This window comes from Oncorhynchus tshawytscha, linkage group LG02 (assembly GCF_018296145.1).
Source record: "Oncorhynchus tshawytscha isolate Ot180627B linkage group LG02, Otsh_v2.0, whole genome shotgun sequence".
Taxonomy (NCBI): Eukaryota; Metazoa; Chordata; class Actinopteri; order Salmoniformes; family Salmonidae; genus Oncorhynchus; species Oncorhynchus tshawytscha.
In genome coordinates this window covers 60,643,897-60,715,985 of record NC_056430.1, presented here as the reverse complement: position 1 = coordinate 60,715,985, position 72,089 = coordinate 60,643,897, and the positions used below count along the sequence as shown (strand labels likewise).

The window sequence follows — 72,089 nt, the reverse complement described above, 5'->3', positions numbered from 1 at the left end:
CAATATTCTTCCACAAGAATAGAAATAATGATTTGTTGACAGTCTGAGTTTGGGGTTTGCAATGTACAAGCTTCTGCCAGCATGAAAGCTTTTAACAGCTCATACATTTGAGTTTTTTATAGAACCAGAATTTGGTTTGCAATAAGCACTTGTATTGTTTTTTTCAGGTTTGCTGATGTTTTTCCTGGGAATGGCCATCAACATTCACAGTGACCACATTCTTCTAAATTTGAGAAAACCCGGAGAGGTTGTTTACAAGATTCCAAAAGGTACAAGATGGAATTCTGGATAACAGATGTCCAGCAGTGTTTCGGCATATGTTCCAGTCTTGTGAAACAATAGCAAAAACGTGGATCTTTAGACAAATAACCATGTTCTGTACTCTTTACTTAGCCACTGTCCACACAACCATGTGATGATAAACAGAACAAGCAGAGCATATTCGGAACATTCTGGTGTCAATGTGACCTTTTGCATTTATCTCTACTTCCTTTTGCTTTGTAAGGGCTATCTATGCCTGTGCTGATCGAAAGATGTTTAAAGGCCCAGTGCAGTCAAAATGCATTTTCCTGTGTTTTTTTATCATACTTTACAACAGCTAATGACACTAACACTGTAAAGTGTAAATGTGAAAAAAAAACCTATTTCCTGATTATTGCTGGTTTTGGCTTTCCATGGTGACATCACCATGTGCTAAATTGGTTAATATACCAATAACAGAGTTCCAAACCTCTCTGCCAATAACAGCTAGTTTTCAGTTTCCCCCTCCCCACTCAGACAGTCCTGGCAAAATTGAGACAGATTTTTTGTTGTTGCTAAAAAGCTGTTTTTGCCCATTTTATTAGAAATTCTATTACAGTAAGGTACTTAATTGTTACCCAGAAACTTCTGCATTGGGCCTTTAATTGCTAATGTAATCACCAGGGTCATAGAAGATTGTGAGCAACGTACACAAGGCATTCAAAGTTTGGCCAAGAAACTTCAGACACAGGAAGCAAACATTCCAGCTTTCTGGGCCATTACTTAATGGAAAGGTTCAAAAGGAACATCTTGCAACTATTATCAGAACCATGCGGAAAAAGCTGGAGAAAAGTGAAACAGAAAAGGCCACAGCAGATCTGTTTTCACCCACCTTCGGGTTGAATTAACTATCCAAGTAGTATATTCAAACAATGGATCCCTTGACATGGGGTGCTGGGTCAAGAAAAAAATGTAACAGATGAAGTAGGGTCTGAAAAGGTCAGGGATTGAAATGTTGTGAACTACTTTTAAGGTATGAGTGAACAGACCCTACTTCATTACTACAGTACTGAAATAACTGTCTGACACTTTATATTCCAGGGGGAATGTTTGAGTATGTCTCCGGAGCAAACTTCTTTGGAGAGATTCTGGAGTGGTGCGGGTATGCCCTAGCAACGTGGTCCCTGACAACGTTCTCCTTTGCCCTTTTCACCATGTGCTCGATTGGACCGCGGGCCTACCACCACCACAGGTACTGACAGTTCCAACCTCAAGAGCCTTCTGTAATCTCTTCATGCTCGTACTCACACTAATACACCCATGTTCACTGGTATTGATACAACTATAGATCTTTCAGCAAAGCAATGAGCCCGGACTGTCTTGTTGGCATTTTACAATGGAAAAGCATGGCAGTAGGATTCCTTCAATCTGACACTGTATTCTCTTTCAGGTACTACCAAGAGAAGTTTGAAGACTACCCTCGGTCGAGGAAAGCTGTGATACCTTTCATATTATAAGAAGAACAGCAAACCAGAGAAGCCTTAATAAATGGACTGACCTAGCTAAAATCATGAGTCATAGCCATGATATTGGCATTTACTGAACTCTGAAATCAAATGTATTTATATAGCACATCTTGCATCAGCTGATATCTCAAAGTGTTGTACCGTAACCCAGCCTAAAACCCCAAACAGCAAGCAATGCAGGTGTAGAAGCACGGTGGCTAGGAAAAAGTCCCGAGAAAGGCCAAAACCTAGGAAGAAACCTAGAGAGGAACCAGGCTATGAGGTGTGGCCAGTCCTCTCCTGGCTGTGCCGGGTGGAGATTATAACAGAACATGGCCAAGATGTTCAAATGCTCATATATGACCTGCATGGTCAAATAATAATAATCACAGTAGTTGTCGAGGGTGCAACAAGTCAGCACCTCAGGAGTAAATGTCTGATGGCTTTTCATAGCCGATCATTAAGAGTATCTCTACCGCTCCTGCTGTCTCTAGAGTTGAACACAGCAGGTCTGGTACAGGTAGCACGTCCGGTGAACAGGTCAGGGTTCCATAGCCGCTTGTCCTATATTGCTCTTTTCTGTGGAGCCCATTTGACCAGGCTTTAGCTTTCAGTAACTAGACATATTGAACCTATCATCTCATTGTACTCAGAGCTATCATATTCCACCCTTGCAGCAACATATCTGTAATGCCATACTCCAAAATACTTGGAGGAATGAATTATGTGGCAGCATTTATCATGGTCAAAGCTCAATGAAGGATAAAGAATTCAAGGTGAAGAGAAAGGGGGGTGGTGGGTAGGTATTGAAAGAATAACATATTTTATGTTGAAAGGGATGACTGACAGCCTTTTCTTCTTTGTGCAAAAAGGTATCTCTTGGACAGATGAGCTACTTCACTTTTGGAAAGGCTCATTAAAATCTCTGCTTATTTACCTTGGGTCTGAAAAAAACTGTGGTCTGTTTGTTTTTCTTATGCAGTTTATCAAATAATATGTGATTAATAACTGCTGCATATGCGATTACACTTTTTAATTTCATGCTTGCTTGGTTAGATAAGTCCAAAGGCAATGTCATCCTTCATTAGGTGGGACAAAGGCTCAGCTTACTGGAAAGCATGTAACTTGAATATCTGGCTACGCAGTGACATTCATCAATCAAGTTCCAGAGAGATGGTAAACATTGCCACCCTCGGGAACTAGTCGAGCTAGTGCATCACTGAGGTTCTTGACAGACAAGCTTAAAAGTACGTGTTATGACATGACAGTAGTTGTAATCCTCTTATTCTAACCCTAGAGGGCAGTATAAGCTTTTTCATGTGGGTATCATGTTTTAGAGAGCGCAACAACATGATAGTCCACTAAAAGCAGACATTGGCCACATTAATATTTCAATCCAAGGTGGCTTTTTAATTTCCATCATTGGCACTGATCTGGAGAAAGAGCAATGCTGATGACGGAAACGATGAAACTCTTTCCACCTTACTGATCCAGCCGAGCTGTGTTGCGCTGGCCTGGTTACGCATTCACCGTCGTTTTCTGGAACCATGCTGGAAAGGAGCATGTGAAAATAAAATCTCTGAACCAGCACAGTACAGTTTGGGTCAGCACGATAAAGTGAAAACAGCTTTAAAGATGTTGAAGATGGAACGTGTTAAGAATGGAGGTCCCAATATTGACTTGCTTAGTTAAAGGTTAAATAAAAAAAATATTGCACTCAATTGCGATGGTACTTAAGCCCACTCCTTGGTCGAATTTAATATAATCTCAAATTTTGTTTCAATGGGAAGAATCAAATGTTTGCTTTCATGACTGACATTTTAAATGTAACCGATTATGTGATGTCTGTCTGTAAAGTGTTTTGAAATGCAGCCCTGATCTTCCCTGGGTGAAAGATGTTCATACTCCGCACACCTGTTAGCATGTTACTCTGCAGTTTGACTTATTGTGAAATTCATAGTTTAATTTGATCTCTAACAGAGGAATAACATTTGCAGCTAATCAAGCACAGGTAATTACATCATTATCTTGAGTTCAGAGTTCAATTCCATTTACTCCACACGTGAGTCGTTAAAAATATAGTAGTCCACCGGCAAAACGCCTTACCACCAGTCACTCCTGGGAATCCTTCTCTTTCAGTGACATCTCAGAGCGAGCGACGCTTCTCATAGCCCTCTGCATGAGCCAGGTGGTTAAATGGATGCCAAGAAAAGATCCCCCAACCACCCACTGCCAGTTCTTCCTCAACCAGCTCTGGGGCTTCATAGTCTCAGTCCATTATATAGCCTAGTAGATGTTGTCCTTTCTGAAGGATGTGTACGTCACTGGAACAAAAGAAAGAAAAATGAAGATGCAACATACTTGTGGTTCCCTACCATGTCAACTCAGAAAGAAGGTGATCTACACAACTGAAGGATGTGTCACTTTAAATATGTTTAGGCTACAACAAGACCTTGACATGCCTTAGATTACATCACGAATGATAGGATGATAATCATGACTCATGACATGGGGCGGCAGGGTAGCCTAGTGGTTAGAGCGTTGGACTAGTAACTGGAAGGTTGCAAGTTCAAGCCCCTGAGCTGACAAGGTACAAATCTGTCGTTCTGCCCCTGAACAGGCAGTTAACCCACTGTTCCTAGGCCGTCATTGAAAATAAGAATTTGTTCTTAACTGACTTGCCTAGTTAAATAAAGGTAAAAAAATATTAATTACATAACAATATTAAAGAGCTTACCTCACTCTCCTTCACCAGCTACTTTGCCTTGGCAGGGGCTTGAGGTGGCGAAACATATGCCACAATGCCTGGTTCGGGAACATAGTACTGTTTATTCTTGTGTAGTGCAGGGTGCGACTTGACATTGTACCAAGGCTCGTGCCCATAACAATCAAGACTTTGTAATTATTACAGATAGTCTGCAATCCCATGATTGAAAGGCACTTGGCTTAATTATAACCACAAAACATGTATTTCAAGAAGCATTGATTTGTTAATGCATTGATTTAACCTGCTATTCAGTCAAACTGAAGAGTGGGTGTCATGTCCCATGCATTTAATTTCTCTTGACAGTCTGGTTGTTCAACCAGTCAGTCATCAAATTGCAATATAGCATGAATAACTGTCTTGCTTGGGTTAGACTTGCCATTTGAGTCATTTAAGCACAAGGCTATTCTCTGCCATAGCACAGCTAGCTAGCCAAGTTATGTACAGCTTTTGCTAGTGAAACAGCTGCATGCTTCATACATACAATGACACACATTTTTCATGTTGTGGCCTTCAGTAATGTCGTATTTCACCAAATGTAAAAGCTGGCAGGTTAACTGAAAGTTTGGTAACAAGTGGCTTGGTTTAGCTAGCTAGCTCTCACCATCAGAATCAGCTCTTTCTCGTACGCCCACCATTTCTGGGTCCTCGCAACATTGCCGACTTGAAGATGTCTCAACATGAGCGTTAATGTGCATTGTGGATAATATCAGCAAAGAGAATCAACCTCTCTTATATACATATTAGAAAATTAGATGTTTTCAATGAAAACGAATTTTCCACTCAATATTTGAAACAAACGTTTTTAAAAACAACCTAATAATTATGCAGGCAATATTTTAGCCACCTAGTGGTTAAGAGTGTTGGGCCCATAGAGAATGATAGAGGCCTCTAGTGGCCAAAATACAATTTTTGCATGGGCAATAACACTGAGGGCTGCCATCATTTTAACGAGGTCAACTGTGTGGCACTTCCAACTTCATTGGCTGATCCCTCCTGGTGACATTGTTGGAGTCATGTGCACCTGGGTCATCAGGAGGGATCAGCCAATCGTGAAGAAGAAAATAGACTACTTCAAAATGGAGTTAGTCTCAATGGCACTGCCCACGCTGTCACAGAGGCCACAATGGCTGGGATACGTGGATGAGGCCTCTTTTCATCTCTATGGTTGGGCCAGTAACTGAAAGCTCACTGGTTTATGTGAAATATCTGTTGATGTGCCCTTGAGCAAGGCACTTTACCGTATTTGCTCCTGTAAGTCGCTCTGGATAAGAGTGTCTACTAAATGACTGCAATTTTAATGTAAACAACATTTGTTCGCAACTTTGCCAGGACGGGAAACTGTGTTCCTGCGTTTTCACAATGTCATGTTTAAGTGGTAAGCAGAAGCTATGTTTATTTGGCTGGTTAAATGTTGACAATTCATCGTTGTTACATTAATAAACACTTCCCTCTGAAGCTCTCTAAAATTGATTAGAAGTTTGGGCCAGCAGAGGGAGCTGTCTGCCTGTGTAATTCTTACCAGATGGATTGCTTCTCTCTCTCGACCCAGATTCCAGGAAGAAAAAATATATATTTGTGGAGGCATGCATGTAAAATAAGCTAACATGGTTAATTGGCCTACTCAACAATGTCAACAGACCACACACTGCATGGAAAAAAATAGAGTGGAATCCAGAACCAGTTCTTTTCTGTCTACTACTATCCAATCTGAACACAAAATGTAGTGTAAAGAGAAGGTGTAGCTATGCAGAAGATGCTGCATATAGAGCTGCATTGTGGTCAGCCATCATTGGACAGGAATGTAGAAGGATCAAGGCCTGGAAGGTGATGAGCAGCAGCGTCATGGCCTGTCTGTGCAGCACAACAGTTGGACAGTAATACTCTTGTGACACGGGGTAGAAAGATAAGGTTCGGTGGTGGCTCGAACCAGAGATGATGCAGACCAGATACTGACAGAGGATTAGTGTGGAATGAATGAGGAGGCATCTGCTATAGCCTGAACTTGGACGAGGATGAGTGAAGAGGAGAAGGAGTCACTTGAAGTTGACGACTCCCCCATTTCTTTTTGGATCAGATTCAAGATTGCAGACTCACAGAATTGTTGTGATTACTTCTCTGACTGGGACAGTTTGAAACATAGGGGTATAAGCACAACAACTTATGACTTCAAAGCATAATATATTATCTCATAATAATGCGTTAGCCTATACAGTACATGTTGGCATTATTTTAAGTGTTACCAAATAACCTATTCAGTTATACCTAAAGCTAACAATATGTGAAAAAAGCTAAGTATGTACTAAATCAGAGATGGGCAACTCCAATCCTTGGGGGCCTGATTGGTGTCACACTTTTACCCCGGCCCCAGCTAACACACCTGACTCCAATAATCAACTAATCATGATCTTTTGTTTAGAATGACATTAGTTTCATCAGCTGTTTTGATTAGGGTTGTGGAAAAAGTGTGACACCACTCCTGCCCCTGAGGACTGGAGTTGCCCATACATGTGCTGAATGCTAACTCTTTTTTTTTTTATCAGAAAAAATGTTACCTAGGGACACTGCATCAAGTGGGGTTCTGGTTAGTTACAATGTGGTTGGGAACAAAAGGTGCAGCAGTACAATGAAGAAGTTGGCCTTAAGTGGCCAGTGATAGCTGAGCCTCTATCAGTCATAATAGTCCCAACTCCCTGTGCACCACAGTATACATCACTTCTTATGAGAACCAGGAACTAAAGCCACGTTGGCCCATTTAAAGGCTGTGAGAAATGGGAGCTTCTTTCAAACCGGTCCTTTTCAGATGTCTTGGGTGGGACACACTGACGTGTTCTCTCTATTGATGGAGAAGCTTATCTAGATCTATTTGCCCTGTGGGGCAAGCTGCCGACACTTTTCTAAAGCCACGAAAATATACTTTACTGAATAGCAAGCAAACTCAGGGTGTGAAGAAAATCAAAGTTGTGACAATGCACTTCAGTTGGCCTCAATAAATGGACTATCATGCACAAATGTTGTTTGTTTAAACAACAACATTTAAAGCCACAACTACAAAAAAAATCAAAAATCTTCATAAACAGCAGGTGTGGAACTGCTTACTTACGGGGGCCTTCCTAAAAATGCAGAGAGAAATAAAAAAAAGTACAAGGTCTTGGTCCAGTTACATCTGTTTGGTTTGGTCTTGTTCTAGGCTGTGATCGTCCAGGTTATGACTGATTAAACTTGATATAGCGAATCCCAGACTTCATTTAGGGAATACCTATGTTGCCCAATGCAGCTGTGGCTACTCAAAGAGTTCCTATGGGTGTAGGGAAAAGGGGGGGGGCTTTTCTGGACTGGCCAGACTCTAGAAGTCACATCAGTCTGGCCATATCCATGTGAGTGTGTGTGAGAGAGAGTGAGTGAAAGAAAGAGATAGAGAAGGGGGGCTTTATTGGGGAATTTCATCTGTGCAATGTCAGCCCTTACACCAGAGGAGTCTGGTGGGAGGAGCTATAGGAGGATGTGCTCATTGTAGTGGCTGGAATGGAATCAATGGAACGGAGTCAAACATGTAGTTTCCATATATTTGATGTGTTTACCGTTCCATTTATTCCATTCCAGCCATTACAAGGAGCCCATCCTCCTCTGCTCCTCCCACCAGCCTCCTCTGCATTACACCCCTTTTTGGGTCACCAAGGCGTTTATCACTAGATGACTATCACCGTACACACACCCACACATACACACCCCAATTCCCCAAATAGCCCCCATATCTCTCTCACTCACACACACACACACACACACACACACACACACACACACACACACACACACACACACACACACACACACACACACACACACACACACACACACACACACACACACACACAACCGACTTAGAAATCAAGGAATGTGGAATGTCTTGGGTTCATCATGTCCTGGTATGAATGAGGGATGTAAAGAGAGGGAAGAGGGATGGCTGAAAATAACCATTCACTTAGGGCCATGTGATGTTGTAAGCCTAATGGTGTTTGAAGGGCCACTGAGTTCTCCAATACTAACCACTCACCTTTAATCGTTCAAAAATGTTTTTAGGTGGTTCAAACTGAACCCTCAAAGCCCCATCAAAGTGTTAGGTGCATGACCCATGATGATCCTAGCCTGGTCCCAGATCTGTTTGTGTCTTGCCAACTCCTATGGTCAATGTCACATGCAGAGTTGTGTGACAGCACAAACAGATCTGGGACCAGTTTTGGTTGTCAGTGCAATATCAAGAAGTGACAAAACAACCCATTGCATGGCAACGTTTGTGCGCGAAGCGTGGAGTCAGTCAGTCAGTGCTGATGGTTAGCGTGCAAATGGGTCTCTCCCCGATCTTGCCGAGAGTAATTCGATAAAAGGGAGATATTCCAAGCATGGCCCGCAACCTGGATCCCGGCCAAAGGCGAAGCAATGCGGTTTCTTAAACTCGCCACTTATTTTGCTCCCACACCCATTACACATAGTAATGGAGGGAGGCATTTCAGCAACATTCCCGTTGCGTTCCAGTGCTAATATTAGTATTCATTTCAAGAACACAGGGCATGGTGATTGGAGATGGCGAAAATACTATTAGTGTCATTAGTTGTTTATTAGAATGAACTAATATATTAATTGCTTAGGCTATTCATTATTTGAAATGTAGCATACATTTGTAATGTGCTGTAACTACATTCTGAAACCACAGTTACTATTCCTGAAACTTCACTGAATATAGGCTAATATATGACAATATGAACAAGTCTGGAGAAAATACATGAAAAGTTCAGTCATTGGCCAGAAATACAAATAAAAGTATCTCTGTTCTGTGGAACTAACTGTACCATCATTCATTCCAACGAGCAAGAGAAGAGAGGCATATAAAAATATTTTCCCTGCATCAATTTGTTGATTTACCACCCAGCCGTATGGCCAAATAGCTCTTATATCCATGACCCACCCATGAGATTCTGTCTCTAACAAGGTTTGCCACGTATCGCATTACATAGACAGTTCATTTTTTAAATGCAATTCCAGTGGAATATTTTAAATAAAACCACTTACTCAACATTGCATCTGGGGGCTTTTCAGAGAGGGGCTTGACCTTGTTCTGGCTTGTCTTAATGAAAATGAATGTGTGTCAGAAGTCTCAAGACGAGACAGTGGTCTGTGTGGGTGTGCATGGTCTTGCAGGAGTGACTTGGTCTTCCACAAGATGGCGCTGTTCCTTTCATTGGCATGTGACAAGACTGTTCAGGGGCTCTCTTTGCATCTTTGTTTACAGGAGGTTGGCAAATTAGCCAAACTTGGTGCAAACTTCCCCTAAATGGTAGAATTTAGCCTTTTTGTTGTTTTGAAGACTTGGAAGCACATGTCATTCATTTGATTAGTATTAACCAGTGGAGGACGGCTCATAAACATGTCTGGAATGGAGCAAATGGAATGTTATGTATTTGATACCATTCCACAAATTCCACTCCAGCCATTACCACAAGCCCGTCCTTCCCAGTTAAGTTGCCACCAACCTCCTGTGGTCTTATCTGTGCCTTTAGCCTGGTAAAAGTGTCTTGACAAGTGTCTTTCTGGGGAAATCTGCCTACTCTCACATTTGTTCCCACGGTGGATTCCAGTCCAAAATACAGTCATCATTCATACTAACCAGTCAAATGTCAAGGGGTTAACTATAAGGCTTGGCCGCAGCAAGAAAGTCTTCCACCAATGTAAATGCCCTCATAATTTAGAGTAGATCAATCTTAAATCTAATAGGTTATTTTGCCACAGCTACACCTATTCTCGAAAAGACAAAAACCTAAGAAAGCCATTGCCATCGGTGAATCATCAGAAAATCAGCTATTATCATTTTACTAGACTCGTGAAGCAAAGTTCCACAGGAATATTATATTTTGCAGTGAGAAGTCTGCAGAGAGTGGGAAGCAACTATTCATCCTTGAAAGAGAAGACAAATCACCTGATCCCCTCTCCTTTCTTAATTTCTTTATTTTTGCCTTTTTAATGGCGGAATTGTTGGTTTTGAGGAGGGGTTTCTTGTAGGGCTGGGAATTGCCAGGAACATCACGATACAATATTATCACTTAGGTGCTGATATGATATGTATTGCGATTCACACGATTCTCTATGTATTGAAATTCGATACTGTGATTTTCTTACGATTTGATGTTCCAAATATATTTCTCCCTATATGCCTGCTGCAGAGAGACAAGAAAGAGCCATAATAAAAACGTGTTCTGGTGCCAGTTCAGCCAACTAGCTTTAGCTAACGCTACCAAAAAATAAATCATATTGAGATATGTAACTGGGAAAGGAGAGGGACATAGAGAAAGTGTAACTATGGAAGATGGATGGACAGGTCGTGCGATAAAGATGAACGATTGAGCGAGATGGGGGGAGGCAACAGAGAGATTCAAAGAGCAAAACAAACAGACAGAAAGAGAGAGAGAGGATAAAAGTGAAATGAATAGAGGAGAGAATAGAGACAGAGAAAGAGTGCGTAAACTATATACAAAGTGGTAATTGAAGAGTATCACAGCCCTGCCTGCTTAGTGGTAGGAAATAATCTCGCTCCTATCATTTACGTCTCACTCTCTTATCCTTGCCACTTATCCCTGTGTGGTGTGTTGTGTGGTGTGTCTTTGTTGTCTGTGGGGGTCGTGCGCGTCACTAACCCGTGGCAGGTCACCCCTCATTGTCTGATAGTGTGGGAACCCTGTAAACTGGTGCATCTTCAGGTTCCACCCCCAGGGGAATAGACTAAAGACACCAGCTGGTTATCTGAATGGAGTTAGGTAGGAAGATACCATCACTGGGATGGGGGGAGGAGAGTCGCTAACTGCTTGAAAGTTTTCTATTTTTTCCAAAGTGAGAATCTATGAATGTGATAGACTTTGAGGTTGAGTTTCATATGTGTGTTCATTCTGCATTTATACATTCCATTGCCTTTATAATTATGTAGCAAATAAATAGTATTGACTGGCTATTGTTTGAATCGGGGTCACTGTTTAACTCCAGTTATACAGTGAATTGAAGTACATCATATTCTTATGGAGAAATTCCATGTCAAAATCCACAGACAGGAATTGAACTGGAATTGACTTTAACTCTGGAATGAATCTGAACTTGGGTGACCTAACTATCAGGATTTGACCCCCCCCAAAAAAAAAGCATACATACGCAAAAACTGTTGCTTGCTCTGACAGAGCAGACAACCGATAGACAGGTTCGAGAGAGAGGTCATGTCTGTGCAGGTATCCACATGGTGACAGGATCATATTTGTTCCAGCCCAATACTAACACACATCACTTAGCCAAGAGCTGGATGATCATCTAGTTGAATCATCTAGTTGTATTAGAGCTGGGAAAAAAACTGTGCGGTCCTGTGTGTACGCCCCCAGGACTGTCTGGAATTGAGAAACACTGTCTGGCACCGACCCATTCAGAGAAAGAGATAACGGGAGACCAGCCCAAAAAATTGGCTGGAGACTCATTAGTAAGTCTAGGTCTAGGTCATCGTTTAACAAGACCCCCATTGTGATAAGTACTCATAAGTAGAGAGAGGAACAGGAAGCGAGGTTCCATTGTCATTAGCATCATTTTGTTTTTAGATTACAGGACACAAGACTTAATTCCCATCCAATCAAAAAGCCACTTTGTTGCAGACTCGCAGCAGAGACACATGGCAGTTCCACTCAGCAGCCTTGAGGCTGTAATGTGTGTGTGTGTGTGTGTGCCTTTTCAGAGATTGTCATTTAAGCCCCATTTCCTGTTATCAGGGATAAAATCAGCAAGGGGCAGAGCTGAGGTTGAAGAAACTTTACACTGTGTGTGTGTATGCCTGTGCGTGCGTGAGGGCAAGCACACACACACATGAAAAAGGGAGACAAAAAGAGATGAGAGAGAAAGAAAGTTTGGAGGGAGGGAGGGAAACATGGTGAAAGCATTTTATTGATGGCCTGGGGGCAGCTTGCTGGTGTTGAGTTCTTGTCTACTGTTGGCATGAATAGCATTACACAGAGAGAGACCGGACAACAGTGGCAGACAGCAAAAGATATGACTCAGTCAAACACTTAGGACTAAAGGACACAGATTGAGCCTAGTCCTGGACTAAAATACATGTTCATTGGAAAATCTCCTTTGAGCATTAATCTGTGCCTCCAACAATCGACAAGTGTCCTAGTCCGATCGCTATGTATTCTGTGTATTCTGATCGGTATGCATTTTATGTCAATGTGATTTGACCCGAAGGCTACAGTTGCCATTTTGTGTTTAAAGTTAGTAAATATTGTGTTGAGTTAGAGTTCAAATCCCATCCCTCAGAGTTGTAGCATTGATGCGTAGGCTACATTAGCTATTTCCCATCACATTTTGTACAACCGCCCTGAATATATCACGGGCATTATGAACGTCGTAACAATTAGCTAAATCTTATAATACGAAGCTCAATATACAACATGGGTAGGGGAACCCTGCGGGCTCACGCGGATGTATGGGCCATTGTTTTGACTGGTCTTTTTCACAAGTGTACACTGTTTGTTTAAACGCTGTGATGGGAGTGAATGAATTCCATAGAGGGAGACTGAGCTCTGTGTGGTTGCTGCTGGTGATTATAGTATAGCGGGCATACACACACACAAAAAAAATGCACAAACCACACACACACATACCAACAAACTCTCTCTCTCTCTCTCTCTCTGTCTGTCTGTCTGTCTGTCTGTCTGTCTGTCTGTCTGTCTGTCTGTCTGTCTGTCTGTCTGTCTGTCTGTCTGTCTGTCTGTCTGTCTGTCTGTCTGTCTGTCTGTCTGTCTGTCTGTCTGTCTGTCTGTCTGTCTGTCTGTCTGTCTGTCTGTCTGTCTGTCTGTCTGTCTGTCTCTCTCTCTCTCTCACACACACACACGCACCATTCCAGATGTGTTATTTCCAAGGATTTGGGTCCCATTACATGGTCTCTGCCATGGTATATATCTCCAAAGCCTCATTTTTGTCTATTTGTGTAGCTAATTCGTGGCAAATTGAGAAGGGACTATTTTTTCCCACTGTAGATTGACGACTCGGGATCCATGCAAAAGTGGATGTGCAAAAATGCTTAATGATTTGGTGTAATTAGTTGCTATGATGCAATTATTAGTTGTCTGTAGCAGTCTAGACAATTATTAAAATTATTAATGATCACGGTCCCCTTTAGCAGAGTTGCATTTTAATTTTTTTTAAGGCATGTTTTGCACAAGGAAGTCACTCTGGATCCAATACTTTGAATTCATATTTTATCAGCAGAGAAAATCCTGCTGGGCCATAGAGAAAGGTGAAAACACAATACTAGAGCATCCATATTAGGAAGTTGTGAGTCGTCAGAGTTTTGTCTGGCAACTACCTAATATGGATGCCGTACAATATGCACATTTTGTACATAAAGCATAATTCAGGCTAGAGGTGACTGACTTTGTGTTGATATCATGGATATCAATGTGATACCCTAAAGGGGCAAAAAGAAAAAGTACTGACCAGAAAGCCAGAGATGTGTCTGTCCAATCCAAGCTGATGGACCCACTGACTCCCTAAAACTCCCCGAGACCGTGGAAAGGTTTTCCTCTGGTATGTAAACTTCGAGTTCCCATGGATTTAGAAAAGCGAGCAGAAGCTCAATGACCTTAGTGCACTAGCAGTACATGCATACGTTTCCACTCACATCAAGTATTATCACGACTTATCTATATGGGAAGCAGAACTTTCAGGGCCTAAGAGCTTGGTTGCGGTCAATTCCATTCGAACTGAGTCAATAGAGCAAATTAATTGAAATTCAAAATGTTTGAACTGAGAAATAAAACCTTATTGTTCAAAAATATTATTGTGAGGAATACATCTTATTGTTAAGCATAAATCCTATTCTTAAAGTTATGGGAAATTTTCAATTAGTGTATTAATGTCTTGCATTAAATGGGTTGAAATGGATCTCACTCAACCCTGTTCAAGAGTGAGAATGAGGATGAGAAAGGGTGAGGAGGGTGCGGGTGAGAGACGGTGAGGGTGAGAGACGGTAAGGGTGAGAGATGGTAATGGTAGATGATTAAACGGGCAGAAAGTCCGGGCTTGACTTCAGCCCTGACCAGAGAGCTACGCCCACCCCTTGCCTGATAGGCTGATCCACGGAGTCCTTTACTGGCAATCACTCACCATGCTTGAAGGGACACACCCTTCTCACTTCGCCCGGAGGGTGGTGCTATACGTTACGATGGGCGTGGGTTTCAAAGTGCAAGGACTGCCACGTTCTCCTGCCGAACCCTCCGCCTGAGACCACATTCTTGAATGGGTGGTGGGTTTATACTTAATAGTTTACAATTGCACTTTCACATTAGTTCATAATTTTGCTTTATTTGAACTAAAAACTGTCTGGACCAGTTTCCCCAACCAACAACGCCGATGCCGCTATGAAGCCAATCTACTCAATTTAACTGAATAAAATGCATGAAACTGATCATGACGAGATTTAATCTCATTTTAATATGATCGGTTAGTCAACATGCAATAATACCTATATACTGTCAATCAGTGAGATTAATGAATTACGTTGCTGGCTTCATTAAAAACCATATTATCCTGGAGGCATACTTATACACCCAGTTTCAATACTTTGCGTGAATAATATCTCTGAACTCTACACAATGTGAAGTTCGAATACAAAATCATTTATGTTTAGATTCCTTCTATTCTGTGACTGCATGAAATAGCAAACATAATGTAAATTCAACGATTACATTGGTTTACTTCATCTTTGTGGCTCCCTGATGAAACAGTAACATCCATTACAGTAGTTAGGTTTTAGCCAACCTGTACTCTATGGTTTAGCAGTTGTGTGCTTGGCTTGTTCTCAACACTGTGCGCACCCATATGCACGCTGAAAATCTACACCCACCGTGGCTATAGCACGGGCCACCGGGCGAAATGGTGTGAAAAGAGTGTGTCCTCATGTTTGAAAGGAGAAAAGCGGCAAAAAAAACTCAAGGAACCAAATGGCTGAAACAGGGAGGGACCTACCTACATTTGTCCAATAAGAAAATCTTGTTTCGTTTTTTACTGCAAACTGTTTTGCTACTGTGCAAACTCATGAATACAACCCTGGTGAGCTACTTGGCCAACTACCTTGCAAAAAAAAAAAACTTTTTAACAAGACCAGATAGCAACACCTGACCTAACCATCCTTTGCAGGGATTGATCATCTGACTGACCAGCACCAAAGGCTTGGGACTAGTCACCAGGTGCCAATGGGGGGTGGGGGTGGGGGATCACTGCTTGGGACTGGGGAGTGGAACACCTGCCAGGGCCCTCGGCTGGTCCCTGATAGAGGCACGACTCGCAGCCACTTTCCCAGGCTCCTGGATGAATGGTCACTAATATCCGTGGGAGACGGCTTTTCCCTCAGAGCAGCCCCAGTATTCAGCACAGCACGGTGCGGCACTGCTGACTCCCAGCTTGGCAGTCTTGTGAGGGCTTAAGCCATTCCCTTGGCTGGAACCCCTGGTGGAAAATAACAAGCGGTCCTCGATAGGTTTACAATAGACAGAGAGAAAGAGAGGTTTGCAGAGTTGAATGTAAGGGTTCAAGTGTTAAAGTATTAAAGTGAGGAAGTGTTTATAGAGCTAATGTGAAATAGGTGATAAAACAACTTAAGAAGTACATAAGTACCAGGAATATCAGTGCCCTCTTACATTTGCTCTTTCTTTTTAATCTAAGGCTCATATTGAAAGCCCTCCATGTCAATTGCAAACACAGCTCTTGATCCCCAGTGCAACAGCAACAACATGAGCGAGTTCATTTTCTTTGGTCGAAAAGAAAGAAAAACACACAAAACAAGCTAATGACATTCAAGTATGCCCCCCGAACAAATTCTTCTCTCAATTCAAATCAGATGAAGATATTAGTCTCACGCAGTTGGAACACTAACGTTCCGTAAAGATCGGAGCACATTTTCCAATTTGGATAATTCGATATCGACAGGCTCTTCAGGTCTTGCCAGAGGATTAGATTTCAAAATGCGAGGAGGGAGAGAGCGGAGCGTGGAAATCGAGGAAAGAGCAACTCCACCGTGACAATACTGCTTTTGCTGCTAATGGTCAAAAGTATTGGCTTTGAATCACTTTAGCCTCCTCCCCCTCCTCTACCGTGGTTCCCCAAGGTCATTTAACTCATTTCCACACTGCCCAGCATTGGGGCTCGCCCCAGCCCCACGACCTGGAGCTGTTTGGATAGAGTCATGTTTACAAAATGCCACCAGACACACACTCACACAAGTGTTTACTTTGCACCCACCCATGCACACACACACACACACACACACACACACACACACACACACACACACACACACACACACACACACACACACACACACACACACACACACACACACACACACACACACACACACACACACACACACACTCAGACACACACAACCCCCACTTCCAGAAGTAATCATTCCCTGTAGCAGGGGGATCTAGCATAGCTGTTGGGGTGGTCAGAGAAGGGAAATGGATACCTCCTATTCAAGTTATTTTTACCTCGTGTTCAGAGACGGCAAAGCTGAACCATACTTTACCACACAATACCTCAGACCAAACCAAACCATGTCATGTCATACCATGTCATGCAGTGGTGGTTCTAGCTTGTATGGCTCCCTGGGAGAACCCCCCCCCTCCTTCAGCTGTTTTGCGAAAGAAAATTAAAAGCATATGCATCCAAGTCTTCATAAAAGCTGCTTATAGTATGTAAACAGAACATATCCCTCCCACAACTAAACTCAGTACCACAAATTCTTAGCATGCTTCAACGTTTTTATTGCAGTTAAATGTCAACACTGCTTATGAGTATAGTATGATGACTGGGCTATATTATGCATGCAGTGGCTTGGTGGCCACGCCAACTACATTTCCCAGAATTCTGCGAGACTTAGGTCTAGGTTTAGTGGCCCGAGGCCCTGGGCAGACGACCACAGAAGTGCCCGGTGGTGTCACACCATACTGTTTACATACAACCAGACTCTACCAGAGTAGAGAAAGTGCAGTAGAAAGCAATAGTTTTGAGCCGTTTTCACTCAGCAGCAGCACCTAGTCAGGCAGGCTGGCAAGCAGATACACATACACGTACACGTACACGTACACACACACACACACACACACACACACACACACACACACACACACACACACACACACACACACACACACACACACACACACACACACACACACACACACACACACACACACACACACACACACACACACACACAACAGTCAGGCAGACACACACACACACACACACACACACACAAACTTGTATGAACCTGGTTTGGGTGACTCAACTAGCAGGTTGGTCCTTTCATTTTAGAGTGACGGACCACACAACTGGACAGGTCCAGAGTACAGCGAGCGACATATGGTAGTTGTTAGGAGTGGAATCTTTGACTTGGGAAGTTGGGATAAAGACAAGGACTGTTACTTGAATTTACGTGCAAATATCCTGCTGGCATCAATGCATGATTCCAGTTCATGTCGGGACTTTACATTTGCAGTTCAAGCCCAACTTTCACTGGAGATTAGCCATTGAGCACCCTTTTTTAGTCAGGGGCTAAATCAAATCAAGCTTTGTTTATACAGCACATTTCAGACATGGAATGCAACACAATGGGCTTCACAGAAAAACGAATAAAACGGAAAAAACCCCAAATAGAAACAATGAAAATAAACACTGAAATATTTACTACACAACAAACAAAAGAGAGAAAAAATAAAAGAATAACAATAAAAACTGAATGACTAAAAAGCACGCTAAGGAAATGCAAAGCTACTGTCACACCCTGACCATAGTTTACTTTGTATATTTCTATGTTTTGGTTGGTCAGGGTGTGAGCTGAGTGGGCATTCTATGTTTCATGTCTAGTTTGTCTATTTCTATGTCTGGCCTGATATGGTTCTCAATCAGAGGCAGGTGTTAGTCATTGTCTCTGATTGGGAACCATATTTAGGTAGCCTGGGTTTTACTGTGTGTTTGTGGGTGATTGTTCCTGTCTCTGTGTTTTCATCAGATAGGGCTGTTTCGGTTTTCGTTACGTTTCCACGGTTTTTTGTAGTTTTTGTATTGATTCGTGTTTTACGTTTGTTGATTAAACATGGATCGAAATCTACACGCCGCATTTTGGTCCGACTCTCCTTCACCAAAAGAGAACTGTTACAGTTACAAAGGTGTGTTTTTAAGATCTCTTTTCAAATGTCCACAGTTTCGGTCCCCCTCAGGTTCTCTGGCAGGCTTAATCTGTGTCTGGGAAACCAGTCCATAGTGTCGCATATAACACTAATCTGCTACTCCTTATCGACACGGTAAAGTTGTTCATACTGCTTATGCTTATGACAAGTCTTACAATGCATTATGATTGTATCATTGTGCATTATACCTGTTGGGGTTAGATACAGTAAATTAATCTTACATTATTCTGTGCATATTATATTTCTAGCAACCAAACAGAGAAATGTATCTCAGATAGGTTCCCAGCCTTTTGTCTGCTCACACAGGTTACACCCATATACTTGTAATGGCAGGTAAAGCATTATACTAACAGCTGTGCCATGACGGATACATGGGAAATGGTGTTTGTGTGTGTGTGTGTGTAAATGTCTCGAAATGTGTGCGTGCACTTGCATGTTTGTCTAATTGTCTGTGTCTGTGTGTATGTGTCCAACTAAGGCGTGTGTAGGTGGGTGTCTGAGACTGCAGACGTGGTTGGGTGTGTCAGTGTGTGTGTGTGTGTGTGTGTGTGTGTGTGTGTGTGATCTTCTTCCAGTAAAGCCCCAGGAGCTCCTTAAATGGAAGTAATAGATGCAGATGATGACATCCCGAATCCTGCCACACCTGACGGGCGGTGTTCTCGGGAAAAAAAGGACTCGGAATGACTTGGGAATGATTCATTATTTAGGATTCTCAGAGACTTTTGACTCGATATATTTGACAATTAAAAATATAGACTCAGAGGCCAGTTGTTAGGTACACCACCCCCGTTCACGAAAATGGTTCGCTCCTACAGACTCTGAGTCACGTGGCCATGGCTTGTTATATACTGTAAAACGGGCAGACAGGCATCGAGGCATTCAGTTACTGTTCGATTGAACGTTAGAATGGGCAAAACGAGTGACCTAACCGATTTTGAGTGTGGTATGATCGTCAGTGCCAGGCGTGCCGGTTCCAGTATCTCAGAAACTGCCCGCCTCCTTGGCTTTTCATGCACAACAGTGTCTAGAGTTTACAGAGAATGTTGAGACAAAAAAAATATCCAGTCAGAGGCAGTCCTGTGAGCGAGAACAGCGCTTTGATGAGAGGTCGAAGGAGAATGGCAAGAATCGTGCAAGATAACAGGCAAACAATGGCGCAGTGCAACAGTGGTGTGCAGAACGGCATCCTGGAACGCACCACTCATCAGTCCTTGTCACGGATGGGCTATTACAGCAGACAACCACACCGGGTTCCACTCCGATCAGCTAAAAACAAGAAGAAGCGGCTCCTTTGGGCACGTGATCACCAACACTAGACAATTGAGGAGTGGAAAAACATTGCCTGGTCCGAATCACGGTTCCTATTGCGTCATGATGATGGCAGAGTCAGGACTTGGGCCCATCCTGCCTGGTGTCAACGGTACAGGCTGGTGGCGGTGGTGTAATGGTGTGGGGAATGTTTTCCTGGCACACATTAGGTCCCTTGATACCAATTGAGTAACGTTTAAACGCCAAACCTTGTAGAATCCATTCCCAGAATAATTCCTGCTGTTCTGGAGGCAAACGGGGTCCGACCCGGTACTAGATGGGTGTACCTAATAAACTGGCCACTGAGTGTATATAAAACTGCTCCAGCAGGAAGCAAAAATGCATCAAAATTATTGAGGATAAAACACAAAGACTTATTTCTGTTGTAGTCTTCTTACGCCTAGATTAATTTGAAATACCTCCACCCATTCCGAGGTTACGTTTTCATTTAACGCATTGCTAACGTTGCTAATACACTCCTCTAACGTTCCTTTGAGTCTTCCTCCTGCATGGTGATAATTGACGTACGGTCAATTATCACCTTGAACAGGGTGCGGTCTCAAAATCTATGTATGTACCAGGATTTCCTGTGGCTTAGCAACCTGTGTGGTTAGCCTTCATTGGATAGGGGTTTTGAGAAAAAGTGTTCCATCACCAAGTTCCGTGTCAGGATGTTTACATAATAAGAAGTTTAATTATGGGATGGTTATCAGACCTTATAAGGGGGTCATACATCTTCATGGCAATTATAACTCTACATTATAACGCATCATAATACATTTCACCTGCAGGCTTTAAAAGGATAGTTCACTCAAAAACAATATTTTTGTTTTTTGTTCATTATTCCAAAGTGTGCATGTCATCAGTCACGTTTTCAAGACAGAGCATGTTTACTGCAGAGCAAAAACTGTGATGATGTGTTTTAGTTCAATGATCCTTTTAAGTTAAGTGTTACAGGAATGTTAACGGTTTAATAAACACAGTTTTAAGACGTTATAAATACTCATAGCTTTAACAAGCTAAGCACAGGCAAAATCCTAGAGGAAAACCTGGTTCAGTCTGCTTTCCACAAGACACTGGGAGATTCACCTTTCAGCAGGACAATAACCTAAAATACCAAATCTTGTGGCTGAGTTACAGTTTTGACTTAAATCTACTTGAAAATCTATGGTAAAGACCTGAACATGGTTGTCTAGCAATGATCAACAACCAATTTGAGAGAGCTTGAAGAATTTTGAAAAGAATAATGGGCAAATGTTGCACAATCCAGGTGTGGAAAGCTCTTAGTGACTTACCCAGAAAGACTCACAACTGTTATTGCTGCCAAAGATGCTTTCACAAAGTATTGACTCAGGAGTGTGAATACTTATGTATATTTCTTTATTTAATTTTTGATAAATTTGCAAACATTTCTAAAAACATGTTTTCACTTTGTCATTAAGGGGTATTTGTGTGTAGATGGGTGAGAAAAAAAATTACAAATTTTGAATTCAGGCTGTAACACAACACAATGCGGAATAAGTCAAGGGGTATGAACACTTTCTGAATGCACTGAATGTAAGGTAACTCTAAGGTGAAACTGTCTCCTCTCAATTAATCTTTCCTCAATGCGTCACATTCTCTGTCCTCAACTCCTTCTCAAAACATATTGGAGGAGAAGTTTCAAGGGGAGGGTCCTTGGACCTTCTCCTCCAATATGGTTGAGGAGGTGGTGAGGAGAGAGGACTTGCCAAAAGATTAATTGAGATTTTTCATAAGATGGCCATAAACAATAACTGGTAATGTTACATAGTTTTAGAAAGGTCAGGAACTCACCTTTCTGGTAAACATAGTTATACATTGCTGAGGTGTACTCATTTTTGAGGACATGGTACAAATATTTAAAATAAAAAAAATAAAAAAAATGAATATATGATACAATATTTAAAATATATATATTTTTTTTAAATATTTAACAAAAAGTGAGCAATAGGGCTTGAAATTACTGAAATGCTTTCTAAATACAGCAACAATACAATTTACTATAAGATGTCACCTTATAACTGTAAAATAAACATGATCATACTAAATTACGATACAATATTATCACTATTCCATATAACTGACAACAGAGAATTTTCTCCTAAACAAATCAAATCAAACTTTATTTGTCACATGAGAAGAATACAACAAGTGTAGACTTTACTGTGAAATGTTTACTTACAAGCCCTTAACCAACAGTGCAGTTCAAGAAGAATAAAAAATGTACCAAGTAGACTAAAATAAAAAGTAACACAATGAGAATAACAATAACGAGGCTATATACAGGGGGCACGGGTATCGAGTCAGTGTGCGGGGGTACAGGCTAGTTGAAAGGTGCAGAGACACTATTCAAATTTGCCCAGACCCATCTGTCTGGGACCAAGAGAAAGTGGTCTTATTTCAATTCTATTCAATTGTTTCCTTTTTTTCCCATGTTGAGAGCTCTAAATCCGGCTGAGAACATCACAACGAGATAAAACTACTATTGTTTCATGCATCTGTTAAACTCTCCCGTTTAATATGCACTATTCCAAGGACAGCTGAGTTTCACAGGCACAGGAAATAGTTCCTTGTGTGGAAAGGCCCGAAAATGACACATCACACCCTATGCAAATGTGATGTCTGAAACCTGACACATCAAGTCATTTCCAGTGAGAGTGGAGAGCAGACAGATTGGGCTTTTTTTGGCACTAAAAGGCACGGCACCCTACAACATTCACAGAGCGACAAAATCAGTCAGTCGGAACCGGTCCAGAACCTCTCAACGTCTCCCAAATTAGAAAAAAACACTCAATCAATGACCCAAGACAAGACTTGACTTATCCACCTATGGCAACAGGCATCACACAGCTATAGAAAGCTATAGGAATCACAAATAAGACATTTAACTCATTTAGATAGTCATTTAGTTAGTTCCTGACTATTTAAATGTCAAGCACATTTAAAGGTAGAGTCAGCGATATGACGTAGATGCAGAAGGTAACAGCATAGTGGGTCAATTTCCGCAACAATAAGGAGCGTTAAAAGCTCGAGGCTCAACTTCTCTGCTGTTTTGGTCCCGTAGTGTAAAGTACTTCAGTAAAAAATACTTTAAAGTACTACTTAAAGATGCAATCCGGAATCCTAAGCACAACAAATTCACACAATTTGGATTTGTAACATATCACACTAATTGCAAAATTCGTATGCTATATCACACATTGGAAAATTCATGTTATATCATACAAATTGCAAAATTTGTAACATATCACATGAAATGGATGATGTAGTACACAATTGGATGACATAGTTCACAAAAAATGGTGACCCGTTTTGGTTCGTGAACACCACTTTCAAAACTACTGGCTGAAATTATACAAAAGTTGTGGAGTGCATCTTTAAGTCGTTTTTTGGGGGGTATCTGTACTTCACTGTTTTATTTATATTTTACTTCAGTCATTTTCTATTAAGTTATCTTTAATTTCGGGATTTTTTTCCCCCCACCACTGCCCGTGTGGCTACCATGTTCTAAAAGCGAGAAGAGAACCCACATGCGCAGATACTGTGTGTGACTGTGTGGGAGCGAAGTCTTGCATCTTGCTCATTGCAATATCTGCTGGTTTCCTGGAAACCAGATTAAGACAAATACTGGTCTGAAAAAGCAGTGGAGATTCTCCTCTGAAAGTCCAGGACTAAACTTAATCTGAGTCTGTATACTGTAGATTTACTGGCCCCCCTTGATGTATAATACATTAAAAACAAACATTTAAGATATTCTCAGAAGTCTATAGCTTTGATGTTGCGTGTAGGTTCTCATCTCCTTAACCAAAGCTCTCATTTTCACTTGAAAGAGACCTTATGAGCCATGACTGCCTGATGTATTTTCACTTTCCTTCTGTTGATTTAGCTGTAATACGTGCTACGGTGATGACATATATTCTTTTATAGTTTTTTTTCGAAATGTCCTTTGATTTCACATCCAGTAGAAAATGAAACTTTTAGAACAGGTTTTATAATCTGAATCATACAACCGAATCATATTAAAATGGTCTAATTCACTACATGAAAATAAGTATATTTAAGCAATAAGGCCCTAGGTGGTGTGATATATGGCCAATATACCACGTCTAATGGCGTTTCTTATGCATGACACGACATGACACGGAGTGCCTGGACACAGCCCTTATCCGTGGTATATTGGCCATATATCACAAACCCCCGATGTGACTTATTGCTATTATAAACTGGTTACCAATGTAATTAGATCATTAAAAATACATGTTTTTTTCCTACCTGTGATACACAGTCTGATATTCCACAGCTGCCAGCCAATCACCATTCAGGGCTCGAACCACTCAGTTTATAATTAAGTATTTATCTTAATTACAATACTTATCATTCAACAACACTGTGGGGCAATGTTCAAGTGGTGTTTTGCAGACATACCCTTTGTTTTGATACTGTTTTAGATACCTTTGCAGGTTTGAAATTGTTACTACTGATTTGTTTAGTGAGCTTTAATTACATTTCAGTAATCAATTTCAGAAATATTTATACCTCACTGTGAGATACAGTCCACTAATACCACACTTCGAAATGTAGGTCAGTCAAGTCATCATAACATTACATTTTACCATTACAAAACCATAATATAACACCACAACAACCAAGCTTCATTCATCCAACAAATAAAAGAGATGCTCGCTTACAAAAATATATGGGGCGTGTTCGTGAAACCATGTGAAATCACGTTTAAAATGCTAAGTGGAAGACAGAAGCTTTGAAAGCAGTTGTTGGCAGCGAGGATGGTCATTGTCTGCTGTTTATGACTCCCTCCCTCTCTTTCTCTCCTCTCTTTCTCCTTCCCTCTCTTTCTGGGTGAGTTCCAGCCTGAGGGAGAGTTGACATCATGAGTCTTTCCTCTCTCCGACTCCTGCAGTTCCCACACACTCTGTCCCAGATTGAGTCATACAGTATGTACTGCCACACACGCACAAGAGTGCACACATACTTGCGCACATGAATCCATGCACACAACTGTGTTTTCATAACACAGACTGCTCTATGAGGGGCGCGGTTTTTGTGTGTGTGTATCTTTCTGAGTAGGCATTTTCCTTCAACAACTTCAAACCCACTCTTTTCTCAGCCAAAGCATTGCTAAGAAGAAGTGACTTGATGTCCTTATCAAAATGTAAGGAGCTAATTTATCATCAAGCCAGCCATGTTGAGCATCTTAACAGCTTTGCTCTTGTAATTGAGTATTCCAGAATCAGGTTTCTGTGACAATTAAAGTATTGTAATATCAGCCTGGTCTCATAGACTAGACGTAACATAGTGAAATCAAATCCGGAACTCTTAAATTAGTATGATATGTTAGGTGAGGTATGGTTACATAAGACAAAAAACTAAAGTAGTGAGATTGGTCAGGGTTAAGCATATAACTCAAAGGTTGTGAGTTCAAATCTCATCAAGGACAACTTTAGCATTTCAGCTAATTAGCAACTTTAACTACTTACAACTTTTTTCCAATTTACATGTTAGCTAACCATCCCTAACCTTAACCCTTTCAGCTAACCCTTCCCCTAACCCTTTTAGCTAACCCTTCCCCTAACCTTAACCCTTTAACCTAACTCCTAAACTTAACCCTAACCTTAACCCTTGCCAGCTAACCTTTGCCAGCTAGCTAACGTTATCCATCTAGCCACCCAACTAGAATTTGTAATACATCATACATTTAGCAAATTCATAAAATATATATATTTTTAATTTCACCTTTATTTACATTACATATGTAACGTTTGACAATTCGTGACATTGTACGTTTCGCAATTTCGTAACATATAATCAAAATTGTCATTTGTTACATATCATATGAAATGGGTGATGGACATCCACAAATGATTACATACAATACAAAATGTAAACTATCATACTAAATGAGGGTCTCGGATTTACATACAGAATAATACGAAATGCTCTGAGACCAGGTTGGTAATACAGCCACAACAGCATTTGCTCCTCACAAACGGTAACCCACCGAGGTAAAACAGACCAGACATTCAGCTGACTTTCACCATTAGCCTATTTAAACATTGACAACAATTTCCATTCCTCTGATTACTACAAAGGATCATTCACAAGCCAATGTTTTAGTTCGCTGGCGTGAAAGTGCAATTGCTATAAGGGCCTTTGAGGCGGATGATTACGTGTGTCAGTTCCATTGAGGGTTTGAATAATTTGGATTTATTTTTGATGCTTCTATGACAATCCATGAAACGTTTTTTGCAGATAAGAGATTTAGAAATAATCAAATCATATAAAATTGCCTCTATCAAACCACTTGTTTTGATGTTTCTATGACAATTGATGCTTTTTTTGCAAACTACTCAAACTCAAATAAAAACGAAATTTATGTAAATGAAAGGTTGTAAAAGTAGGCTGGACATTTTTACAATAATTTGCACTTGTTTTGATGTTTCTTTGACAAGCCATGAAAAATGGATTGAGGATAAGAGAATTAGATGTATTTGATATGATTTGATTATTTTTATCAAATCAACACTTAACTGTTTATGCAAACCAAAGTTTGTAAAAGTAGGCCAGGTGTTTGCGCATCATTTAAATTTTATTTTAGGTTTTTGTAACAATCAATAAGAAAGTTATTGCAGTTAAAAGATTAATAAAAATGTTAAATTAACCACATCCCTAACCACATTTCCATCCACAGTTTTTATGAGAGTAAAGTCATACATACTATTAAAAAAAAATCAGACAGCTGTAATGGAAGCAAAAAGTTTCAGTGCAATTTCATAAATGCCGACAGATAATTCCTTCGCTCGACATGGTAGAATCTTTTTGTGTCTGGAAACTCCTTTATGCGCAAATATTGATATAATAACCATCATATAGAAGTAAAGTTGGAGTCACACAATGAAATGTTGTGTGGGCCTCCCACTATGACTCGGGTAACCATGCAGTTTATTAGGCTACAGATGGGTGAAAGTGAAAGTGCATGGTGATATTGATGCTCATTTCTCTTGATGATCAATGCTTGACCGACTTTTGACCCCCCAAAAAAGTATCACTCTAATCCATAAATCTCATCATGTAGACTACCTGTATCTGTAAACTGTTGCCTAGAGCGCACGTACCAAGCCCAGAATAGGCACATTTGCTATTTAACGCTATTTAACAGTTTTCGTTACAAAACTATCCATAGAGTTGAAAATGCGATGGAAACACATTGAACATTCGATTTTTATTTGGTACATGAAAACTTAAGCGATAAAGTACATTGTGTGCACTACGTTATCACGCACTGATTTTTATATGCAACTAGTCCGCACATTTTCTTTATGCAGATTTTAGAATGTTTGCATGAAAATGTGTTGCCAATTGAATGGAAACCTACCTACTGAGACATTCATCTCATGATAAACTGGAGACCACACTATTTACCAAGAGTTTTCATCTATATTTTTCGTAGCTGTCTATTTACCACCACAAACTGATGCTGGCACTTAGACCGCACTCAATGAGCAGAATAAAGCCATAAGCAAACAAGAAAATGCTCATCCGGAGGCGGGGCACCTAGTGGCCGGGGAATTTAATGCAGAAAAACAAATACATTTAACCTAATTTCTACCAGCATGTTACATGTGCAACAAGAGGGGAAAAAAAACTCTAAACCACCTTTACTCCACACACAGAGATGGGTACAAAGCTCTCCCTCGCCCTCCATTTGGCAAATCTGACCATAATTCTATCCTCCTGATTCCTGCTTACAAGCAAAGATTTACGCAGGAAGTTCCAGTGACTTGCTCAATACGGAAGTGGTCAGAAGATGCAGATGCTAAGCTAAAGGACTGTTTTGCTAGCACAGACTGGAATATGTTCCGAGACTCATCCGATGGCATTGAGGAGTATACCACATCAGTTGCCGGCTTCATCAATAAGTGCATCGATGACGTGGTCCCCACAGTGACCGTACGTACATACCCCAACCAGAAGCCATGGATTACAGGCAACATCCGCACTGAGCTAAAGGTTAGAGCTGCCGCTTTCAAGGAGCGGGACTCTAAACCGGTTGCTTATAAGAAAGCCCGCTGTGCCCTCTGATGAACCATCAAACAGGCAAAACATAAATACAGGACTAAGATTCAATCTTACTACACCAGCTCTGATGCCTGTCGGATGTGGCAGGGTTTGCAAACTACTACGGACTACAAAGGGAAGCCCATCCGCGAGCTGCCAAGTGACACAAGCCTACCAGACAAGCTAAATGACTTCTATGCACGCTTCGGGGCAAGCAACACTGAAGCATGCATGAGCGCACCAGCTGTTCGGGACAACTGTGTGATCACGCTCGCCGTAGCCTTTAAACAGGTCAATATTCATGACGCATGATGCATGACTTTCAACCTTAGTCTCTCCCGAGCCCGTACGGGAGTTGTAGCGATGAGACAAGATAGTAGCTACTAACAATTGGATACCACGAAATTGGGGAGAAAAAGGGGGTAAAATTCACAAAAAAAACATTAAAAAACAAAAACATGGGGGCCCTTCAGGGGTGTATGCTTAGTCCCCTCCTATACTCTGTTCACCCATGACTGCATGGCCAACACCATCATTAAGTTTGCTGACGACACAACGGTGGTAGGCCTGTTCACCAACAACGATGAGACAGCCTAAAAGCCAGGAAAACAACCTCTCCCTCAATGTGATCAAGACAAAGGAGATGATCGTGGACTACAGGAAAAGGAGGGCCAAGCACGCCCCCATTCTCATCGACGGGGCTGTGGTAGAGCAGCTTGAGAGCTTCAAATTCCTCAAATTCCTTCCACATCACCAACAAATTATCATGGTCCAAACACACCAAGACAGTCGTGAAGAGGGCACGACAATGCTTATTCCCCATCAGGAGACTGAAAAGATTTGGCATGGGTCCTCAGATCCTCAAAATGTTATAAAGCTGAACCATCGATAGCATCCTGACTAGCTGCATTACCGCATGGTATGGCAACTGCTCGGCCTCCGACGCAAGGCGCTACAGAGGGTAGTGCGTATGGCCCAGTACATCACTGGGGCCAAGCTTCCTGCCATTCAGGACCTCTATACCAGGCAGTGTCAGAGGAAGGCCCTAAAAATGATCAAAGACTCCAGCCACTCTAGTCATATACTGTTCTCTCTGGTACCGCACGGCAAGCGGTACTGGAGTGCCAAGTCTAGGTCCAAATGGCTTAACAGCTTCTATCCCCAAGCCATAAGACTGCTGAACAGCTAATCAAATGGCTACCCGGACTATTTGCATTGACAACCCCCCCCCTCCACTTTTTTGAAGCTGCTGCTACTCGCAGTTTATTATCTACGCATAGTCCCTTTACCCCTACCTACATGTACATATTACCTCAATTCCCTCGACTAACCTGTACCCCCGCACGTTGACTTGGTAGTGGTACCCCCTGTATATAGCCTCGTTATTTTATTGTTGCTCTTATTTTTTACTGAAAATTATTTAGTAAAAACATTTTCTTAACTCTTATAAGAAAAATAACTGCATTGTTGGTTCAGGGCTTGTAAGTAAGCATTTCACAGTAAGGTATTCGGTTTAAATAGGCTAACGTCTGTTGAACGTCTGATATAAAACCTACTTTACCTCGGTAAATGCAGGGATATCTCATTTTGCCCTGGGGGACGCATTCAGTCTTCAATGAGGACCGAAGGGCCGCATTGAGAATTGGTTATATTTCCTCGTCAAAATCTATCCATATTATTATTTTTTTTTTTCAATGCTACCTGACTGTCTAGCTTTCGTTTGGGTGATTATTAGCAAGCAGGACATAGTCAAGAAACTGTAGGTCCATTTTCATTTCTACAGTTAAGAAATAAAAAATAAAAAAAACCCTGGTGTAACCTAATATAGCAAGCATAAGTCACCTGAGCAGAGTCCCGACGTGGGCTGAAAATCTGTCTGAAAACCAGAAACATCCGCTTTCTACCGACCTTGTGGAAAGTACACAGTGGTTTTGATTTCATGACCTAGTAGCCATGAAATGGGTTTCCCAATGTCGATATCAGACATTGGATCAATTGGGTTGTCTCGGGTTTTATTACAGGACTATAGGGACCGAGGACAAGACAGGGTAGGGTGTGTCATGAATGTTTTGATAGAGCTTCCGTTCATACATACACCAGCAGCATAAATAGACACACAAACACACATATGCATTAACAAAGACACAGATACACACCCAACCACCCACAAACCTCACCCCCTTTAAAGTGAGACCGGGGCAATAAAAGCACATTTTGCAGAGTCTCCCACTGGCTGAGAAACCAGGAAGAGAGGAATTGGCATTCTTTGGCTGGGTGTCAACTGAGAGACCACAGTGGTTTAGAGAGTGTGCATCCCAAACGGCACCCTGTTCCCTATAAAGTGCACTACTAAGTAGACAGTCAATACAAATATTAGTGCACTATATAAGGAATAGCGTGCCATTTAGGACATAGTTTGAGAGTTGGGAATGATGAACTCAAGTTTTGCATCCCAAAATAATAAACAGGGGAGGTCGCAATCCCGAAAAGACGAAATATCCACATTCTCTGCTTATACCCCAAATAATCTCAAAATCCAGAAGACTCACACGTCAGACTCCATTTTGTATGAGAAGTAGGCTATCACTCTCCTCCCAATGACAAAGTTTGTGTAATTTGTATAATTGTAATTATAAACTTGGTGGTTCAAGCCCTGAATGCTGATTGGCTGACAGTTGTGGTATATCAGACTTTATACCACGGATATGACAAAACGTTTCTTGTTTCCGCTCTAATTACGTTGGAAACCAGTTTATAATAGCAATAAGGCACCTCGGGGGTTTGCGGTATATGGCCAATATACCACGGCTAATGGCTGTGTCCAGGCACGCCGCATTGCGCCAAAAAACAGCCCTTAGCCGTGGTATATTGGCCATATACCACAACCCCTTGTGCCTTATTGCTTAAATAAAAACACACAATTGCTACTTTCCCATTTTTCAACCACAGCGTAATGGGTAGAGACAAATCTCAAAGTTAAGTGGCAGGAAAAAGCTTGCTTGTTTGTTTCCATTTGGAGTGATTCCTCTATAAATGCATTTGCAAGTGTCTCATGCTGTTTATTTAGGTGAAAGACAGGCTTGTTCCCACGCAGGTTAGGGCTGTGTACAGGCCTTTTAAACTCTCTCACGGGTCTGCTGAGTCTGTTCGTGCATGTGTGAGAGAGGACAGGGATGGTCGAGCCTCAGACAAAGTCGTCATTGTTTGACACTCAACAGCAAATGCGGCTCACCCGGCATGTCGTCTAGTCTATACCCGCCGACTTATGCCACCAGACAGACCCTTTGCCTCAGAAAGCAATGGAAAACACAGACTCATCTGTTTTTGTACAAAATATTTTAATAAATATTACTTTCCAAAACAAAACAAAGACTTGCCAGGAACAACTGCTCCCCCCCAAAATACTTTAATTCTCAAGTTCTTAATGCACTAAAGTGAAATGTACACAAATACTTTCTCTTATATCATGATCTTAAGGGCAAACAAAAAATTATATTAAACGTTTACAGCCTTGTGGTCTCTGATCTAGAAAGGCTGTGTGTCACATGACATTTCTACAGTGTTCTTATTGGACCTCCTCTCTTCAAGTATCTCATTGGTCGAGTTCGTTTTGCATGGCCCGGTGACCGGAGTTTGCTCATTGCGGACCATTCCATTGAAATCGCCACCCACCCAGGGCACACAAAACCAATTCCACCATTTATTAGAGTTAATTACCATATGCAAATAATATGCAAAGTAATCACAAATACATCAAAAACAGGTAAATCTTTTCCAAAGTATCTAGGAATATAATTTTTTCCTGTCCTTGACACATTTTATGCTGTACATGCAAATGTCAAGCTAACAAAAAAAAAATGTTGTTCCCTTAAAAGTATTTAATTGGCAAGCAATGAGTCTGCCACATTTAGTTGATTCAAATGACCCTGCAGCAGCAAAATCATCCTCCATGTGATTTAGTCCCTTCCCCTGCCATCCCACTTACATTTAAGTACTTACAAAAGAGTCCTGGCAAAACTACCATAGAAATGGTTTCAAACAGACATCGTACAAAAACAGGTTTTGTTTTTTTGGGGGGACAAAAATGCCCATCCAAATTGTTAAAAAATAAACTATTCTTTCAAGAACACTTTTGGCATTTATGAAACAAAGTGGAGGTCCAAAGGTATTTGGACAGTGAAACATTTTGTTGATGTTTTGGTTCTGTACTCCAGCACTTTAGATTTGAAATTATACAATGACTGAGGTTAAATTGCAGACTGTCAGCTTTAATTTGAGGGTGTTTCCATCCATTAATGTGGATGCTACCATGATTACAGAAAATCGTGAATGAATCATGAACAAAATTGAGTGAGAAAGTTTGAGGCATAAACATCATACCCCAAGACATGCTGACCTTTCACCACTACCAATAATGGGAGAATAGCATCTTTCGGAAGGGTATGATCTTTGTTCCTCCAACTTTCTCACTCATCATTATTCACGATTCATTCAGGATTATCTGTAATCATAGTAGCATCCACATTAATGTAGTGTTCAGAAACATATTCTATTCTTATTTACAATAAAAGTGACTCCAAAATGACATTAACATTTAATTCATTTAGCAGACGTTCTTAACCAGAGCGACTTACAGTAGTGAGTGCATACATTTTCGTACTGGTCCATCCATGGGAGTCGAAACCACAACTCTGGCGTTACAAGCATCATACTCTGAGCCACATGGGACATTCCTTATCACTCAAATTGTATTGGGCACAAAATAATCTGAAACAAAACTAACTGTAACCGCATCCAACAAGTTCGTAGAGTCACAACCTTGATGTAGTCATTGCATGCTAGGAATAAGGGATCAAATACTAAACTTTTAACTACTTTAATACACATAAGTGTATTTGTCCAAATGCTTTTGGTTCCTTGAAATGGGGAGACCATGTAAAAAAAAAAAATGTATTGATGAAAATATCCTCAAATTAAAGCTGAGCGACCATCTGCACTTTAACCTTCAAATCCACAGTACAAAACAAAAATATTCAATGTCCAAATACTTTTGGACCTGACTGTATATATTGAAACAATATTTTCAAAAATAAGGAAGTTGTAAGCTTACAAAGCTGTCAAACCTTCAAATCTAAACAATGCATATAAATAAAAGGAATGATATTTTAAGGCTCTTGATTATTAAGTTAATAAATCAAATATAAACAATGATTAATAAAAAAAAAATATTTACAGATCTATACAACATTCTACATTGACACAAATTCTTCATATCGGCAGCAATTGCTGACAGACTCAACCTGCCCCAAACAAAAATAAATTATATTTTTTGTTAGTTGCTGTGGTATGGTGATGCGGAAGCGCGTACAACTACAAAACCAGTTACGAGGCTAAACCCACATTAATATTCATCGTACACAAGACTACCGGGAAAAAGCTTGCAAAAAGCCTTCGACAGCAGCTTACCGAACAACGTAGAGATGTTCTTACACGTACATCGATATCTCTATTTACAGAAGTGCTGCCTTGAAGTTAACTGGTTTTGCAAAAGACTGCAAGCAAACGCAGCACCCGGAAATCCAGCCAAACCACAGCCAACCGTTATTGCCAGTGTAAGCCAGCTTGTCGAAACATAAATTAAACACATGGAAATTTGTCTTCTTTGTGAAGGGTAAATCACAACTTTTTGATTCAAAAATATGACAACAGTATCAACAACTTTGGAGCGCCCCTCAGTTGACCTTCCAACAATGATAAACTGGTTGAAGTGGTCGGGCCAAGGTCGCCAAGCTGTGCGCTATACAATGAATTCCATTCGGTTTAAGCTCTGCGTCGACTCCAAGTCTCTGTTATCCTGTTTGTTAGTCCAGTTGGGGTGTTTGCCGGCCGTGCTGAGTGGCTGTGGGCTCCGCTCTTCCCGGTCCACTAGAGTATACGGCGTCTGCCTGGGGAACCTAGCCTTCTGAAGCCTCTTCTCAGACTCCTCGTCATCCGAATGGTGGCTACCCACGTCTGAGTTGTTTGTTCTAATTTTGGCGTTGGTAAGAGAGTTCTTGTCCTCGTAGTGATAGTGGTTGGGGTGTTCTTTAACTGGGGGTAGGCCGTTGGTCGGACCGTGTTTATCGATGGGGTTCTTGATCTGGTTGAGCTGCTCACGCACGTTGTTGACTGCGTTGTTGGTGTCTTCGGCGGTCGTCGCAGGGGACGTCGACTGGGTGCTGACACCCGTGTGGGTGCTGGGCTTCCGGCGCCGCTTGAGGCACCAGATAAATGCAGAGGCCACAGCCAGGAGCCAGATGACGATGACTACGGACACCAGCAGGGGGACCAAGTAGTCTGCTGGAAGGAGGGAAGGCGTCAGTTATCAAAGACTAGAACAAAACGAGGGAGACTCGGATATCAAAAACTATACGCAACTATAAGCAGAAGTTGACAGCAGCAGCAATGTGATATTCTCCCTCTTCCCATTAACACTTTTCAACTGCAAAATTCCCCAAATCCTTCAACCAGGATTTCTGGAAAACTTTCAGGAATTTTTCAAACCTAGGTGCATACAACCATCCCACCACTAGTGAAGGTCAATGTCTTTGCAAAAACAATAAATGGCTGCCTGTGCCCTGTGCTCTCACCATTGGGGTTGTGGGTCTGCCTCCTCTGGACACGGACTTCAACAATGGCTGTGATGATAGTGCTGTTTCCGTTTCGCTTGCTGACCAGGTCTATGAATTTGTCCGTGATCTCCTTGATAGGGGCCTTGCCTCGTCTGGGGTCCTCCGTTGACTAAAAAAATAAATCATAATTGAGTTTTCTTCATACAAGTAAAATAACAATGTAAACTAACTTCCATATCACATTAAATATTGAGTATACTGTGAGAAACCGGACAAATGAATCCTTGTGCGAATGTAGTTATTCTTAGGATGAGTGTCTGCTAAATGACTATTGTTTCAAAACGGCCATTTGCTTGTTCTTGATAATCATGGAATTGAGGGCAAAATTTGAGCCAAAAAGGTACTTACAATGGCTACATTGATCTCGTTGTTGGTGGTGGCCGATGGCTCGCATGTCATGGACACCGAGTACTCCGACGAGAGGTTCCTCACAACATACAGACTTCTTAGCTCACCGCAGATGTGCTCAACAGTCAAGCCCTGCCACACACACACAGAGAGGTCAAAAGGTTCAATGTATAAGTTCACAAGTATCAAAATCACAGTTTATCCAAAACTGTATACTGCTCCTAGTCTTACCAAGGTATAAGAAATACTGCCAAACTGGATATGACAATGTTTTGCCATTGGTTAAATTGACTTCCTAGTTTAAGTTTGAATGAAATGTTTCTATGATGTGGCTTGCACCAACTCACCTGTGGCATGGTGTCCTTGTTGAAGGTGAAGGTGACGTTGGCACAGTTGCTTTCGGGGTGGCACTTCGCATGGGGCGGGAGACTGTGGGAGGCCGACCAGCACTCGCCCTGGCTGGGGCATGGCTTGACAAAACAGCGCTCGTCCCTGACGGGCACACACGTCTGACCAACTGGGCACTCTCCATCACTGTGACTTTTACTGTGGACCCAGCAGGATTTGGGACCGCACCAGATCTGGAGGGAGACAGGAATGTGGTTAACTGTGGTCAGTGATGGTGATAATTTGTGGTCATTAATTGCATAGTTAGCTCACATCACAATGGGTATTTAATATGGTACAAAGAAAAAAAGCTGGTCATAAAACCTGTGGTTTCGTACCTTTGTACAGGTGACCTTCCCATTGTGGCACTGGCAAGTGTTGCAATCGTCATCCCATTTGGTCCCATCCACAGCCACTAGACTGTTGACAACACAGGGTCTCACAGTAACTGCAAAGCAAGAGGTGGCCATTTTAGTCTCTCAAGATTGAACCTGAAACATTTGCTATAGATGCCCAAAATCATAGTTGTGTTTTATTCAGGTTGACTGTTTACACCTACATTGACTCTTGTTAAGACTTAGGTTCTTGTGATGTTTATGGTAATAAAGCTATTGTACCATGCACTTACACATTTGTTTATAGTTAGGTAAACAGCACCTAAAAGAGCTATAGCACAAGGAACAAAAATTCAGACCAAGTTACTGACTAAGATACAGTCCATTGTCATGGCAGAATCCAACAGGGATGATTATGATGGAAAATGTATTTATTGAAGACAGTATGAGCCTAGGCTCCAAAGGAACACATGAAGGGTAGAGGTCTTACCTTCTTGGCACCTGGGGCCTGCCCTCCCTGGTGGACACAGGCAGCGGTAGCCGTTGATCTCGTCTACGCAGGTGGAGCCGAACGCGCAGGGTGACGACTGGCACTCGTTGATGTCTGATGGGACAAGATTGGAAACTGTTAGGGTACTACTCTTTCTGTCACTTCATCTGTTCCAGCAATCTATATGCATCGGTCCATCTATCCTACTGACTAACAGACTGAGTGATGTCTTGGAATCATTTTGCTTAGACTGATATTTCCCAGAGCCACAGACCAAAAAAAACAAACATATATGTTTTATTTTATTTACCTAGGTAAGTCAGTTAAGAACAAATTCTTATTGTCAATGACGGACTTGTTCAGGGGCAGAACGACAGATTATTATTTATTTTTTTACCTTATCAGCTTGGGGATTCGATCTTGCAACCTTCCGGTTACTAGTCCAACACTAACCAGTAGGCTACCTGCCACCCCAAACTATGCTAATCAACTATGCTATCAACTATGCTAATTATACTACTTTGTAACTTCATTATAAAAAAAACCAATGCATTCAAAACTATACCCTAGTTTCATTCCTAGTCCTTGGTGCTAGTTAACAGTTGGACTAACTCTGAATAGTCAAGGGAATTAGTGCAGGTGATCAACTTCTCCATCTGAGCTCTCTTTAACTGGATCAAAGGGCTAACAGCAACGTGAACTTATCTAGCCAACTTATAAGTCTCATCCTCCATTGTGTTGTCCTTACAAGCATCACCAAAGCCAAAAGACTTAAACCCGATTTAGCCCCGACTTAACTCTGACTTTTGTCACAGCTTAAGAATAGTGAGGGGGATGGGGGGGTGCAAAGGGTTAATACTCACTAATCCGGCAGTCTGGTCCGGCAAATCCCGCGGCACACTCACACCGGTACCAGTTATCTCCATCCACACAGGTTCCACTGTTATAGCTGCAGAGAAAAGGATAGAGAGAGAGTGATCAGGGGTCATAGCTCTTAACCAATAAGAATTGACTAAATGGGTGGGAAATATAATTCCATGTCTTAGAAAGTATCTAAATAAGCATCACTCAGAATTCTCTATTAAATGATTTCAACAGATACATTTATATTATTCTTTAAAAAAAATGGCGTTGGGTAGAGGAGGAAGTGTAACAAGGTAAAATGCCTGATTGTGAAGTCTTGAGCAAACAAAGTTACGTGAGTTGTTTGTGGCTCTTTGTCGACGCGGAGTGTATATGCAAGTCTGTGTGTATTATCAGCAGCAGGACATTCCTGCGGGCAGATATGTTTACTGGGCTTAATTTGGTCTGAGATTGACTTACCAAGGGTGGGGATTGCAGTCGTTGGAATCTGTAAAATTTGAAATAAAAGAAAGTTGGGTTAGACAGAGTGCATGTCAGAATACTAACTCAATATGAATTTGTGGCTAGCTGAGAGGCCACATAACATTAATCTAAGAAATAAAACAAGTATATGTTTTTCCCTATAGTTAAGATTTAGCTCGATACTACATTCATTACATAAAGGATGAAGGCCAAACTGTATTTATCTACTACGGCAGGTTAAAATGTAGTTCTAGTGAATTTTACACTATCAAGTTATGAACAACTAATAGTGCACAAGACTACAATTATCTACTAAGGATTTATTAGTATTAGTGAGGACACACACACACACTCTGGGGTCACTCACTTTGGTTGCAGGTCAGGCCCTCCCAGCCCTCTTTGCAGACGCAGGTGAAAGAGTCTCCACTGACTACACAGGTGCCTCCGTTCTCACAAGGACTAGGCAGACAGCTGCTGTTCTTAGCTGGAGAAGCACACACAACCTTTAGCCAACATGCTAGCTAGCTGGAAAATGCTACACAGGCAAACATAACATTTAGCCACCCTGTTAGCCTCCCAATGCTACATGGGCAAACACAACCTTTAGCCTACCTGCTAACTAGCAAATGCCACATGGGCAAAAGAAACCTTTGGCCTAGTTTTGAACCAAGCCTTCAGCTATACTACTAGTTAACAGAGGCAGCTACCTCAGCAATTACAGTTTAGCAATGGAAAATCTAAACCAAGTGTTTTGTCATACTCAAAATGTCTATTTTTAGGAATTTAAAATGAGGGCCTTGCATTACTTTCAAATGTTGAGGGAAAACCAAATCATAGTGGTTGTGGTGAATGCTCAGTTGGAATAGCATTAGCTGCAATAATTTAGCACTGGCGGCTACACTACATACCTATATTACAGGTGGCACCCTCCCATCCGGCAGCACACATGCATTTGAAGGTGTCCCCTTCATCGTAGCACGTTCCGCCATTGTTGCACGTAGCCTCGTCACACTGGCTCTCTCCTGGAAGCAAAAAATATTACATGTTAGCAACTATTCATAGTCAATGTCAGGAAACCATTAGGCCTTAAAACTTATCATTTCAGGTATGTGTTATTTATGCACATAAACACACCCTTTCGAACACATACAAGCATGCACACGCTTACATCCCACCCACACGCATATTTCACACCACAACACACTTCACATGGCCGCCCCAGGGCGAAAAAAAAAGAAAAAGTGTGCGATACTGTAGTAAGGGGGCTTACTTGAGTGACATGTCTTGCCCTTCCATCCGTTCTTACACTCGCAGTAGAAGTCGTTCACCAGGTCTCGGCACGTGCCGCGGTTGCGACATGGGTTGGTGTTGCAGTCGTCAATGTCTGAGGAGACAAAAAAAAGAAGTCATTTCATGTTTAACTGTCTGTTTGGCATCTCCAAGGCCATTAAAATCCTAACCTTAAACCCCCAGCATTATAACGCCTACCAGGCGTTATAATGCTGATAACGCTTCAATACCAAGAAGCAAGTCAGATAAAATAAAATAAAAAGTCGATGCACTGTTCCACCTGCATGTAATGCATAAGCACATACATACATATATATACATACATACATACATATATACATACATATACATACATATACATACATACATATACATACATATACATACATACATATACATACATATACATACACACATACATACATATACATACACATACATACACATACATACACATACATACATACACATATATACATATACATACATATACATACATACACATATATATATAGACTTGTGTACCACTGTATGAATACTTTTGAAATGATACAAACAAAAGAACCATTCACTTTTTGAATACTTGTACTACGTTGTGGGGTGATAGGCAACTAAATAACTTGTATATAACTTCAACAACAATGTATTATCCACCGGTGGTTCAAAGAAAGTGAAAGCCATTATTCATTGAAAACAAACATGACTACATAACAGTATTGAGAAGAAAAATGTACTTACTGTCGTCACAGTTGGGTCCCTCCCAGCCCTCGGCACAGATGCACTGGTACAGGCTGACTTTGTCAATACACGTTCCCCCGTTCTGACACGGGCCACTTTCACAGTCATTTATATCTGAGAGTGAGTGAAAGAGAAAAAGAAAAAAAAAGTCTGAGAAAATAAACAATATCAAGCCATGCAATCAAGGTGTGCACCATGAAATCCCTTCAAGGACTCATTTACCATTTCCAATTATGTGAACAACTCGCATTGTTTCCACATTACAAATTCAACAGAGGCCTTGCGGTTTCCCTAGTGTCCCATTTATTTTGACTGTCGTCTCCGGTCAAGTAACCTTCTACCAAAAGCCCTTCCCAAAACTCCTTCTGTCACCCAAAACCACAACAGAGAGCTTGGTGTTGGGTGTGTGCGTGGGAGAGACAAGGCCGGGCAAGAATAGGCAGACTTCCTGGCTTAAGAGAATGAGAGTTAGGGGTGGGGAGGCATGGAGCCCCCTTCATTTAACAACTTCCCCACCCCCTGACAGGCTAGCGAAGGCTGAGCAGGGTCATTAATCAAGGCCTGTGTCTGAGAGACAGCATAGGCCTCGCCTGGGGCCTCCATTAGATAACCCAGTGACTGTAGGGCCAGGGCTAGCCTGCCTGACCTCTCTGGGCTAGGGAGCCGGCGGCTAAAAACAGCCATCCATCAAACGGAGCTAATAATTATCGTCAAGGGGTCACCACTCTCCCCTGAAAGAACTGTTGGTGAGAACAAAGTCACCGGGTTTGGAAGGAGCGAGAGCACGCTTTGAACCCAAGGATGCATGTGTCGTGACAGAGATCACGCCAAGAAACAGGAACGATCCTTATAACGGGGAGGGAGATTCTTGTGGTGTACTTATGGTCGGAAAGGGCCCATCCCGTCCTCTACCACCCCTGCAATAACATTCTCTCTCTCCATTATCTGCCCTCTCCACTTCAACCTCACAATTCTGCCACATTTCCCCCACTATCTATGCCTCCCTCACACCCCCACATTGACCCCTTAATACACACATTAGCCATCCACCATCCATCAAAGGCTCCATCCATCCACCTCCCTAGCCATCCTCCAGCCATTCATCTACCGTTCTTCACTCCTTGGTGGGACTGGGGGAGTCACTTACTCTCATGGCAGTATGTCCCGGTGAAGCCCTCCTGGCACTCGCAGCTGAACTGGCCCCCAGCCTGGCTCCGGCAGCGCCCGTGGGGCCCGCACACGTTGGACGAAATCAGACGCACGCCCCCAGGGGTGCTGTTGGATGCCACGGAAACCGTGCAGCTGTCAATCACTGAGGGAGAAAGAAAGGGCGAGGTCAGGACAGCGTGCATATATGGCAATCACATAAATGTTGATATCCACAGAACTGACGTTACCACACATCGTATAAACCTTCAAACGCTTTGGGTGCCACAGCTTCCAATAAAATAAATATTCAATAGATGCAACATATGCCAAGGCCCTCTAATTTCTTCAATCTGTGGTGTGTATAGATAAAAGTAGTTAAACTAAGTACAAGGGTATAAACCCGTAGACTGTCATAATTACGCTCTCAAAAATGCGTGCATACACACGGCACAGAGTGAGAAAATTAAGGGGGTCTATTGAGTATTCAGCAGGAAGATCACACACAGAGCACTTCAGTTTTGCCAGATTTTTCTGGGGCGTTTTGGAGAGACGAACAAAGTCTAGTAGGGAGGAGAGGAACATTTTAAGAAGCAGAGGCAATTTGTCAGAAGCAGGAGGGCGGCGTGGGGGGTGTTCTTGAAGGGAGTGTCTTGTCAAAAAAGTAGTCTGGCAGCAGTAGCGACTCGAAAACATGAAACCAAAACTTAACCCTTCCCATGGTAACGAGGCCCTGGGGGACCCGGCGGAGAACGGGTTAGTGCCGTGCGGGCTTGCTAACCCTAGGTCTTCACACACACACACACACACACACACACACACACAATGGTATGACACACACCCAGCACAATGGCCTTGAGTTAGCAGATTAGATTACAGACTCTGCGGGCTAAAAAGCCCCCCTCTCAGATTTACAATTGGCTATAAAAAAAGCAAAGGGAGACAAGTGACCTAAAATTTTTGGGATTAGCTTTCATTAGCATTAGCCAAGCTAGCCAAAACTGCCTAGGCTAACACTGAAAACCGACTTCTACAGTACTGTAAAGACAAGGCTAAACCAAAACGCAAATATGAACCTTTGCATGGTGTGGTCCGACAGTGGTCCTTCAAATGGGAACAGTTCTTGCCCTCGTAGTCTTCTGGACATTTGCAGAAGTAATCGGTAGCCAGGTTGAAACACTGGGCCCTGTTTTGACATGGGCTCGGCATGCAGTAGTCGATATCCAACTGAGAAGGCAAGAACAAAAACAAAGAAAGGTTTAGACACAAGCCATGTAAAGTAATACCTGCCATTTTACCTTTTCCATAATAACCCATTGTGGACTTCACCACGGAAACCTGCTAAAGAACCATAAACAAACGCTTAGCGGTGGGGAGTTGGAGGAGGCGGGAAAAGAGAAGACAGACTTAGCCCAGACGGAAGGTTCACAAGTGTTAACAAGCGCGACAAAGCTCCAGTTTAGAGTTGCAAAGAGAAACAATCGCAGAGAGAAACGCAGGTGCGATTATAGTGGGGGGAAGGAAAGGTGGCACAAAAATTTAAAAAATAAAAATTAAACGGGGGGGGGGTGGGAATGGGAGGGAAACAACTGAAGAGGAGGATATCAATGAAAACATATTATGGTGAGGAGATTCACACAGGAGAGAGGGAGGTAGTCAAGGAAAGTTGGCTCTAACCACCGATCTAGGTATGGGGAAATACGGTATCGGACCGTGGATCAGTGGTTTGAGGTGATTGCAACTTACTCACGATTTACTCAAGATAAGTTGGCCCTAACCACATATCTAGGATCAGCTTATACTACCTCCAATTCTAACCATAAACCATTACAAGGATGGAGCAATATCTGCTCCTGGATCAGTGTTGTGGTTTAAGGTGACTTGGACGAACTCTGGGTGGGCTCTGGGCACAGTGAGGGGGGTGTGGTGCCAATCTCTGCTCACTTGACAGAAGTTGCCAGAGAAACCGGGCAGGCACAGGCACTGGAAGCCATTGACGTCGTCCTTGCAACGGCCGCCGTTCAAGCACGGGCCACTGGCGCACTCGTCTACGTCCTTCTCGCAGTGCTCGCCGCCGAAGCCCGACGGACAAACGCAACGGTACCCATTCACCATGTCCTAGGGAGGGGAGGAAAACAGAGAAAGGAAAAAAATAGAGAGAACAGGGTGTTGGGGGTGAGTGTGGGAGGTACGGAACAGGGCGGTGAGGAAAACAAGCCATTGTGAAAGGGTTGGAAAAGAATTAAGAAAGATTTATTTTTCCTGGCAGGGGACGAGAATGTTTATGGTAATCTGATCTATTGTAGTCATGAAGACCTTCCGCCTATTCCCTCCCTCCCATTCTCCCCTCCTACACAAGCATTCATGTCTTTCTGCCCCTCTCTTTGTTAGCATTGCCCGAGCAACTCTGTCATGCCTGTGTTCTGAAAGCATGTCTCAGCAGTTTGCCATTTTTAAACCTGCCATAAAGGAAAAAGGGGGAGAAAGAAGCCAAAAACAACTCCAATATGCCAGGAAGTTCCGGAATATGTATTTCGACCAGGACCGGTACATTACGGAAAAATAAGAAAACATCTGTGTCCCTAACGGAACCCTATTCCCCATGATAGGGTTCTGGTCAAAAGTAGTGCACTATAAACATACCTTGCATTTTCCCCCATTTTGACACTGGTCCAGGCAGTCATTGATATCTGCGGAAACAATTTGTAACAATAAAATAAATTAAAATAAATTATAAAACTTATACAATTTGAGCTCCGCCGAGGCGAGGCCTTGATAAGGCTTTCTTGTCAAGATTTCCGACAAGCTTCCTCAAGATAACACTTGTTCGAGAACGGGTGGGGAGAGGTGCAATTCATGCGGGCCCAGTGCACTGGGGCTTCACACAATTGTTTGAGCGCCCATGTTATCTGCACATTATCGTCTGCCCGGCTGTGCAAGCAGACAATGACTCGAGATTTAAAAAAAAAGTGTATTATTATTTTCTTTCTTTCTCTGTCATCTATTTTCAGACTGACCACTCCAGAACTACTAGTCCAGGTTCAGAGAAACCCTGTGCCAGCTTCAGTCCTAGCCGTCATTCTCATGAACTTGCATCCAAAACTGGCCCTACAACAGTTGCTTAAAGTAGCTACTGGCACTTGACAGTGCCATTTCTTCATTTTAGAACAGGGGTGTGCAACTTTGGACTCTAGAGATTGAATGGCAGGGTGAGCAGGCTTTTGTTCTACCAAAGGCACGAACACACTTCGACTAATCATGCTTTCAATTGCCAACCATGATTAGTTGATTAGCCGAATTACCCATATTAGCGCTGTGCTGGAACAAAAGCCTGTATCCCCTGCTGCTTCCTGGAACCAGACTTGCCCACCCCTGCATTAGAACAAGTGACAGGCCTTTTCATTGAAAACACTCACTGGTTTCGCAGTTCTGGCCCATCCAACCAGGGAGGCACTCGCAGAAGTACCCTCCAATCAGGTTGCGGCAGGAGTTGGCATTCAGACAGGGGTCGCCTTCGCACTCATTGGCGTCTGAAATCCATAAAAACAAACAGGTCAGAAAGACAGAAAAAGAAACATTTAATTCCTTCATTCCTGTTAAAGGGGATTGGGATGAGATTGCGAGGGGTCGGCAGCCATAGGAATAGATATTTTAATGGTTTCCCCCGTCACCCACCCATTGACTTGGGAATGCCTATTCTAGAAATTATATTTCTATGGTCTTTTCTGGTGGTCTGCTGTGGTTTGCATTCAAACCGCGTCGGAGCCTGTCCCCGTGGCAAAAGGCAATTGGGGACAAACACAAATATGCCGGGAAGTGAAGGGTAGTGGATCAAGGCAGCAGTGAATAGTTAGTGGCACCTATCTTCTTGCTCTTCACATTAAGGGGTGAGGAAGAGGAGGAGGAGGCGTAAGGGAAGACAAGGGTGAGAAGGAGTGAGGGGGGAGGGGTAGTTAGAGAATTAAGGCAGTAGTGAATAGAGTTAGTGGCACCCATCCTCTCGCTCCTCATTCTAAGCCCTTTAAAAACACACTGCCATTCCTCAAAGGATGATCCCCGGCTTAGGAAACCCCACTTTATCCCTCTGCCCTGAGGATTCCCAAAAGCAGCCATGGAATGGAATGCCGAAGGAACTTTCCCCCCATCCTGGCATGCCCGCCTCCAAATCTTCACACTAGAGCGCCATCAAAAGTCAAGGGCGGTATGATGAAGAGGAATTTGCACTTAGAAGCTTTTCTAAAGGTCAGTTTTGAGATTTCACCCCCTAATGGATAAGGTTCAGATTTGGAGAGTGTAAGCTGGTTCTAGATCTGTGCGCTAAGGACATCCTCTAATTGTAGCAAGGTGGTTAGAAGTTGGCCTCAACCACAGATCTAGGAAACTAACTTTAACCATTAGAGAGAGGAGATATTTGACCCTGTACCAGTATATAATCTATCATCTCCGTAGTGTGCATAGAGATCAATACTCTCTCTATGGTAGTAGGTTATAGGATATATAGGTGGTAGTGGGATAGAGGACTAGGCTGTTGTGAGGTAGAAGGTAGAGGTTTGTAGGATTTAAAAGTACTCAGTTGTTTCTGTGTCAAAAGGGATACAATAGGAGTTGGGTTTTGTGGGATATAGGAGGTAAATGTTTTTTTTTTTTAATTATAGAGGATGCCAGCGAACTAGGTGGTTGTATGATAGAGGAGGTGCAGGGGTGTGTGGGATAGAGGTATATATACACGTTTTTTTCAGGGGGGAAATAGAGGATGAATGAGAGCTCAGTGGCTGTATGATAGAGGTGGTGCAGGGTGTTACGGGATAGAGGACTGACTGACCAATGAGGCAGGTCTTGCCGCTCCACTGGGAGGGACAGGTGCACTTGAAGCCGTTGACCTGGTCCTGGCAGGTGCCCCCGTGGCCACAGGGGTTGGGGAAACACTCGTCCACATCTGGAGGGAGGAAACAAGTGTGTTACGGCTACACGTGGAATGACAAATCAGATGTCCATGACTATGGCTAGGTCTTTAGTGCTTGTTGAAAGGCTGATGGTGTCTTGATGACCCAAAATAACACTTATTTTTTTTACAATTATTTTTAGAAGTCCCCGCCGTCATGGACTTTTTCAAAATAAAGTCTATATAACAAAATGTGGTTGTTAGAATCTTAACCCCTATTAATAATCACAAAAAGAACTGGAGTTATAAGCAGGTTTAGGAGGGTATGGTCCCCCCCCGTTGCGCTACTTTCTCCCGATAGTAAGGCCTGATCCCCTCCTCCTCTCGACAGTTGGGAGGTGCCGTGCCTAGTTGATAATCCCCCTGATAATTGCCCTCAAAACTGAACCTAAACTATACAGAAACTCATTTCACACATAAGAGCTGAAAAAATAAATAAAAAATGAAGTAAATTATGATGGGGGAGAATGGGTTGATGAGCGAGGGGAAGCGAACTATGCAATCCCCAGTTGTGAATGAAGAACAGAGCTGGCCATTCTATTCTATTCATCTATTCAAATGATAATCTCAAAAACAGAAGCGGAGAGAAATGTCAACACTGACAATTTCTTCACGTCACCGTCATTGGCGAACAAGTTGCTCGCAAAGAAAACAAGCCTGGTTGGCACCATGAACAAAGCGAGGCGGGAGCTTAATATCATGCCGTCTGGTTTGCTTAATATAAGGAATAAAAATAAATAAAATTGTACTTTTGATACTTAAGTATATTTAAATATACTTTGATACTTTTACTCTAGTAATGTTTTACTGGGTGACTAAGTATAACAATTGGGTATTTTTTCTACCACTGTGCGCGTCGCCATATATAAATCAACTTAAACAACGCATTATGCTCTACTGTATCACACGTGTTTTTCCCTATGAGAAAAAGATCCTACTGCTTTCTACTTTATTCTATTCCATATGTTGTGGATTTTTGGGATCAAAATGGCACAGCTGTACACAGTGAAAGGAGGAACTTGCCGCTGGCCTTTCACGGCGTTCTACAACATGCTTGTCTTGGCTGCCATCAACACACACGTGCTGTTTAAGCAATGCATGAACCCCATGAGCAGGAGAGACTTCACCATGAGTCGAGCACACGGGCTACGTGAGAGACGTGAGGGGGGTCGAGGCAGCAGCGAAGATTCCACGAGAGGAATTGCGCAAAGCCAAGGAGAAACTGCCAGGTGGGCAGATGAGCTCGCAATAAAACCCACGAAACCTGTTTCAGCTGCAAGCGACTCGTTTGTGCGGGGGGGGATGTGTGATGACTGTTAGAACAAGGGATAACAACTAAGGTCCAACTGGCGTGAAGATGAGCACCATGCTGTAAGAACGAGGGATAACAACTAAGGTCCAACTGGCGTGAAGATGAACACCATGCTGTAAGAACGAGGGATAACAACTAAGGTCCAACTGGCGTGAAGATGAGCACCATGCTGTAAGAACGAGGGATAACAACTAAATAAGGTCCAACTGGCGTGAAGATGAGCACCATGCTGTAAGAACGAGGGATAACAACTAAGGTCCAACTGGCGTGAAGATGAGCACCATGCTGTAAGAACGAGGGATAACAACTAAGGTCCAACTGGCGTGAAGATGAACACCATGCTGTAAGAACGAGGGATAACAACTAAGGTCCAACTGGCGTGAAGATGAACACCATGCTGTAAGAACGAGGGATAACAACTAAGGTCCAACTGGCGTGAAGATGAACACCATGCTGTAAGAACGAGGGATAACAACTAAATAAGGTCCAACTGGCGTGAAGATGAACACCATGCTGTAAGAACGAGGGATAACAACTAAGGTCCAACTGGCGTGAAGATGAACACCATGCTGTAAGAACGAGGGATAACAACTAAGGTCCAACTGGCGTGAAGATGAACACCATGCTGTAAGAACGAGGGATAACAACTAAGGTCCAACTGGCGTGAAGATGAACACCATGCTGTAAGAACGAGGGATAACAACTAAATAAGGTCCAACTGGCGTGAAGATGAACACCATGCTGTAAGAACGAGGGATAACAACTAAGGTCCAACTGGCGTGAAGATGAACACCATGCTGTAAGAACGAGCGAGGCCACAAATAATGTGTTCAATAACTGACAATGGACCATTTTTGACTGCCGTCATAAAACCAACACATTCATTATAATGCCATTATTGCTTTTGTGCTGACGTCCAAAAGATGTCATTGGTACGAAGGGGGAATCCAACGAGGACAGGCTTCTCTAGTGCTAGAGGCCCGGTGAATGTTCAAGGGTAAACTCACTGAGTATAATATTGAATTTACACACTATAATGTATTACTTACTGATGCTGCAGGAAGGGCCACTCCAGCCGGGGGCACACTGGCACTCGAAGCCCTGACTGGTCTCCACACATCTCCCTCCGTTAAAACAGGGCTCCGACAGACAAGCATGCTCTGCTATGGTCCGAGAGACAGAGCGAAACAGAGAGATGGATAGATTGAGTGGGTAAAAGGGAGAGGGGAAAGGCAAAGAACAGAGAAAGGTAGATGGAGCAGGTAGAGGAGAGAGAGAGAGAGAGAGAGTTAAACTCCTAAACTCAGTTCTCACACTGCAGGAGGGTGGGGTGGGTTTTCCCCCTCGCTGCTGTCGGTTCCCAGCGGCTCTCTGGCCCAGCTAGGCTACAGCCAGTGGAGTGGAAAGCCCCTTTGACCTCTCACTAACCAGCTCTGGACCACACCGCAAGACGAGGAGCGAGAGAGTGAGACAGACAAGGGAGGGAGAGATAGGGAAGGATAAAGGAGAGTGCTGAGTGCAAGAGAAATAAACAGAACAAGAGAAATTTCCTCAGAGAAAAAAGACAGCCAGACAAAGAATAAAATACACAGAGAGAAAGCGAGAGACAGAAAGACAGGGTCCAGTCCCCCACTAGGTCTACGTTGTTAAAAAAAACAAAAGAACATCCCCTCTCCCATGTCACTAGCCCCCCAGGGCCCTAGCCCTATAGTCTTAGCATTAACTCTAGCCAGCTAGCAGGAAAACGTCTGTCATGGCACGCTGACCCGCAGAGCGTTCGCGCCATGACTTCCACCCGAACGCAAATCATTGTCCATCCCTCCGCGGGAGGACGAGAGAAGACAGGAGGGAAGAGAATAGCAAACTCACAAGTCACAACGGATTCCTCCGCTCAAATCAATTAGTGCTCTGCATTCCTTGGCAGGCAGACTGACCCGCATCACAAATGGCACCCTATTCACTATATAATGCACTACATTTGACCAGAGCCCTATTAGCCCTGGTCAAAAGCAGTGCACTGAATAGGGTGCCATTTGGGACTACCCCTGAGGAGGGAGGCGAGAGGGAGAAGACTGTTGATTGGTGTCAGCAGGCTAGGGGCAGGGGGAGGAAGAGAGGGGGATAGAGGAGCACAGGAGGGGGGGTTTAATGTTGTTGGGTCTGGCTGGGAGAGAAAAAGAAAAGGAGAATTCAGGCTTGGTTGGAAGCTGGAATCCCCCTCTTCTTTCCCTCGTTCTCTCCCTCCTTCCTCCACTCCCTCCCTCGCGCTCAAGATGACCGGCAATAGTTTTCAAACCCTCGCTACAGAGGTGGCAACTGTCCTAGACAAACACAGAGCAGGCGTGTTTGACTGACAACGCCTACAGGGAGCTTCCTCCTCAATTAGCTGAGTCATGTCTCCATTGACCCCCACACAAAACTAGGGCCATCTACGTATCCTAATGAGCGAATTCGACCCAACTTCATTGAAACGTCCTCAACTCAAAAATAATTGCATATACAACTCATTCCTATGATCAAAACTCTTATAGAAACCAACCTTGATTTAAACAACTGACACATTTAAACAACTTGAAGATGTGAGGTAACTGTTAGATTTGTTGAAGGTAGAATACAATCCCCCCTCATAGAAAGGTTAGCTCTGTTACTGGGTCTCCTCCAGTTCCCTTTTCCCTTGACGACGCCTTAATGAGGTCGTCACCTCCTGGCCGGAGTGACGCGGGAGACCGCCCTACGAACGGAACCTCCCTGGATGGGGTTAAGCACGGGACTGACCCCCCCCAACCCCTGAACTATGACCCCTCGACTTCCAACCCCGTCTCACCACATGACTCGGATCTCACCGACTGGTCTTGGGAAAACAAATACCTTTTTCTCTGTCTTCACCACAAAATACAAAAGATTTGAGTGGGAGACAGCAGAGAGACAGAATTTAAAAAGAAAATCTCCAGCATAGTAGATCAGCTGCGCTTTGAGTGCCCAAGACCAACTTCCCTCTGACCAACACTCCCTCTGAGTGCCCAAGACCAACTATTCCCTCTGAATAACAATAAAGTTATTCGTATCCTACCTTGTTTTCTACTCCAATTTCACTCTCATAAGGACGAAACATTAAGTGGAACCAGACCCTAGACACTACAAGAGACTTACACACACGCAAGTACACGTATGTGTGCGTGTCAGGCGACTCACCTTTTTCGCAGTTGACACCAGAGTAGCCGTCAGGACAGGCACAGTGGTACTTGTCAGGTCCAGTGTTGCTGCAGGTCCCCATGTTCAAACAGGGCTGGAACGTACCACATGTGTTCAGGTCTGGAAGACATGGAGGGAAAAGTGTGAGTGTGCGTTGGTGAGGGCACCAGTTATCAGCTGTACATCTACAGACCAGGGGGGTATACTACAAAGCAGGATCAATGAGTTAGCCTGCTAACTTGCCCAAATAAATACATTTCTTTAAGATAAGCTTGAAATTGACATGTTGTGATTGAAACAACCAAAAACATAAGTTTAGCTTTCTTAATGAACCAGAAAATCAGTAGGCCTATTTCTGGTCGGTTACAAAGTTAGCTGGCCAACTCAATGATCACGCTTTGTAGTATACCTCTGTGCATTTGCTATTCTTGCATGTGTATGCTTACCTTTGTCGCAGAGCTGGCCGCCAAAGTTTGTGTCACAGAGGCACTGCCACGGTTCCACGCAGGTTCCGTGCACACAGCCCGGGTGAGGAATGCACTTATCACAGTACTCGCCCTGCCAGCCGTACAGACACCTGCAGGACACACACACACACACACTCGATAAGTACTCAATGCCCGCGATGACAGAGCTTAACAAAAAAAACTTGTTCAGTGCTCAACACTTTCCCGCTTAAAAACACAGACAATGTATCACAATCTTTTAACACACACAGGAATGGGTTCGGCAGGGCTAAGGCTGCTCCTTGAGTAAGTAAAAAGTATTGTCTGGGCAGTGAACTAGCAGGGGAAAGCTTCTCAAATGAGTCATAACAGAGAATCAAATATACACACACCCCCATCCCTTATAATTCATCCCTGGTATCCATGCCCAGCCCACCCCACCCCACCCTTGCTTGAGGCAATGGATAATTATCCCAGCTACCCAATATATATATCTCCTACCTAATTCAAAAGAGCTGCAAAATCTAGCAAATATGGAGGAAATGTGAAACCCTCAAAAGTACCCAATCCACTCCTGCCTTCCTTAAGAATCAGATGTGTATTCAAGTTCAGATAAAAGCCATAGAAGCTTCTCCAGAATCTCCACAACATGCTAATGTCTACTAGCACCGCTTTTGATTGTTTCTGGGCTGCAAGACTGAAAAGGCTAACTAACACGACATCAAAGCGTGGGGGAACAGACAGGTGAAAGAGGGTGGGGGAACAGACAGGTGAAAGAGGGTGGGGGAACAGACAGGTGAAAGAGGGTGGGGGAACAGACAGGTGAAAGAGGGTGGGGAACAGACAAGTGAAAGAGGGAAAGAGGGGGAACAGACAGGTGAAAGAGGGTGGGGGAACAGACAGGTGAAAGAGGGGGGGAACAGACAGGTGAAAGAGGGTGGGGGAACAGACAGGTGAAAGAGGGTGGGGAACAGACAGGTGAAAGAGGGTGGGGGAACAGACAGGTGAAAGAGGGTGGGGGAACAGACAGGTGAAAGAGGGTAGAGGGGGGGAACAGACAGGTGAAAGAGGGTGGGGGAACAGACAGGTGAAAGAGGGAGGGGGGGAACAGACAGGTGAAAGAGACAAGGTGGGGGAACAGACAGGTGAAAGAGGGTGGGGGAACAGACAGGTGAAAGAGGGAAAGAGGGTGGGGGAACAGACAGGTGAAAGAGGGTGGGGAACAGACAGGTGAAAGAGGGTGGGGGAACAGACAGGTGAAAGAGGGTGGGGGAACAGACAGGTGAAAGAGGGTGGGGGAACAGACAGGTGAAAGAGGGTGGGGGAACAGACAGGTGAAAGAGGGTGGGGGAGGGTGGGGGAACAGAGGGTAGAGGGGGGGGAACAGACAGGTGAAAGAGGGTGGGGGAACAGACAGGTGAAAGAGGGTGGGGGAACAGACAGGTGATAGAGGGTGGGGGAACAGACAGGTGATAGAGGGTGGGGGAACAGACAGGTGATAGAGGGTGGGGGAACAGACAGGTGAAAGAGGGTGGGGAACAGACAAGTGATAGAGGGTGGGGGAACAGACAGGTGATAGAGGGTGGGGGAACAGACAGGTGATAGAGGGTGGGGGAACAGACAAGGGTAGAGGGTGGGGGAACAGACACAGGTGGGGGAACAGAGGTGTAGAGGGTGGGGGAACAGACAGGTGAAAGAGGGTGGGGGAACAGACAGGTGAAAGAGGGTGGGGGAACAGACAGGTGAAAGAGGGTGGGGGAACAGACAGGTGAAAGAGGGTGGGGGAACAGACAGGTGAAGGGTGGGGGAACAGGGTAGAGGGTGGGGGAACAGACAGGTGATAGAGGGTGGGGGAGACAAGGATAGAGGGTGGGGGAACAGACAGGTGAAAGAGGGTGGGGGAACAGACAAGTGATAGAGGGTGGGGGAACAGACAGGTGAAAGAAAAAAAGAAATCCTTTGAATTTGACAGAGGTCTTCGAGACCAGATTCCACCGCCACCATTAAGCTCTCACCACTCTGGGGGCCCCCGGCAGACGTGCGCAAAGGGGGTCGATAGGGGTCGCGATAATCTCTAACCCACCCCACATACACTCCCTTCCCAAAACACGCAAAGGTTCGGGCCCTTCACAGCTCTGGATAACGGGAGGGGGATTCATCGGGTTGTGTTTATTAGGGCACGCAATGTACATTATTTAAAAACAATTTTTAACAGTCACTTCCTGCTTCAGTCTGTTTTCTTCTGTTTGATGCCTAATGACCACATCATGATCAAGGGTTGTGACTTTGATTGCCACGTATAGTATTGTGTAGAACGTATAGTGTTATCTAACGAAGACACTGCCAAAAATGACTACGTCTCCATTGAGTCTGGTGCCAATCCAAAGTGGGCAGAACCCATGGTGTTGGGAATTCCCCCTGCCAATGGCATTATTTCCATGTGGTACAAGGATGTTGCTGTGACAACAAGTTGCAGAAAGATTCTGAGTCTGGCACTTTCCAGTGAGCGTTTTACTAACTTAGGCTAGCAGGAAAAAAATGTTGAAAAAAAAAAAAAAGGTGCTTACTTGCAATCTCCGGGCAATTTACAGGAACCATGTTCAGTGCTGCAGCCTTGCCTGCAAATAGCTGAGAGAGAGAAAGAAAATGAGGGAGGAAATAAAGGAGAAAGTCCAAGTGAGGTGACAGTGAGAGTCAGAGAGTCAGAGAGAAAACACAAAGAGTCAGCATGATGATGTCAGACAGTTCCCCCTCCCCTATCTCATCTCCAAACTCGTGGGAATGTCCTAAGCTCCAACCGGGGCAGTAATCCTACAAAATCCAAGACTTATCCCAGAGCTCTGCCATCGCTCCCCGCTAGGATACTAAGGCCTAGGGGGTGCGCTGGTGCGTTGCAAACAGCCCAAATTCCAAACGGCAACGCTAACTATTTGTACAAGCCTGCCAGGCCGGCATTGGCCAAAATCTGCTGTGTTAAGACAATATGCCCTGGTGTCAATGGGTGAAGAAGCCAGCTTGACCCCACCCCTAAATGATATCATTTAGTCTAGTGTTCATTCTCTCTCTAGTCAGATTCACCTCTACACAATTGCAGACCATTGTCACTGTCGCTAGTTTTGGACTTCCCTTCCTTGCCTTAATGATGGCATGCTAACAGAAAGGCACTAAAGCACAACTTGCCCTTGAAAAGGCCCACTGTTATTTATAGAACATTTTGATCATTTAAAGTATATATTCCAATTGATTCTTGATGAATGTCACTTATCAATGCCTTTTGAGCTTTGTTCAACTGTCTAAACTCACGGTAAAAAAATGGCCTTAGCGTTTGGCTTCACGTTGCTGTAAAATTACAGACAAGTACTTTGGTTAAACCCCACTCTTACCAGTGCTGCATTCTAGTCCGGACCACCCTTCGAGGCAGGTCTTGTTGCCGTTGTGGTCGCAGTTGTAGTGGCCAAAAAAGTCGTCGCGCGGACGGCAGAACTTGTTGCAGCCGAAACCGTAGTAATGCTCATCGCAGCTGACCCGGATCTGGTACTCGAACTGGCCCACCGGCCCGTTGTGCTTCAGGCTCTGCCACTGGCGGCTGGGGTTGATCATGCCCGACTGAACGGCCTTCTCGATCATCTCTCCTCCCCCACCTGATGGAGGGAAATGGATTGGAGATAGAGAGGAGTCAGAGGGACTGGTAGGAAACACATGGGCATAAGGGTGAGGGCAAAGACATAAATGCAGTCATTCAAACAGACACAATATATACACAGATGTCAACACATGAGGATGAGAATGCCCATTCAGCAAGACAAAGCGTCTTGCTTTGGGACATTTCTCGGTCTTTACTAGTACAGGGACTCCCAATATCAGTGGGTAAATGCCCAAACATGAATTGCCATCCAAATCTACTGCTGCCAACAGACATTAGTGATGCCCCCTTCTGTCCCTGCCCACGTCGCCACCCTCTGCTACCCTTGCACCCAAACAAACTCGACCTCACCGGGGTCAGCGCTCGAGGGAGAGAGGACGCCATCCCTACCATACCAGTGCAGCCATGTCATGCGGTGTTTGGGCACTGCCTCCTAATCCCATTTTCCATGAAGAAACCCTCTGGGGTTCTAGAAATATAGAATCTTTTTTTTTATAGAATAAAAAAAAAAATAGTCTGCCCACTTAAATTCCGTTCAGCCTCTGCGAACTTTGACAAGGGGGTGCGAAAACGAACAAAAACGTAAGCTTCGAGTTTGTTTACCCCTCTTTTCTTGGAGGGAAAGCTGCTTTGTTACGGCAGTGTTAGTTGTAGTGGCGGGCCATAGTAGTAATATTCCAGGCCGTTCTAGAATCCTGAGCTACAATGTGGTATTTCGCCGGTGGAGTGCAAAGTGTGGTCGGGGTGAGGTGACACCCTCTCACTACCTCACTACCTGAGGCCCAGAATAGTTTGATGGCGAGGGGGTTGTGGTTAGGCGAAATAACAGACAAAATTAACCCAGGGTCCTCAAACCAAATATACATATTTATAAAAATGTAAAAAACGACCTGGAAGCAAACTGTGACCCACCATATCAAACAGGAAATTCCTAGACTGTTGACAGTGTGAGAAATAGAGCTAACGTAGCATATTTTTTTAAATACAGCCAACCTCAAGAAAACCGTACTGGACCATCCTGGAGATTTGATCAAACATTTAAACCTCTCAGTTTCGTGATGAATACTGCTTGGGGCAATGAGTCAAGTCGGCACCGACATGATAGTTACCTCGGTAACTTGTAATTTAAGCTTACGTAAGCACAATTTAGAGACGCCAACTCTAGACTAAGGTTAGCCATAGCAGTGTATTTGGCTAGCATTAACATCACAACTGTGATAGGCTTTTAATGAGTCTGCTTATTGGCCACGTACCCAGGTCACTTTGCTTGTCGATGCTGAGTGAGACTGTCAATATTTGGCCTGTCCTCGTTTGGCCCTCTTCCTTGGCAGACGTTTTCATTGATCTAGCTGTCTTGTTGTGTGTGCTTGTCGGTGGGAGGGCTTTCGAAAAATAAAGTCTTCAACCTCACACTAACCTCTTCGCATTTGGCCTTTATTGGCCCGAATGCAATGCTTAGTTTCATGCTCGATGTAGACTTGGCTGTGGTGGAACAACTGCCCCCCCTCCTTCTGGGCCAAAGCACACCTGGACAGGGGTCAGCATACCCTGGGGCCGAATTAACACTGGAACTATAATGGTTCCCTGAGGGATGCCAAATGCAACACACAGCCATAACTCCCACTGAGTGCCTAACGGTCGGGCTGAAAACAAACAACGCTTAAATCTGTAGTGTGATCTCTCTCCATCTCCTCCTCACTCACTCCCTTACCAGTCTATACTACCGTTGCTGTTTTCTGAATGAGACAATTGTAATGTTACGCAGTAGAGAGCCATATCGATAGTAGGGGAGTTCAAGAGACAGAGGGAATGACTCATGCTTGATAATTATGCCTGATAGTTCTGCCCATTGTTGGTCAGTAATGCCAACCAATGGCCTTTCAAATGCGGGGGGGGGGGAGAATGCAGCTGCCATCAGGCATAAAGCCTTTAAAAACATTTTTATAAGCACAAGTATAATTTCCCTGACCCCTAAATGTCCCTTACCAATATATTAATCCCCCCCACCCAACACACACATCTCTGCCCTTTTACACACACGCAAGTAACCGCATTACAGATTCCTTATTTTTGTCCTGGGACCACCACTTCCAGGTCACAGGGTCATGTTGCTTTTGTAATGTGAAACCAAATGGAGCAGAGAGAGTGAGAGATGTAACATAATGGTGGGGGATAATACTCACTGCCCGTAGAAGAGTCATTGTTGAAGTCCAAGGCCTCCACGATCAATGTATAGGACCTCTGGAGAGAGATAAGATTGATAAGATAGAGAGAGGTGTCAGGTAAAACAAGTCACAGCTGCGTTAACTCCTTCACCACTGGCTGATACATGTTTACTTTTAGATTCCTTTCTGCATAATTCCTGCTAACAGAGTTGGCTGTAGGCTACTTCTTATTTAACCCACTGTTTGAATGCACAGACCATATTAGCAGAAATATAAAGAATTGGGGGAGAGAAAGTCCACTTGAGGTAATAACTGTTCTTAGATCTGGTATAACAACGGAGTATGTAAATGTTTTATAGGCACACAGTCACAGGGAATAGTGTAAATACAGCCAAACTTCTTCCCATTCGTGAGCGCACACACGAGCCGCAAGTGAGTGGGTATGGTGGTGTTTAACTCAGTCTGTCCATTGGCCGTTTTCCATATGTTGTAGATTAGAGAGAGCACGGCTGGCCCCCCCGAGGCGCCAGCAGCCCTCTGATCCGGTCGGGCTAAGCCACTCTCCCTTACAGCAACCCACCCCAAAACTAACCCACCGCTTTCCTACCCCCTCCCCCCGGATAGAGAATTCAAGGGGTGGCGATAAAGAGAGCAAACCGCTGGCATTGTTTAAAAACATCCTGGGTTCCTTTCCTTTATTTTTCCCTTCCAGTGCACCGCGAGTAGTTGTGTGGAGTGACTTGAGGGCGCTGTAATAATTAGAATAGAGATCTCTGCTGTGTGTGTGTGTGTGTGTGTGTGTAAAAAGGCCATTTCAGTGTGTGTATGCACGCCGTGGAGACGGGGGGGGTCCATTATTTCGGCACCTCTTTGAAACTCTTTGTCTCTCTTAAGGCCCCCATCGCTCTCACCGGTATCGGATAACGGACAGCGGAGAGCCGTGGAGGGCTGGGCTGAGGGAAGGAGTGTGTGTGCCAGTGTGTGTGTATGCGTGCCTTCATTCATTTGAGACTGTTGTGTACAGTATCATGAGTTTTCATCTGGGTGCAATATATATTGATTTGTGTGTGTGCGCAAATAAGTGTGTGTGCGTGCCTGAATGCAAGTGTGTGTCCATACTTGGCTCCAGTCAGAGGGCCTCTCTCCACTCGTGACACTCACTTGCCAACATTCACACGAGCACTCCTTGTAGCACTTGTCAATGAAGCTCCAAAAATATGAGGGGGGGGAGGAAAGTGTGTGGTGGTGGAAACAGGGTGATGGGAGGGGGTTGGGGCGGTCGGGGTAGACAGCGCTCGCTCATTCTTTCGCCTCCCTCTCCCTTGGAGGCATGCCCGGCCTCTTGTCTGGGGCTTATGGCCTTGCCACTTTGTCCCATTTAAACAAACACGACACTGGTTCGCTGGCACACATAGCACTGCACAGCCTAGCAGCGGCTGCAGCTAGCTACATTGTTCCATTGAATCACTGATCGCTATCTTATATGGATGTCAGTCTAATCACTGGTTATTACTCACAGGAAATCCAGATGATGTCAAGATTTGGGGAAAACCACACAGCAGCTCCAACTGTGTGTGCAGCCATTATGCATATCATGATTCATGATCATAACCATTGAAATGGAGACGAGCTAAAACAGTGGTAGCCAAGTCAACTCAAGTTTCTTTTAGTATCCAAAGCTTGAGGAATTTCACTTGGCTAACTTCACATTTTAAAAGCACCGTCCTTAAATAAATTTAAAAAACAGCTCCCCTCAAAACGGTCCTTTCCTCACAAATATCAAAGAAAAAGAATTTCAAACCTCCCAAACCCATTTGGTTAGTACAGGCCACCTTTCGACAGTGCCAAAGTAACATTTACCAAAACGGTAAATAGCAGCCAGGTAAGAAACCAAAGCACACCATCCCTCCTGTCCCCAGACTAGTGGTGCCTCTCCAAACATTGTCCCACTTCCTCCCCTACATCACTCCATTCTTGCTGCAATTTGATTGAGTATTTTTGGAACGGTGCCTAACTAGATGTTCTGTACCCAGTTTTGGTTTAGGACAAGAGGCACGGCGCTTTCACGAGGCGGAGAGAAGTGTGGGAAAATAGTTCAAAAGCAAGTGAAACAAGCAGACAAGCCTGGGCACGTCCAGGAAGGGAGTCGGCAGGTTGAGTAAGTGCCTGTGTTTGCAGAGCGGTAGGAGTAGGGCTCACGCTATGGTGGCCTGATTGGTCTACCTATGAAGGGAAACTGATATAAGGCTATTCTTTTTGGGGGAAGAAAAGATCAAATCATAGTTGCCCACATTGAATGAAACCACATTGGTGGATAAAAATAAAATTAAAAAAGTCATGCTTTATTCACCATCAGATGGCCTTTATCAAAGGTCAACTGTTACGGTGCCAGTTTCACACACACAGGTTAAGACTAGTCTTGGACTAAAAAGCATTCAACAGAAATTCTCCATTGAAATAGTCTTTTTTTTGGTCCAGGACCAGTCTTAAAATCGGTGTTCAGGAAACCAGCCCATAGTGTTTTGACATTTACTAGCTTTCAATGCTTCTGAAACCTAAAATATCCCGTATACATGTTGGCTCACAATGTCCAGTTTGACATAAACACTAAAAATAAAACATCTATCGGGACGTGTTGTGCTGAATGTGCACAGATGAAATACAGAGAAGATACAAGCAGGCTGTTCCGATTACCCTCACCTCATAAGTCACTGTGTGCTTATCAGTTCTGTACTGCCGGACCGCTCTCTGTTCAGCCACCTTTTCATCTCTCCCTCTTTATTACGCACTCCCCACTGCCTCTCCTGAACACCCCCCCACGGCAGATGAGGCTTTTACGACAGTAAGGGAGAGAGGGATGGAGAGAAACAGAAAAAGAGATGGGGGAAACAGAGGCAGACCGATGGATTGGAGAGAGAAAAGACAGAACGAGAGAGCAGTGAGACTAAGAATAATCCTTTCACTCTCCCTGAGAAGTGAGAGTGAAAACTAGATGAACAGGAAAAATTCAAATCCAAGCATCAACGTTGTCACTCTGAACTCAAGCCTGCTGTTTGACCGTGGGTGTGGGGGGGTGGTGAGGGGGCCTATGTCTATGTCCCGTCAGAGTCAACTATCCCCACTGGCCTCTATCCTTCTCTAGGCTTTGGCTCTGGGGACTGCTGGCTGGTGGTGGAATAATAGGCCTACCGGCATTACGAGTGTAAGGCGACCGATGGGCAATAGGGGCCAAACTTCAAAATAATGGCAACTTCAGCACAACGGTTTAGTCTGGGAGCCCCGAACGAACCACGGCACTGCTGAGTCTACTGCTGCATCCTGTTGCTTCCCCCCCAGCCACATTATTCCCGTCCTGGCCTCCCATTATCTCCCATAATCCTCGCTGCCAGCCCGGCCGGGCCGAGGCTATTGTTCAGCCCCCGCCCACCCCCCGCCGTTAACATAAGCTGTCACTGCTTCTGTCTGGCTAGGGCCGTCGAGCCAGGGGCCGAGGGAGAGAGTAGAGAGCTCCTCTCTCCAAGCACTAAAAAGAAAGAGGAGAACAGTGGCCTGTGTCACATGCAAGAGTAAAAAAAAAGAAAAGAAAAAAAAAGAGGGGGAATGAAAGTTCAACAACCGCAAGTGAGATGTTGTTGGCGATACTTTTGGCCACGGAAAGAGGCTGCCCAATAAACAGACTGACGCACATAGTGAGGTTGTTTTGGTTCGCCCGTGCCAATTTGGGGTCGGGGTTGTGGACCTATAAAACAGACCCAGGGCCACTCTAGCCTAGCCCAAAACGTCTAGCCATGTCTGGGGTGTATTCTTCAATAGGAACCAACAGAAGCAAACTGGCCATATTGGGGCGGGACCTATCAAAAGTCATCCAATAAGAAACACATTTTTGTTGCAACGCATTTTCCGTTGTTAAATGTTTTGCTACAGTGTGCACTAATAAATACGCCCCTGCTTCTTCGAAGTAAGGGGACGGTGACTGCTCCATTCAACACGCCAGTTACTATAGGGTGGCAGGGTTAAAAGATGGAATGTCTTGGGTTCGGTCAAGCGCAACCGCTCAGACCCAGGTTGACAAAGGGCGGTGGGGGAACAAGAGGCCTTTATACTGCCTGTGTTAAGGTCAGGGGCGAGGATACGCGTCCAGACCTTTGTGACTTAAGCAATGTCGACTGCCCCTATACAGTAGTGGCATAGATGCTGGCTGACTGTCCAGTTTATGGAATATTTGGGAATATTCAAGAATCTCAAGTGTCCACACGTGTGCCCTGTGCCACCAACTAAACAGAACAAGATGTTGGCATAGTTCCAAAAGCCCCCTATTTCTAGGAATATCCTCTTTACAATCCACCTAGATTTTTTTTTTTTTTAAATAATAAAATAAAAAAAACAGATCCTAATTCTGTGAAAATCTATACAAATCCAACAACGCCCTTCTACAACACACATCATTATTCATCCATTAGGTCTAGCCATGGAGAACACTAAGCAAAGGGTCTGGAGGGAAAAAAAAGCTGGCTCCATCAACTATGCCCCCCTTGCAGGTGCACTCCTCCCCTCCCTTGCTCCCAGTTCCATTTCTCCCAGTGGGAGTTCTCGTTACCTAGCAACTCCCTCAAACATCCAATCACTTCATCCATTTGATGACCTGGCACCTCTTCATTGAATGCTGATGAGTTAAAAGTGTACAATTCATACAAAACAGGGGTTATTGTATGACAACAAATTAAAGTGTGAAAAAATGCCAATTCCCCATCCAATCTTTCATTACATTTTTCCTCTGAGCTTGTCTTTGTGGTAATTCTGGGCGAACAAGCTTGAGTAATTAAACATGTTTCCAAATTGCTAGGTAGAAATTGGATGGAAAAGGAAGTATGCAATAGGACAATGGTTTCTTAGCTAGGTCTTTTCATAGTGATATTGGAGCATGTCTAGAAAACCATTTGGGGGCCACATCATTGTGTCCAAAACATATTTTGATGCTGCCAGGGCAACTTATCTGCATTGAAATATTGTCAGTCCACTTTAATTGTCATGTTCTCAGGTTAAGTATAGCCTAATCCTTGAAAACAATTGCTGTGTACATCTAGCCTACCTCATTCAAACTTTTTCCTCTCAATTCTCAAAACGACAGTATAATCTCACACAGCCACAGAATTGTTTTTGCTCAAAACATGGGCAAAATGGATGGCTCAAGTCATGAAAAATGTGGCATGGTAAAAAAAAACGTGCACACACACACACGAGAACGGTCAACCAGAGGAATGCATAGAGTTCATTGAGTGAATTCTCTGCTTCCTGAGAGCGCATTGTGTGTAAACGCCGTGGCTAGATAACCCAGCTGTTTTATTGCCTATTCTTGCAGAAGCCATTGTTTGACGCTCGGCGACTGGCCGCGCTCTTTAGGAAAAGACAGTGTGGAATGAATCTCGTTTAGGCAGCGCATCATTGGTAAAATGATGCGATCCTACAGTTCTTCATAAATTATTAAACCTCTTTGGAATTGCCCATTTAGAATTTCGGCCTATTCCCAAGAACTGACGCATGAACACTAGTGATGAGTATTCAGACAGCGCAAATTTATGGACGACCTCACCTTGACATATTCTCTGCCAATCCGATTGAACTATAATATACTGTATTTGTAAGAATAATGTAACCCCCCAAAAAGCGTTCCTGTCTTGTCGTGGCTCATGCACTTGTAGCCTGCTAGCCTCAAATGACATGCTGGCATTGGCATATCCAAAAGTTACTTATTTGCCCATCGTTTTTGTTGCGTATTCCTGTCCATTAATCTAAATTGGACTTGGCTGAGCCAAACTGTTTGTGGTTCAAGTTCTCAACAAACTCGCGCGCCCGAGAGGAAGAACATATTACACAAACATAACTACGCAATCAACTCACCGGCCAAGCGAAGCTGAAAGGTAATACAATCCTCGACTTGTCACTCCTCATGCTCCGCAAAGAAAAAGTATTCCCTCCGACCACGGGTGTAGAAGCCGTCCCGAAACTGCATGGTCCCGCCGAAGAGACCTTCAACTGGTACTCCTTTAGACACACTTTAAAATAGGTATCACACTCGTCCCTCGTGCACTTGCGATCGGCGGCATTCCGAGATCCATCGCAGCACACGCCAGTCTGCAGTTCGCCATTCACGTTCTGCATCGATACAATTTGCAATTCGAAGTGTCCAGATGCCACAGCCACCTGTTTTTGGGGAAAAAAAGATTTGATACCTTCATTTCAAGCTGTCAACCAACATTTATGCAATGTTTCCAACTGTAGAAGTAGCTAACTGCAACACATCTTATCAAGCTTGATAAGATGTGTTGCAGTTAGCGAATGTTTAAGTTAACAAGCTAATATCGACTATAGCTAATTGTGTGATTTGTAGTCACTAACTTGCAACAAACTATTGCAAAGAAATTCCCATACTGTTATTTTACAGAGGCACGCGTTACTGGTTTTTATTTTGGAACATCAAATTGATGGCGACATGAAAACATGCTCAAGTTTTCCAGTGCATCCTCCTAAAGCCACAACCAGTTCTTGAAAATGTGCATGTTGAAAACTGTAAAATTAGAGTATTACTGTATGGACAAAAAGTAAGAAGTCTGCTTGAATATCCACGTACCTTAATCCACATGCATTGCAAGAAGACATGAATAGAAAAGGCAACACAGATTGAACTCAGTCTCAAAATCATGCCTTCTGTTTGATAGTGCCGTTCACTGCGAAACTAAACGTCCGGCCGACCTACGGCTCTATATACTCCTCCGATTTGAACATGCACGAGTGGAGAACAACACCTTTTCAAAAGAGCATAGATTTCCACTGCAAAATGGCCTGCCCCCTTGTCTCACTCTTTTGTCCTTTCGACTATTGTTCTTTTTCTTTATATAGTTCTGATCGCCTCTGATACAACAATACCCACGAGCTAAGAAAGCGACGTCTGTGTCCGAATGACTGTCCCAGACTTTACAGCAAGTTCAGGGGAAGAGGGGGCGGGGGCAATACATGAGTCGCTGTTTAATATTCCTAAGTGGGAGAGGCCCTGAGATCGAAGCCACACCCAATGTTTAATATGCATGTCTATCGTGCGTCGTGTATTTACTCCACAATCAACTGCGCAAGTGCCATCAAACAAGGATGCTACTTTCAAATAAATCCATAGAGCACACAGAAAAGTATTTAGCATTTGGTTCATAGTTATACATTGAGATTAACCCTCGTGCAGTGGGCCTATTGATCTTGTGTAGTGTAAACCAATCTGGTAGTAATGAGCAAGATAGTTAATTATTCTGATTTTATTGGTCAACAGTTAATTATTCTGATTATATTGGTCAACATTTATATATTCTAATAGGTCTACTAAACCTGACCAAGATGATGCAATGATGTGAAAACCCCTTGTTGACAAGTACATGGGATATGTCCGACAAAATTGTGTTGTTTGACAAGGAACATTCCTGCATTCTCATACTCTATTGCCTATTTTCAGTGAGCTGGGATCCATATGATCCACATTAATATCGTATTATGTCGCGGATACCCCTATAGTTGACCCCACTGACATGGCCATTGTGGAGCCCCATCAACAAAGAAAGCCAAGCTATATTGCCAAATCCCGAACTGACAGCTGTGTGCTATAAGGAGATTTGCTGTTTTTCTGTGGTGGTGCCACAAATTATGATTGAAAAACCAGGGGGGCACCCGTGATGGTAAGGGGAGACTTATGGGCCGGGTCCACCTATTGCGGTGACTGTGAGAGCCCTTTTTCCAACGTTCAAAATTTGAGCATGAAAATAATCACATAATGGGGAGTGCACTGGAGAGCGATGGGAGGGTGGAGGGGTGTAGCAGGGGGGGTCATTGATTCTCGTATGAAATAGAGACAAAGATGGGACAGTCTTTATTCTCAAATTAGAGCAGCTGGGCTCTTCCCCCTTAAAGAGCCCCCATGAATAGATTATGGCCCCTTTACTCAATAGAGACAACCCCCTTTTTTCAATAGAGATACCCCCCTTTTTGCATTGGGGTAAGTGTCGCCTGGATAACTGCGTGGCATTCACCCGTCGACAACAACAGAGAAGGATGGTTTAATGAGGCAAAGATAGGCCCCAAAAGGTTTTCAATGGATTAAGTCGACGGTTGTGGCCAAACGACGAACCTCTCTGCTCGTGCCTCGGTGATTCGGCTAAATCTGAAATGCCTCGGTGATTCGGCTAAATCTGAAATGCCTCGGTGATTCGGCTAAATCTAAAAAGGCAAGTGGGCTGCTGCTGCCTACCTGCTGCCCGCAGGGATCAAATCTCTGCGACGGTTTTCATTTGTCCATTCACTCTGTTCTCAATCTACTTAGGGAAAGGAGACAGCATGCGCTCTATGATCCTGATGAAAGCTTTGCTTTGCTCCTGGCAAAGAAGAAAGAGAAGTAATTGGAGCAGAAGCCAGTGGTTAAGGGGTTAAGCTGATATGGTGCCCACTTGCATCTGGTGTTTTTGGCCTTCCAGTGCCCCTTCAGTCTCATCAATGTGCGAACAAAAGCATGATGACAAAATTGTATCCAACGCAAGCATGTGCTACAACCAGAAGTCTGAATATACTGTATGACATGTCCATAGATATATTTTGTCCCCAGGCTTCTTTTACAAACCAGAGAATTTTGACCCAATGTCTCATATTGATGTAGACTCCCTCAGATTTTTTGGGTGCCTGATGCACGGGGACCTCAAATTCTCCCCAAAAATCTGAGGGACCACAAAGTATGTGAGGATGGGTTAGCATTTTTCAAACACCTATAACACATTTTTCCTGCCGTCTAGAGCCATAGTCTAGAGCTTTCCTGCCGTCTAGAGCCATAGTCTAGAGCTTTCCTGCCGTCTAGAGCCATAGTCTAGAGCTTTCCTGCCGTCTAGAGCCATAGTCTAGAGCTTTTCTGCCGTCTAGAGCTTATGCTTAATTCTATGTAAAAAAAAAGTTACTTTTTCTGAATATATATCTCAGCATAACTCTTGATCTGTCTGTATCCTCCTGACTAGAACCTAAATATGCTTCTCCGCATCTCTGCTAAAATCTAGGTAAAAGATTGAAAGGACTGTGAGTCGTATACATTTAGTAATTGCTTGCTTTTCTAAAGTCTACCAACATTGCCAGCAGGCATGCCAGCTAAGATTGTTTGACAAGTTAGCTACTCTAACTTCATTGGTAGCTAGTTGTGAGAAGGAAGGTGGCTAGTAGTATTCCCGAGGAATAAATATTTGAGATTCTTCAAAGTAGCCACCCTTTGCCTTGATGACAGCTTGACACACCTGGCACTCTTTCAACCAGCTTCAGCTGGAATGCTTTTCCAACAGTCTTGATGGTGTACCCATCAAGCAGCACTTGTTGGCTGCTTTTCCTTCACTTTGCAGGTCCAACTCATCCCAAACCATCTCAATTGGGTTGAAGTTGGGTGATTGTGGAGGCCAGGTCATCTGATGCAGCACTTCAACACTCTCCTTCTTGGTCAAATAGCTCTTACACAGCCTGGAGGTGTGTTGGGTCATTGTCCTGTTGAAAAACAAATTATAGTCCCACTAAGCACAAACCAGATGGAATGGCGGATCTCTGCAGAATTCTGTGGTAGCCATGCTGGTTAAGTGTGCATTGAATTCTAAATAAATCACCATCACACCTTCTACTCCACGCTTCACGGTTCGAACCACACATCCGTTCATCTACTCTGCGTCTCACAAAGATGCGGCGGTTGGAACCAAAACATTTAAATTTGGATTCATCAGACCAAAGGACAGATTTCCACTGGTCTAATGTCCATTGCTTGTGTTTCTTGGCCCAAACAGGTCTCTTATTATTATTGGTGTCCTTTAGTAGTGGTCTCTTTGCAGCAATTCGACCATGGCTTGATTCACGCAGTCTCCTCTGTACAGTTAATGTTGAGATGTGTCTGTTACTCAAACTCTGTGAAGCATGTATTTGGGATACCATTTCTGAGGCTGGTAACTCTAATGAACTTATCCTCCGCAGCAGAGGTAACTCTGGGTCTTCCTTTCCTTTGGCAGTCCTCATGAGAGCCAGTTTCATCATAGCGCTTGATGATTTTTGCGACCACACTTGAAGAAACTTTAAAAGTTCTTGAAAAATTCCGCATTGACTGATCTTCATGTCTTAAAGTAACAATGGACTGTTGTTTCTCTTTGCTTATTTGAGCTGTTCTTGCCATAATATGGACATAGTCTTTTACCAAATAGGCGGCAAGCTTTACATCACTCCAGCCAACGCTTGGCATTGCTCATGGTGTTCTTAGGCTTGTGTGCGGCTGCTCAGCCATGGAAACCCATTTCATAAAGCTCCCTGACATTGCTTCCAGAGACAGTTTGGAACTTGGTAGTGAGTGTTGCATCCGAGGACAGACAATTTTTACCTGCTACACGCTTCAGCACTCTGCAATCCCATTCTCTGAGCTTGTGTGGCCTAACACTTTGTGGCTGAGCCGTTGTTGCATCAAGATGTTTCCACTTCAAAATAACAGCACTTACAGTTGACCGGGGCAGTTCTAGCAGGGTAGAAAGTTGATGAACTGACTTTGTAGGAATGGTGTCATCATATGACTGTCCCGTTGAAAGTCACTGAGCTCTTGAAAGCCATTCTACTGTCAATGTTTATCCATAGAGATTGCATGACTGTGTGCTCAATTTTATACACCTGTAAGCTGAAATAGCCAAATCCACTAATTTGAAGAGGTGTCCACATACTTTGGTATATACACTGCTCAAAAAAATAAAGGGAACACTAAAATAACACATCCTAGATCTGAATGAATGAAATATTTTTCTTAAATACTTTTTTCTTTACATAGTTGAATGTGCTGACAACAAAATCACACGAAAATGATCAATGGAAATCAAATTTATCAACCCATGGAGGTCTGGATTTGGAGTCACACTCAAAATTAAAGTGGAAAACCACACTACAGGCTGATCCAACTTTGATGTAATGTCCTTAAAACAAGTCCAATTGAGGCTCAGTAGTGTGTGGCCTCCACGTGCCTGTATGACCTCCCTACAACGCCTGGGCATGCTCCTGATGAGGTGGCGGATGGTATCCTGAGGGATCTCCTCCCAGACCTGGACTAAAGCATCCGCCAACTCCTGGACAGTCTGTGGTGCAACGTGGCGTTGGTGGATGGAGCGAAACATGATGTCCCAGATATGCTCGATTGGATTCAGGTCTGGGGAACTGGCGGACCAGTCCATAGCATCAATGCCTGCCTCTTGCAGGAACTGCTGACACACTCAAGCCACATGAGGTCTAGCATTGTCTTGCATTAGGAGGAACCCAGGGCCAACCGCACCAGTATATGGTCTCACAAGGGGTCTGAGGATCTCATCTCGGTACCTAATGGCAGTCAGGCTACCTCTGGCGAGCACATGGAGGGCTGTGTGGCCAAATGCCAAACGTCCTGCACGGTGTTGGGCTGTAAGCACAACCCCCACCTGTGGACGTCGGGCCCTCATACCACCCTCATGGAGTCTGTTTCTGACCGTTTGAGCAGACACATGCACATTTGTGGCCTGCTGGAGGTCATTTTGCAGGGCTCTGGCAGTGCTCCTCCTGCTCCTCCTTGCACAAAGGCAGAGGTAGCGGTCCGGCTGCTGGGTTGTTGCCCTCCTACGGCCTCCTCCACGTCTCCTGATGTACTGGCCTGTCCCCTGGTAGCGCCTCCATGCTCTGGACACTACGCTGACAGACACAGCAAACCTTCTTGCCACAGCTCGCATTGATGTGCCATCCTGGATGAGCTGCACTACCTGAGCAACTTGTGTGGGTTGTAGACTCCGTCTCATGCTACCACTAGAGTGAAAGCACCGCCAGCATTCAAAAGTGACCAAAACATCAGCCAGGAAGCATAGGAACTGAGAAGTGGTCTGTGTTCACCACCTGCAGAACCACTCCTTTATTGGGGGTGTCTTGCTAATTGCCTATAATTTCCACCTGTTGTCTATTCCATTTGCACAACAGCATGTGCAATTTGTCAATCAGTGTTGCTTCCTAAGTGGACAGTTTGATTTCACAGAAGTGTGATTGACTTGGAGTTACATTGTGTTGTTTAAGTGTTCCCTTTATTTTTTTGAGCAGTGTATATTGTATTTAAATGTGACAAATCTGATGGGCCTGATGCCTCTGGAGGTCCCTACTGAAAAATGGAAAAGCCTGTTTCATCAGCACACATAAAACAATGGATGCATCTCAATTGTGTAAAGTTGCTTGCTCTCATCATCTCTTCTCCTTCATCTGCACTTCATCCACAATATGGAGGGTGACTTTCACGTAGTTCCTTTCATTCACCGTCCCTCAAGTTATTTCCCCTTAGTGCTGATGAAAGAAAGGAGACGAGGAAAGGAAGCCACTTCAGACTATTGAGATGCATGCAGCCAGTGTGTAGCACAGGGGGGAGCAGAAGGTAGTTGTGGTTGCTTTCAGATGGCTCCATCAAGTGTGTGTGGCTTTACGAGCTAAGAGAGAAACTGAGGCAGGATGGTGTAGGAGCGATTTTCTTTTTTTCTGAGCAGTTGTAACAAATTGTGTAACCCTTTGTTACCTTATTTATGCTTCCCAAGTCAAGGTTTCTCATCATTACATTATACAGGATTGTGCAAAAAGGTTTGCCAGTTCCAAATATATCAACCAATAAGCTTCAGAAATGGATTGGCCTACTTCCCACATTGCATGTATGTTATTTAGCTGACACTCTAATCCAGAGCGATTTACAGAAGTAATTGGGGTTAAGTGACTTGCTCAAGGGTACATAGATAGATTTTTCACCTAGTCGGCTCAGGGATTCTAACGAGACCTTTTGGTTACTGGCCCAACACTCTTAACTGCTAGGCTACTTAACTGCTTGGCCCACAATCAGCACACTGATAATCCCAGACCCAGGAAATGTTTGGGTATCGCTGTTCTAATGTCATGTGCTGGTTGTCCAGTATAGAGCACGCCAGTTTGTAGTCGTAAAAAACATAAATGACTTACCTCTGGTTCGTTCAGCCATTTCTATGGGGGAAATTAATGGGGAAGCATAAGGTTTTGGTATAAATGCCAGCTTGGGGAATTGATCCAGCAAACTTTCAGTTACTGGCCCAACACTCTAACCACTAGGCTACCTGCCACCCCTAGATAACATCAGTCAGTTAACATGACCTTTATGAATTATGAAGCCTTTATGTGCTTTAAATGCTTCAAAATTCACAAAAAGTGAAGTTAGCGGATGAAGATTATCTCATAGAACAAAATGTATAAGATCTCTTAAGACTGTGTTTACCACAGACCTTATTTTCGGTGTTTATCCAAAGACCCTACAAAAACACCTATTAATTTCCATATAGGCTTTGTCCAACGAACCATTGGTGGAGTTAGTGCATACAAAATGACGCCATTAATGTTGCTCTCTATTCACCTTCCTTACCCCACGGTTCGAATTACAGCGAGGCTAAACACCCCCATAGCAAATCAACTCCCCCATAACAATTTAAATATCATTGTTGGCCACCTCTACAATTGTCAAAGATATCGATGTCCACCGAAGCGACATACTCTCAAGAGAGGGAGCGCACCCCTAAGAGTGTATTTTTAACTATTCTCCTTACTTACACCACCCCCTGGTGGTGGTGTGTAACGACACCTTATTGTCCATACATCGCTAGATGGACAATATCATTGATGGGCTTTCTTCTTTTGCAAAAGACTAAAGCCTTGTTCACACTGCAGGTCTTAATGCTCAAATCAGTTTTGTCTTCAAATCCATTTGGGACTACTGACTGTCCAAACAGCAAGTTACAAGTGACCAAATCGGATTTGTGTGTGTTCAGACAGCAGTCATTTGCTGACAAGGCGACGCTAGTTGTCATAGTAATGACAGATGTGTGTGCAGTGGTGTAGGCTGATTGGTGGTGGCTTCCTATCACTCAGAAGTTATGTAGCAAGTTAAGGTGACAACAATACCTGCCATGGATGTTTCCTAGTTGCTTTGAATGTTCAAAATCATAGGGTAACACCACCTTTAAAGCCTCAAAGGATAAGACGATCCAACTTTCAAAACAAGTCCTTTTTAGCTAGCCACAACTAGCTAGCTAGGTAGCGGTTTAGCTTTCTAGCACATTCACTCATTTGTTTGTAAACAATTAACAAGCTAGTTAGCTACCACATGTTCTTGTCAAACTGTCAACAGAGTAGCTAGCAAGCAACAAGATATGCCAAATAACCACTTGAGGGCAAATAAATCAGATTTGACCGTTCAGACACAAGTCACATGGCCAGGAATCAGATTTCTATCTGACTTCAAACCACTAAGGTAGCTTGAAATATCAGATTCCATGTGCTTTTTGGTTGCTCAGACTACAGGAAAAATAACAGATTTGAATCGGATATGCAAATAGGATTTGAGTCACTTCAAACTGCAAATGTGAACATGACTTAAGAGTCTCACTCCCATAACTCAAGTCTCCTAATGATGACTCACTCTCTTTGCAGCCACTGTCTGGCCTTTTGGTCACCTTCCTCTTTGTTTAGTCACCCCTCCATCCCACCCTTCCTTACAATCTTTAGGGTGGATTAACGAGTATTGTCTTACTGGATTTGAAAGGTCACAAATTCGCAATTGCTGGCTCTTAGTATGTCTGTGTGTGTCTGGTCTTGTTTTTATGAACAGTGAATAAGAATGCTGTCTCTTTTGTCTCTTCCACTAGGCATTAGGCATGCCAATTTCATGATTTAGTTAGTTATGATTGCAGTTGCCCTTGAAGCAACAGAGTGGACATTTTCTATAAATTTGCAGTGAGGTGGGCCGCCACAAATATTTTAAATTTGGACATCAGGTCTATTACTTTCTAAATGTCTATCTCCGCTGCCCATTGCATTCTGTATTTTGGCCCAGTCATCCACTCTCTCTGTCTTTTTCCCCCTCTCTTTCTCTCTCTCGCCCTCCCTCTCTCTCCTCCCTCCGCCCCCAGAGGAGACAGCGCTACGTTCTAAGACCTGAGCAGTGCGGCCGGCTCTGTGCATAGATAAATGACTGATTCTCTCTACACTAAGGTCAAACCCTTTGACTGTGTGAAAAGTTCCCACGCTTTCCCACTTCGCATCTCTGCCTATAACCTCAGTGTCATTCCCTCCCGTAGGGAGGTGGCTGCGGGTTGCGAAACGGCGGCTCCACAGGTGGGTTAATCAGCTACCAATGTAATAATCCAGCCTGCACCGCATCAATGATTCATTCGGCTGCTGGTTCACGAAGCCAACACACTTTCTCAGGATAGCCAGACAGATTGTCCCATAGAAAGCCAGGGGTGAGGGCTGAATGGCTGACCTCATTGGGAAATCAATGTGTAGTCTTAATGTGGTCTGGACGTCGGTACTGTTGTATGTAGCTTCACTTTTTTTTCATTCAAGTAGTCCTGTATTGACCAGAGGGTGTGAAGTAGTAAA

The 72,089-nt window shown here is 43.5% G+C and overlaps 2 protein-coding genes and 1 long non-coding RNA gene across 5 annotated transcripts in view; 1 reads left to right on the top strand and 2 right to left on the bottom strand.

The window, feature by feature from the left end:
• LOC112265604 (3-oxo-5-alpha-steroid 4-dehydrogenase 2) overlaps positions 1–1,949 on the top strand; it is a 5,286-nt gene extending 3,337 nt beyond the window's left edge. The window contains exons 3-5 of the mRNA XM_024443097.2: positions 168–269; positions 1,342–1,492; positions 1,691–1,949. Coding sequence (XP_024298865.1) covers positions 168–269; positions 1,342–1,492; positions 1,691–1,757 — 320 coding nt within the window. The 3' untranslated portion in view covers positions 1,758–1,949. The remainder of the gene's footprint in view (positions 1–167; positions 270–1,341; positions 1,493–1,690) is intronic.
• Positions 1,950–3,005: 1,056 nt separating this feature from the next.
• LOC112265610 lies at positions 3,006–5,306 on the bottom strand. The gene is made up of 3 exons (XR_002955790.2): positions 5,114–5,306; positions 4,483–4,550; positions 3,006–4,069 (listed from the first exon to the last, which is right to left on the bottom strand). It is a non-coding gene; the product is annotated as an uncharacterized LOC112265610 (long non-coding RNA).
• A 26,195-nt stretch (positions 5,307–31,501) lies between these two features.
• Positions 31,502–63,604, bottom strand: LOC112265613 (protein jagged-1b). 3 transcript variants are annotated; one of them, XM_024443118.2, is made up of 26 exons: positions 63,244–63,604; positions 62,514–62,816; positions 56,634–56,691; positions 54,191–54,448; positions 53,375–53,435; positions 50,808–50,938; positions 50,362–50,481; positions 48,219–48,332; positions 45,738–45,851; positions 44,332–44,445; positions 43,559–43,605; positions 42,860–43,033; positions 41,992–42,142; positions 40,917–41,081; positions 39,770–39,883; positions 39,012–39,125; positions 38,650–38,763; positions 38,109–38,225; positions 37,739–37,766; positions 37,279–37,364; positions 36,416–36,529; positions 35,929–36,038; positions 35,551–35,784; positions 35,204–35,335; positions 34,814–34,964; positions 31,502–34,523 (listed from the first exon to the last, which is right to left on the bottom strand). In XM_024443118.2, exons 1-26 carry the CDS (start codon positions 63,313–63,315, stop codon positions 33,982–33,984), a joined length of 3,738 nt encoding a protein of 1,245 aa, XP_024298886.1. In that variant the 5' UTR covers positions 63,316–63,604; the 3' UTR covers positions 31,502–33,981. The 3 variants fall into 3 exon arrangements, with proteins under 3 accessions (XP_024298886.1, XP_024298896.1, XP_042157893.1); XM_024443128.2 differs by having other exon boundaries at positions 31,502–34,520; XM_042301959.1 differs by having other exon boundaries at positions 48,219–48,329.
• Positions 63,605–72,089: the final 8,485 nt, after the last annotated feature.

Coding starts and splice junctions, on each gene's coding strand:
- LOC112265613 (XM_024443118.2), bottom strand. CDS start 63,315: ATGATTTTGAGACTGAGTTCAATCTGTGTTGCCTTTTCTATTCATGTC. Junction 53,436..54,190: donor CGGACTAGAATGCAGCACTG/GTAAGAGTGGGG, acceptor TCTCTCTCTCAG/CTATTTGCAGGCAAGGCTGC. Junction 42,143..42,859: donor TCTCTGGCAACTTCTGTCAA/GTGAGCAGAGAT, acceptor TTGCCTTCTCAG/TTGGATATCGACTACTGCAT.